Source organism: Glossina fuscipes, unplaced genomic scaffold (genome assembly GCF_014805625.2).
Source record: "Glossina fuscipes isolate IAEA_lab_2018 unplaced genomic scaffold, Yale_Gfus_2 1, whole genome shotgun sequence".
NCBI classification, from domain to species: Eukaryota; Metazoa; Arthropoda; class Insecta; order Diptera; family Glossinidae; genus Glossina; species Glossina fuscipes.
The window spans coordinates 49848284-49920372 of NW_023998415.1; the positions used below are offsets into that span (position 1 = coordinate 49848284).

Below are 72089 nucleotides of genomic sequence, written 5' to 3' on the forward strand. Positions count from 1 at the left end.
ACTTGCGTTAATTTGTCCGTGGAAAAGCGAGAATTTTTCGAATCATTTATTTGCCATTCATATGACACACATTTGGTAACTTTGTTTGGTGTTACATCACAAGCTTATAAAAGCTACTTACTTGGAAATATGCTAATGGAATTAAATTTGATGAACGAAGAAAACTTTGCTTCCAACTTTCAACTCTACAAGTTTTACATGAATATGTATGTAGTAGAACGGGAAAATAGCGAACGTTTTCTTTTGGAAGAGCTGCGTAAAAAGGAAGCACAACATTATGCTCATAATGTTATGCAAACTATACGATATATGACCGATTTTAAAAGTAAAATATGTAAAGGAAATCGCATGAGTAATATTGGCAGCTATGAGAATGCTGACGACCGAGAAGAAAGCATTGCTGATGATCGCTACGAAAATGGGTGTAACGCAGATAATGGAAAAAGTGATAGAAAGCTAGATACCGTATTTCAAAACATACCAAACAGCGAGAATGTCTTGTATTACGTTTATGAACTATTGGCGCTGCGAGTAAGTAGACAAATTTGTTCATATTATCAATATTCTTAGTATTGTTTATATATAATATTTCAGTCGTACAAAGGTTGGCATTTCGCCAAAATTATAATACTGTTGAAAATCATTGGCCACGAACTGAATGCTATTGAAACATGGCGCTATCATCCAGGCCTTACCACAAATTTTATGTTGAACCTGGAAATAAAACTTTCGAGGCATTATGAAGACCTGGCAAAGGTGTTCGAAGAACATCCGTTTCTTGAGCAAGAATTTTGGCTTACAGCTTTCTATTTGAATCCTACTAATAGACTCCACGATCATGTCATTCGTTGTGGTATGCGTTTTAATAAGCGTCGCTTTGAGGAACACCAAAAATCCCCTGTGTCACTGGGTGCTGAAAAGATCCCTGTTCTCAATGCTAAATATGGTTTATTAAGTTCAACAATTGATGTAAAAGAAATTGCTGACGTAACTAATAACGAGGCACTTGCTTGCGATTATAAGCCATTGTTTCAATCATTGCATTCGCTACGATTACCGGAGAGTGTGGTAAAAGATATATTGACGGTAATATTTTTACCACGCAACAAAAATTTCGCTTGGGCTGTTAACTGGGTAGAGTTACGAAAACGATGCAAATTGATATTGAAAAATTCTTTAGAAAAGCGACGATTTATTGAACTCAATATGGCGGAAGCGAATGACCGTTTGAAATTTTTACATGTCGATTATGAAAAATATAAAAACAGACCCCAACTCGATTACGGCACCATAGAAGAGGGTTATGAAAATCATATTTATTCGGGTGAATATATTGACAATGAAAGCGATGCTGTGGACGATGAAGAGGAGGAAGAGGAAGAAGGCGAGGATTTTGAGGATGATGAAGATAACTATACGACACCTGGTAGAGAGCTCCAGAAACAAAAAAATATGATTGAAGGTATAAAAACGTTATTAGTCTATAGATAATTTTTGTAATTGTACTTGGGCTAATCTCTTTCAGAAAATATCCTCCAAAATGATGCTGAATTCCAGGCATTTGGTAAACGTCGAACTAGAGCCCGCACAGCTGCTGCCGTAGCCAACGCAATTCTGAGTAACGTTAAGAAGTCTTGTTATAGTACGCCTGGCCAAAAATCCCCGGAGCCAAACGTTTCTACCTCTCTCGCGGGTCGCGATCAAGAAAAAAGCGCAGGTACTGCCGTACTTAAAAGAGACCTTCATGATTGGCTGAAAGTACGTCCCAAATATATAAACTCTACGCAAGGCTTCAAAGCACTTGCTGATGTTTGGAATGTAAAAAATTGTGAATTGAAAGCAATCGACAAAGGTTCAAGTCTTCTGAAGTCTTTGGAAGTTTCACAGCGTTTCCAGCAATTGAAGACTTTGCAAGGAGTCATTAAAATGGGACAAAAAGAAGAAGAACATAAGAACGATAAACACGGTAAAAATAAAAATAATTAAATAAAGTAGAACAACTTTAGAATTAAAAAAAAATTTTATATGGGTGTGACGTTAGGATACGCACAAATTAAAAAAAAGTTAGCTTAATATTTGCTTTTAAAAGAATTTAATCAAAAATTTTTGTTTCATAGCATCTCCGCTGCATGATTGTGCTACTGGAACTGTTGAAAATACTTCCGAATGCATAGAAGGGGAACTGACTGTTCAAGAAGGTATTAACATAACAAAGATGGAAGTATAATTTCTTATTTTTTTTTCCTTATGCGAATATTTCAAGGTACTGCTGGGGTGATAATGGAAAATATTAAGTGCGAAAATATCATAACAGAGCAAGTAAGTATTAAGGTATATTACGGAGCGGTTAGCTATTAACAGCTCATAAATATCATTTCAGGAAATCGTCCAAATGCCAGATATTCTTCAAAATAATATTGCTATAGTCACTAATAAAAATTATGAGAATAGTAAATGCCCTAGCGACAAAAATATTGAGTTATGCGATTTTGGAAACGCTTATTCAGCCGTTATAGAACAAAAGCAGCAAATCGTCCCTCATTCTGAGGCACGGGAATGCGGAGATCAATCAGCGATCAATATGAACACTGAACACTCGACGGTTATTCAAAACGCAATCCCGTTAACTCCTAAAAGTGAATATACGTCGAAACACTTTGCTGAAATCCCGACGAAAGCATGTCACAAAAATTGCGAACTTATTACTAAAAGTACCTTTGAGCAATCGCAGCCCGCAGAGCAATTAGAAGACCTGTGCGAAAGATCATTAGACAAAGTGAAAGATTTTAAAAGCCTTGGTAAATTATTAACCTTTTTATTAGATAACAAGAAAAAATAACAGAAAATGCATGTAGCGGAACTTATTTCAGATGATAATGGATCTGCTTCACAACAAGTAATTGGTGCAAATATGACTGACAAAAGTCGTACTTACGATTCGGAAATATTGGAAGAAATAGCAACAGTATGTGATGAGCCAGTTTCGTACCATAATCGGAAAGACGCGCAGGACTTGTTAAAGACTAGACGATTTTTGGAATTTCAAAATGCCTGCTTCAAAAAGCAATTGAAAGTGCGCTTACGTAAATTGAATGTAAACGATCTCAGTAATTTGCGTCAGCCCAGAGTACTGCTGAAACGTGTTAGTGTCGACTCACGGGCAGAAATATTAAACAATTCCAAAAAACGAAGACGTATACAAAAGATAAGTACGATATACATTATTTATTACTGCAAGATCAATTAACTTATGTTAATCTATAATTTTAGTCTGTTTCGATAGCGATGAAAGTTCTGGCAGTAATTCTCTCGGTACCAACTCTAAAGTTTATCATAAACGTCGACGGTTGCCATCTGATTCCTCAGATTACAGCCTCTCGGATGAATATAAACCGTACCGACGCAAAGCACAGAAGCGTTTCAATCGAGATCGCTTTTCAAATGCGGCTGCAACTGATACTCTATCCCCATCGCATAATGCTTGTCGCCATGCAAATTTGGTCGTTACACCACGCTCTGCTAGTGGCCTAAAATTACGCATTTCAAATGTTGAACAAGCAACACACAGCCGAACAGAACCAACTGTTATTGATATTATACAGTTATCGTCATCGTCCAGTGATGTAGATGTAGATGGCCATCGTCCGGCGAGTCCGATTTCTGAATTTATTTGTCCCGATCCTTTATACGAGGAAGAAATCATTATTTAATTGCTGCGTTCAAAAATACATGATTGTATTTAATCTCAGCAAGAAAATTTATTTATATTTCTCCACGTGGAGTAGCAGCTTTTCAGCGGTTTCTATTACTATTTTGATGGAATCTGCGTACTTGAATTCGACCTATAAAGTAATTACGGAATATTTAATTCTTCAAGTACACGAAAATTAAAGAAGTTTTCGAATCCATTTGTCTCGTTATTATCAGAGAAAATTTGGTCAATATTGAACATAAAAATTTGTCCTCGGGATAAATTCAAAATAAGTTCTTGAAATAAATTTAATAAATTAATTATTTTCATAATAAATTTTCTTTTTATCTGTGGACATTTTTCGGAAAGCTGTAAATGACACTCAAACACACACACAACGGTGTTAAGACTAGCGTGATCGATTTAGAATTTGATGCTAATCAAGAATATATACACTTTGTTAGGTTTTTAATGCTTCCTACTGGGCGTTGCAAACGTTTTGACAAAACGGATATACTCCTCGTCCTTCGGAGAGACGTAAAGCGCTCATATTTGACATTTATACAAAAAAGAATTAACTTCAGAACTCATTCCCGAAATTTAAAACAATTTCATCTGGAACATTGGAGCTTGTATATAATGAAACCCAGGAATTAATGCGGGTCACATTTAACTTTTTTAGAGTTGAATTTCATCATATTGCAGTACGTGGTAAAGTTTAAAGGGTATTGGGATGAACGTAGACAGAAAAACTTGAAAAAAAAGTAGATCGCAAATATTTTAAACAGTGAAGTCTCTGAAAACAAATTTACGGTTCAAAAAATCAGTCCTTCGTCGGTATGGCACTATAAACGGCAGCTTCGTAACCCTGCTTTTCATACCATGTCGGAGCCCAGTTTATAGTAGCATCTATGCAACGAAAATGTGGAAAGCTGTAAATTTTCGACGACAGAATGGTTATTGGGTTCGAATATCCCGCGTTTTTGCTTCTTTTAATTATGCGGAAATGTGTTTGCTTCAAACTCTATAATACAAATGTGACTGGTTTTATGTTATAATGATGTTAATAACTTTATCATACCATAGCTCCCATCCATTCAAAAAAAAAAACATAATAACAAACCAATCAAACAAGCAGCAATCAAACCCATTTACGATTTTCGCTTAAAGAGACTCGTGGCTTATTAATACGCATTTATTAAAAAAAGATTTTTGCGATATTCGATATTAATTGAACTTTTCAGCGTTTAGATGTAAAGCCTTTTTTTTCTCATTGCAAGCGTTTCGCACACTTATTGTAGCGAGCGAGGGGCAGCTATGTAAACGATGCAACGGTGACCTCCAAAAGTTGGCTGATAACATCGAGAACGTAATATATTTAACTGTAAACTGTTTAAGTGTTTTGACAGTTCATAAAAACCACCGGATAAACAGCGAAACAGAAAGGACGCTAGGCATAGCATAAATTTGTGGTATCCCTTCTGTAGGGTTCTATAAAATTACATCTAATGTTATTTTTGACTTTTGGTTTCCGTATCGTAGAAGAATAAAAGTTTGAGGAAGACAGAGTTAGCTGCGAATGGAAGCTAATATGCCTTTAAAATTTTAATATACAAAGTCTCTCTTGCTCTTGCAGTGAACCGTCGCGTTGATCTCTTTTACGCTAATGTCAATTTACAAAAACAAAAAAAAAGAACATCTTCATAACTCTAAAAGCTTAAAGGACAAGCAAAGTTCTCTGTTGACTGCGATCGCGCAATTAACATTACCTTCGTCTACTATCGTAGATGATGGCAGTGCTGGTGATGGCGATAAGTTATATAAGCTACCCAATGGTTGCTGCGGCTATGATTAAAAAAAGATCGGCAAACTGAATCAAAAAAAAATTTTCAAAAGCAAAAGACAATAGTTTGATAACAACAATTTAAATGCATTAAAGAATAATAACAGTGGTAAATAGTACATCCGAGAATGCAAGCATCAATGGTTGCATTCCAAACACAAACAACAACAATTACGGCACACCAAAACATGTAAAATTTAATAAAGTAAAACAACAATTACAAGCAGTTCTAGTCGTGATAGTGGGGAGGATAATAAAACAAACTAATCTGAGGATGAACATCCCGATAATAACAACTGATATGAACAACAAAAGTATATATGATATCACATGTCTGAAGTATGCTGTCGTAAATCTTGGATGTACGAGGCAAACAAACGATGTTGGGTGTGTGCGTTAAATGTGGCTTAACTTACTTAACCACTGACCGTACCAAGGATAATGAAACACCGGCGCGATGCTTCATTATCACTGCTTCCAAAATCCCCCATCGACTTGCAAAAACAGACATTAAGAAGACGAATTCAAAATAGCATTTTATATAAAAGAGAGATCAAGGTAATCAATTCATTGCTAATAACGAGGATTATGGTTATGCGGACCCAAACGTTCAATACAATACTTTCATACCCACCGCCAAAGGATGAGAGATATATTCATTTTGTCAAAACGTTTGTAACACCCAGAAGGAAGCATCAAAGACGCCATAAACTATGTGCATATATTCTTGATCAGCATTAAATGCTAAATCGATCCGTCTGTCCGTCTGTCCGTCTGTATGGTGTTTTCTGTTGGCGCTCTCCTGGTTGCAAAAACGAAGATATCGACTTCGAATTTTTTAGAAACATTGGAAGTTACTGCACGCAAGTTGATATTGAAAATGGGCTAAATTGGTTAGAGCAGAAGCGCGCAGTGGAACGTAAACTGAACGCAACTCAGTTTTTTTTTTTTTGGGTATTTGCTCGTTACTCGGAAATTATTGAACTTAAAATGCTGAAGCTTTCCACGTTTACTTTACAAAACACTTTACTCTTTAGGTCTAGCAAATGGAAGCAATCGGCCATGCCCGCACAAAGTTACAATTGATTAAATTTAATATTTTTTCACTTTGTTTTAAATGGTTTATGCTTATTTATCATAACACGAACAAAACGAAATGTTTAAAACTATTTTCTACGCTGCTCACATGAAGATGTGTTATCTGCCTGAAAATGGGTTAATTGTAAAATAAATATGGCAGACATCGTGATTAATTTTTTCTTAATAATACCATCGTTATGGATATCAAATAAAATAACTTGAAGAATGGAATGCGAAAAGCATAGTGGTGGGTATGCGAGAATCGGCCCCCGCCGAATATAATTTTTTTACTTGGTTTTTTTTTTTTCTTATAATGAGCAAATGCCATATTGTACATACCTGTGAATAAATTATTTAACTTTCCTTTATTAATAAATAAGTCGCACCAATAAGTCAATATTTGGACAAAATGAAAATGTTTATTTTCGTATATGTGTGAAGCAAATCCTTTCAATATTGACTAAAGTGATTTAAACGGATTAAAAAATGTTTCGTATATTTCTCTAAAATATAATAAAGAAGGAGATAATGTATATATATGTTTGCTTATATAGAAGAAAAAGAAAATTAAGGTTTAAAAACATTTGAAAGGATACATTCCGAAAAATGAAATTTCAAAGTTATTATGCGTTCGTATTAATAGTGATGCGCTTAACATATAAAAGGACGGACAGTCATACGAAAACGTACGAGACAAGCTTTCAAAACGCATTAACGTATAGACTCATTTAGAAGAAAGAGTTACAAAATAGGGGTGGATTGACTACATTCAGCAGTACATTTTCCTTATAGAATTTATTTAACTTCAGAAGCGCATCACTATGATATAATGGAAGATATACAAATATTTTCGCAAAGAGCACAGGTCATCCCTCTACACATTTCACAGATAAATCGATTCGAGAGGGGTAATAAAATGTTATAGGTCGTGATCAACAATGATACAAAGGGAATAAATGAATGAGTCTATGAGTCTATGTGCGAGCAAATGTGCAAAATGTTATAAAAACAAAATTATATAACATGCAAGTAATATAAAGATACACAACCATAACGAATTGCTCTATCTATTTTTTTACGTTAATGATGAAACCAGACGAAGGTCATATATTCGGCTTTGATTATACATATTGAACCGAATCTTTTATTGTTGAAGCGAATCAAATTTTCAATAGATTATGATATATTGATTATTTTTGTACGTTCAGTTTGTTCAAGATAAGGTATAGATCCATTAATATGCGACACGGTATATAAATATATGATATTTCAAATCACATTTGCCTATCCTTGACTACATACGATTTTCGTAGGCTTATTTAAACATGATCGAATAGATTGATTCCGTTATTCACACTGATAAACTGTATATATGTACATATATGCAGGCCGTGCAGGAGTTTATTAACTAAGCGTTACAAACCTTTAGCAAATCTATTATTATTATAATTATTATAAATTTAGCCAGAGAATAAATTCTAAGAATAAAGTCTTAAAGCGTTAGCAACTAAGGCTTTCGGCTTTATTAAAAACTCTACCGCACTTGAGATTTGAACCCACGACCATTGGGTTGCTAGTCGAGACTCTTGCCTACTCGGCCACTTAGGCGGATTCTTAGCAAATCTAAAATATCTTTGGCGGAATAGAAAATTTCCCCCTTGATTGCGCATTGACCTGCAGACAATGCTGTAACGAATTTTTCTTGAACTTTCCTACACTTTTCTAATTTTTGTGTTTATTATTATTCTAGTTGTCTGAATAAGATGGTTTTAGGATTTTGGTAATCCGTGCGAAAAGAATAGCAAGAGAAAAAAAAAAAACATAATATGCAACTTGAATGAACCCTTTGTTACCAACTGCTACATTGTGGAATGATTGATATCCTTTCTGGGTACGTATTGTATGGAATTAATATAGAGTTGTGCCGTGCTTCTAATACCCCTTCTAAGTCCCTTTATTTGGCATGGCGTTTTTCATTTTTCTTTCTTTTGCTTGCTATTTTGGTCGATTTCGATAGATGTATCCTCTTAGTTGAATTTTGCCATCTCTTGAATATATTAAGAAAATTTGAAAACAACTGACGCTTCTAAGCTAGAAATTGATAAGGCTAGCTTTTAAACTGGATCTGATTAGAATGATAATAGCAAAGTCGTGAACACAAATCTTCAGATTTTTTCAACGCGTTGTGAATATATACATAGTAGGATGCATCCGGCGAGTAATAGAACTGTTTCAAGTACACAAGCATACCGATTATTACTTGGCGAATGTGGGAAATGGATAGATTCACTAATACTTCGTGCACTCCGTATGTCAATCAATGTCTCATTCACCAGCCTGATGGCCTGGGAAAAAAACAATTTAGATCAAATGATCAGCTCGTCGTGGTCAAACATTTTATAAAAGAACATGGAAAAGTTGGAGAAGCATTGGACTGAATGTACCACTATTGTAGAAGGATATGTTGGTGAATAAATCGAATTTTGCAAAGAAAAGAGAAATATGTTTCTTCTTATTTAGTCCGGGGACTTGTTGACTCATCTATATAGTGTAATATACATATTTCCCTGAACGTATACATGTTTCCCTGAATATGTTCATTTTTGTGTCAAGGAAACGCCAATATTTGGCCTGAATTAATAGAAGATTAAAAAATGAACACGAGCCAAGATAGCTTATAAATTATATTCGTTTACGAGAATCAGTTTGATGTTTTGTGTTACGGGATGGTCAACCAAACGAAATCATCACCGCCGAAACTAAATCAATGAATGTCAATCAATTATTGCTGATTTAGGTTCACATTTATTTCGTTGAGGAGACCGTTTATTTTTGTGATCATAATACCCCCGAAACGATTATTAATAGATATCTTCCATATGAGGGCTGACAATTGTGAAAAGTTATGGCTACTAATTAATGACAATTTGAATAAAATATTGCTATACTTAAAAGGATACGACATTCACTCATGCATCCAATATACATATATATGTATATATATATGCCTTTCCTCGGAGAGACTTTGGAGCAAATTTAGCTATATCTAATTCTCATAACATTCTCATAGCTATATGAAATGAAGGTACAGAGAGCAAACTTTGATAAAATATACTTTTTTAATGATCGCTTTTCGATTAAAGTGGAACGCCATAGAAATCAAGAGACCTTTTCGAACTAATCATAGAAAACTGAAATGAAATAAAATAGAATATAAACTGGGCTTTATTAATGAATATAAAATGTTGAAAAACAAGTAAGAACATTATAGTGAGACATGGCCGACCATTAAATACCTTACACCACACTGTCTAGCACTCTTCTTATTTAGGTTATGAAACTACTATTATGGATCCATTTTTATCACCGCATATTAAAACTTAAACTTTCCTACTCTATAAAGGATCAATTTTCGTGAAAAACCTGGCTAGGTAGGATATTATGGGTCAATTTCCATAACCTCATATTAAAACTTAAACCTTTCTATTCTACGCAGGACCAATTTTCGTGAAAGTCCGCATAAGGGTAGAATCCAAAAAAATAGGCCGGGATGGTCCAAATTTGGTACAGTTAATCTTTTAAGTTTAATTATTATTAGGTATAATTTTCATCATTCAAGCATTGAAAATTACACCTTTTTGTCGCATGAATTTTAACTTTCGTTATATAAGAGGAGATTCAAAAATTTCCACAGCTTCATACCAAAGTTTTCATACCAATTGAGAATCCCGAACACTTTAGAATCTAAAATACTACTACTTAGGCATTTTTGCCGCGCAATTTTAAAAATTGCAATTTTTTTCCATACAACAACTTTTCGGAATAGGGCCTTATATGAGGATGGTCGAAAAAGTGAACCGATTCGAGCCATTCTCAATAGTATTCGTCCTTGGCCCAAATTTCATCAAAATATGTCAAAAATTGCAACCTACAGTTTGGACACATATTTATATAAACCGACATTGGACGGACAGACAGGCCTAGATCAATCCAGATTATGATTCTGAATCGATTGGTATAATAAGAAGTGGATCTATCTTAACTCCTTTTACATACAACTCCTTAACTCCTGTTACATACGTACGCACTAACTTAATATACCCTATGCAACAAGTAGTAGTGTAGGGTATAACTTGTATGTATCTATCTTTATATGTAGCAAGTGTAAAACATTCAATAAATCCGAATCGTTCTAGACTTGGCTATGTATGGATAACCAAAATTTGTCTTAAAATGTGTTGTTTGCGGACCGTATCCTTTTCTTTTATTGCCGAAATGTGAACGTATTAACGGCTTCGAGTACAATGCGTTATCGAGCACTTGTACCGAGTGTATAAAATCAAAGATAACATAAGGGTGAATTAATAATAACAAGGCCAGGACTGCAATATACCCTCTCTTAGACTATCACATTGTGACCAAGCGGGAATATATCAAAACTATATATATGTAACGTTCAACGATAGAGGCATACATATATATATATATATATTTATTTTTTTTTTTTCGTACTTTTAAATGAAATAATTTGTTAAACAACCCCAGAGCTTGTACTTTTTTGAACATTCCATTTTAATATTCAGTAGAAAAGGAAAGTAAATCGTATTTAGCGGACCTGCACAAATACAATGCGTATGCGTACATCGTATTAAGTATTTACCAGTTTGTTGTCTCTTAACGAAATTGCGTTTCTCTTTTGTTTGACACAAAATAAACAACGGAGTACATTAGGCAAACAACATCTTACAAATATAAATCTTAACACTTTGAAAAATAATAAATAAGAAAATTTTATTCAGGTATGGCCGAATCGTATATAACCAACATCTTAAAAAAAAAAAATGTTTTTCAAAAATAATAGTTCGATACTCTAGAGCATAAGTAGCCGAGGAGGAGAAGAGTTTACCTTGGATCATAGCTTTAGTGAGTCACATTCATTGAGCTGCACAGGCCGCCACTCTATCTCTTCCTCTTTACTCACCTCTTTCTGAACATTTACCATGTTATACGCATGGAGGACAAGCTCCAAAGTAAAATCAAGTAAAAAAGTCGTATTCGGCAGATGCCGAATCTCGCATACCCACCACTTTGCTTTTCGCATTCTACTCTTCAAATTTTTTTATTTGATCGCGGTTTTCATTTTAAAATTAATCCTTTTTCAGGCAGATAATATATCTTGATTTGAGAAGTATACAAAATAGTTTTAAACATTCCGTTTCATTCGTGCTATGATAAATAAGCATAGAATCTCAAAAAAGTGAAAAAAATAAAATTCAATTACTTTTAACTTTGCGTCGGCATGACTGGTTGTTTCCATTTTTGTGCACCTAAAGAGTAAAGTGTGCTGTAAAGTAAACGTGGAAAATTTCAGCCTTTTAACTTTAATAATATCCGAGTTATGGGGAAAAATCCAAAAATTTTTGTTTAAAAAAAACTGAGTTGCATTCAGTTTACGTTCCACTGCGCGCTTTTGCTCTAACCAATTTAGCCCATTTTCAATACCAACTTGCGTGTAGTAACTTCCACTGTTTCTACCAAATTTGAAGTCGATATCTTCGTTTTTGCAACCAGGAGAGCGCCAACAACACACACCCTTCAGACGGACAGACATAGTTAAAGCCACTACGAATTTCATGCCGATCAAGAATATATGGTCTTTAAAGTTCCCTTCTGGGTATTGCATACATTATGGAAAAAAACATAATGAGTATATCCCCATCTTGCAGTGGTGGGTATAAGAAAGAAAAAATCACATTGTTTTGAGCAGAGGCGTGTCCTTGCATCCTTTCGAATTACCTTAAATAAAGAAATCTACACTGACAAGTTTCAATGTCTTATCAGGTCAATATCTTAATGGTTGCGAACGGAGGTATGTCGACCACAGAAGAACACGTTAAGGAGTAGACGGACGGACGCTTTGATGCTAATCGAGAATGTATTATATACGCTTTATAGAGTCGTTCAAATTTCCTTTTAGATGTCGCAAAAGTTTGGAGAAAATGAATTTATCCGCACCCTTAAATGGTAGGATAAGAGTACAAATAATTACATAAACATGATATATACGACACAATGGCTGGCTGCTTATCGGCTTATCTACTTATTCGCGTACGGTCGATCTTTTATTTACAAAATCCTTAATACAAGTTATTATCTAACAAAAATGGTCGGAATTTTAATCTGCACGCTTAGGAGTTTTTTCCATTCCATTATTCCAAAAAATGAAAATTATACCATGATTTTCGAAATTGAAATGAAGGCCACTTATCAGTTTGTATTTGGGGAGTTTTGTTTACGAGCTTCTCTTTATCTAAAAATCGATATTGACTTGTAGCGGCTTTTCACAGCTGTATTCACATCATTTTAGAAACTGCGGCATGACAGCCTCTTGTCCGAACGAAAGGAAATGCTACTAATGGATTTCCGATTTTATCTCGAAATAATCTGTTATCTGTATAACAGATTACGTCTATGTCTTTCTGACGTAGATGATCCGTGATTTTATCTAAAAGTTCATAGTTCCTAGACAAAAACCAAAACCCTAATTAATTTAAAAGGATGCATTTGCAATCGAAAGAGTTTCATTGGTAACGCACGACTCCAGTCTTGCTTTGTCATTTGCTTCTTTTTTTTTAAATAAAAAAGAAATAATAATTTTCTCTGGTTTTCATATGCAACTTGTAAAAATTATGACTGTAACAACCCCTACACCCTATTTTGTTTTGTGCCTATGTGTACAGCAACATTTATAAGCAATTTTTTTCTTCATTGTTCTTGACAGGTGATGCGAAACCGTCATCTTTTTGTTTCTGCTAACATGCAGTCCATTCTGTAGCTTTGTTGAGTACTCTTCGGATATACTCACCACACGATAAACATGCACGTGTCTTAAATCAAATACATATAAATTTATTGAATACTTTTTCAGGGTGGGTATGTCTGTATGCCTTTGCCTGTTATGAAGGTTTGTTTATTAATTTAATAATAGGTCATTTTCTCCTCTGCCAGATTAATATCTTCGTTTATACATAATTTTAATTTTTATTATTTAAGAAAATAATTCATTATTTTCGTTTCCATTCTCTCTCAATTTAAGTACGTACGTCTGATTCTTTGACCTTCCTTAGGAATCTCAAAGCAACTGTTTAAGCTTCAAATTTCAAATAAATGTGTTATTAACAAGTAAAAGGACTGTAGTTAGTCACGGTTTATCATTAAACACCCTACACCACTCCGCTGCCCCAAGTTTTTCTTGGTGTTGCATGTACCCAGGACAAGCTTAATACACACACTACGCTATAACAAGTGGTGTAGGATATATAGATTAAAAATTAGTAAATTGAGAACTTGAGCAAGTCTGATCTGGTCCGAAAGTGACCAAACGCACCTAAAAATCCGGAGCTAAATGCATGTTAGCTTAGGTTACAACATAATTGAGACCGGTTCAACGGATTTCTGACTGGTTGCATTATCCGCACATTTTCATGAATTATCCACATATTACCGGTATTGAAGAATAGTTACTAATACTGACTCTCTTAGACAATAGGAGTCAAAATTTATGCATGGAAATGGAATTGAAAAACAAATTTTTAAATTTTCCATATTAATTTGGTAATTAAGTTTGGTTGACTTTAAGACAAGTGTCAGCACATTTGTCATTGATCTTGAAATATGATAAAATAATGGAAAAATCAACTCACAACATATTAGTTTAAATGATGTTTATTGTGAATTGATTAAAGTTTAAACTTAATTTTATATAATTTTTCAAGTAATGAGATTTAAGAATTTTTACCTTATTTTGCTAAATGAGATCTATATTCGTCAGAGTTGAAATTGAATTTTAACTAAATTATTCTATTGACCGGAGAGATACCTAAGCAATTCAATGAATATATATTTTATAATATCTCAATACAAATAATGTAAATGTAAATGTTTTAATAATTAAAAAAAAAAATAATAATAATTTGTAAGGAATAGCAGCAGTATGACTAGCTTCGGTTGTTTTTTTTTTTTGCAAATGGACATTTTACAATTCATATATTTTTCTAAGAATAAGGTACACAAAGATATATATCAAAAAACTATTATTGTTCAATTCCTTCTAAGAAAAAATTCATGCAAAAATGCTCACATTTCAAATCGGGTTATATATATATATATCTTCTTTTCTTTTCTCTTTTTTTTTTTTTTGTAAATTCCAACTTTAATGAGAAGTTCTTAAATATATTTTTGGTTCACTTTTTTAAATGCTCCTCCTGCAGCGACAAATTGCAATTATTTTTATTTTATTTGTAAACTTAAGATTTTTGTAAATTTTTTTTTTGTCTTTTAAGTAAGCTTTGAAAATGAAATGTTGTTAAAAGGGTTTGCAAATTTTTAAGTTTTTCTGCGATTGAAATTGTTTTTGCTGTTGTTGTTGTTGTTTAATGCTCTTACTATATTTTAATTTAGTTTAAGAGATTTTTTATTATTATTAAACGATTTTTTGCACTCCTTCCAAGATGATGTTTGCCTATAGAAACTACAGTCTTGATGAAAATCCGCTTGTGTAGGAGATTTACTTCTGCAAGTTATATTAGACGATAGTCGGGATGATGGATAATTTACACCGGTATGGCATTCATTATGCGTTAAATATTTTGCGGTGCGATTATTTACGGTTGATTTTATTTGAGCAGCTGCTTTAAAGGTTTCCTCAAAAAGTTCATATTTCTCTGTCGAATAGTTTTCATTTGTATAGTGGCTGAGGTGCTGCTGACGTTGCTGGTTACCGTAATGGCTCATACTGTTAAAAAAATCTTGAGTATTGAATATTGATGATGGCGAGCTGTTAAGATAAGATGAAGCTTGTTGATTGCCGAATGGCATTTGATGAAATGGATGGGATGGTATACGCCCACTAAAATCATAACCAATGAAGCCTGTTTCCACTAAATTGGGAAATGGTTGCGGACTTACAAATAGTGCTTCAAATATTTCTTTTGTTATCCGCTCTCCGCTCAGTGTAAAATTTTGCAATTTTTCCAAATCTAAATTAAGTGTCCCGCCTCTTTCCAATACCTGTTCTAAAGCGAAAATGTAATTATGGGCAAACCGTAATATTTCGATTTTCGTCAATTTGGTCTCTTCGGGTAACTGAGGTAAAGTTATACGTAATCGCTCTAGGGCATCGTTAAGCATATGCATACGATTTCTTTCGCGATCGTTAGCTTTTAGGCGACGAAATTTCTTAATACGTATAACCTGTGTGGGACTACGCGAACGTGTCATTCGATTTTGTCCGATGGCATACTTACGTTTAGGTCGTGGCTCTGTTGTATGTTCATCTTCTTGTAATTTCGATTTTTTTATCGGCGTCGATGTGTCTGAGCCTAATTTAGGTGAAAACTCATTTTCCGATGGTGGAACTTTGTTAATTACGTGCTCGACTAGAGTTCGGGAGCTGCGATTGCTGTGGTTGCTGCAGTTATCAAGAAGAGCGGGAAATAGGGACTGATCAATCACAGATATATGAGAATTACTAAGATGATTATCAAGACTATCTTTGGCGGCTTCGTTACAATAATTTAAACTGCAATCAAACTCTGATTTACGTGGCGTAATACAACAATCCGTTTCAAAGCTTTTTTCATAACCACTATCGTAAGAGGAATTGTCATCAAATTTCTCATCTGAATCGATGGAGCGAATATCAAACCGGCTATAACAAGATGACATTTTCGCGCAAATTTCCATTCCTTATATAACTGCAAAAGTTATATATTTTTTTTTAAGTTTTTTATGTTTCACCGTGTGCATGTAGGCATTGCGGGTCATAATATTTTCCACGTGGTTTTGTTTACTGTTCTTTAACCCGTCGCTCGGCCAACTAAAGATTGCTTAGGGATATTGCCTAGTTTTATAATAACACAATAACAGAAACACACCGGCTCAATAGACGACCTTCAATGAGATTGTTGATATCAGCAACCCTCTGTGTCGTTCCTACGCCATTGTAAATCCCCCGGTGCTTTATATGTATGATATGCTGTACTAAAATTAAGGGGTTGTTTTACATGTGCAAGTAAAAAAATACAAATAATCGCACAATTTCCAATTCACTCTGAGCCAATCGGAAACATTCTCTTTCATTAACTTGATCAAACATGATTTTTTATGGTACGTATTCCCCTTTTTTACTCGAAAAACATAAAATATGAAAAAAATGATTCATAGCACTTGAAATCGTGGCGTTCGACGATTTCTCACGATATTAGTCTTCTATCAAAAAGTTGTTCTCAATAAATATTCTAAAAAAGGATTGCTAGACTTGCACTTCATGTTGACTTGAATACTTTCATGCCCGGATATGAAAATTTCAATATGTACGAGATCTCGATAAAGATCTCGCGAATCTGAACTACCATATATATATATAATTAAAAAACCCATCGACACGATCAATACACACATCGAGTAACTAACACGCCTATAATAAAGAAATGCTTTACAGTTTTTGCATAACATATCAAGTTCGCGACTGGATAAAAATCCAAGCGGAAGGAATTTTCTACTCTACTACTATAATATATTTTAACTTATATAATTTTATATGTTTCCTCTTATATCAAAAGTAGAAAACTATAGGTTTCTTTCAGCGATTTTTGCTCGTTTAGCATTTTTCCCATCATCCAATGGCGCACATCAGCAAAAATGTTTCATCAAATCTCAAATTAGATAATTGATATTGAACAGTTGTTACTTATACCACATTATCCGCTCGCAACCATAGTTTAGGATATAAGGACACTTAAGGAATTATATATTCTAAGAACTCCTTCGAAACGCTTTTAACAAACCAAATTTTATTTTATTATATTATTATTGTTATTACGCTATAATGATAGTCACGTGTCGTAAAGTGTTTTATAAATTATGGAATCCATGAAGTGTTCAAACGCGTACATATTAAGAGATTAATTACGCGAACAATATTTAAAGAAGATAAAACAGATATATGCTACAAGACATACATATGTATACATATAGATATACGTGTTTTGTCCATCCATTTAGTCGTGATTTTCAAAGTCAAAAAATTGAAATGGAATGTTTAAGACTGACAATCATATATATTTTTACTTGCTATTCCTACAAATTTCTTTTCGATCTATGACAAATGGCCAAAATAGACGCAACCATACGCCTACAGTTTTCGAACAATTAAGAGATTTTTTTATGTACATCTTTCACATTATTTGCTTCAACTGCGATTAACATAAAAAAGAAAAAAAAAAACACATATATATATATATATATATTGTTGAAAATATTTTGTACATGCTAAAACGTTTAATAACACATACAACAATTCATTTATGCACTTATTAACAACTGTTCTCGCGTCAATAGCAGTTGTTTCGGTTGAACTTTAAAACCGCAAATCAGATCACTGGTGGCTTAGTGTGTCCGGACACGTGCAACCAATAAACGTTAATAACATAGTTGATGTTGAAGTTTATGTTTACATTTACGTTGCCTTTCGCAGTCTTCTATCCATCCAAGAAGGGACATATATTAGATTTATCATTCCGTTTGCTATAACGAAAAATATATTACGCCTCAGATCAGATATCGTAAGATTCTGTTCTACTCTGTTCTATTCGTTTGCTCTTAGAACATTCAGATGCAATTGTGAGGTATTGTTTATTCACACAACCGCGTCCAGAGTAGACAAAGAAATCTCAACTCTCTTAACTGTTCATTTCAAAACTGACGCAAATAATTTTTTATTCCCCCCGTAATTCGTACATTTTCTTCTTTTCTTCATTATTACTTCAATATTTTCTGTGGTAGAAAATATATCATGCACATATAAATTGTATTTAATCGTACCCTACAGCACTTATGATGCAAGCTTGTGTGAATGCTTGCAAAACCCCTGAAGAATTTAAGATAGACTCACATTTCATTATACCGATCAATTCATAATTATTCTTTGAATCGACTTCAACTGGTTTGTCTATCTGTCCGTCCGTCTGTCTAATTTTTATCCAAATTATTCCGTAACGCATTGAAAAAATGGCTTGAATCGGACCATCTTTAAAATCGCTCATCGTATAAAGCCTTATTGTTATATATATGTCGAGCAATGAATGGTATTTCATTGCACCAAATTGATCGATTGGGACACAAAGTTAACCCTTATATAGCGAAAGGCTCTTATTTGTTGATATTTTATAAAGAAATTTGATCCATAATAATATTGCAGTCTGAACCTCGCATTATGTAAGAGTTCCCACGAAAGGTTAATCTATCAATTCAAATAAACTCTAATTTTTAATACTTTATCACGAAAATAGGTAAAGAATCATAGCATCGTTGGCAAGTGAAAATTAATTTTCCTAAATTGGGATCACGTCATATCACGCCTTGGTCTCCGTCCCATATCACAAGTTCAAACGAGATATATTCGTTTAAATGAAAACCTGGTACATTTTTTCATACATTACGGTGATTCAATGTCCGGCCTTGCTTGATGTTTTTACTTGCTTCTAGTTTTTTTTTCGAGATTGACGAGCCTAGAGCGGAAGTTGTAGATTGCGAATCTGAAAGTATAACTTCCAATAAAAACACTACTGGTAACTATGGGCCATCCATTTGGTTTCCAAAAATGTGTCTTATTCCAAATTTCAAAATTTGACTTCTGATTTGAAATATCAAAGTTACTCCTTGAAGTAATGACTTTATTTAAACAACATAGCGTAGGGAGATTTGCATTTGCGAGATGGAAATGTATGACTCTCAATTAAGGGCAATATAATATTAGGTGTTTGCAAAACTTTTGATCCTTTTTTCACTTGAAAAAGGCAGTATTACGGCGAGAGAACTTATATTGGTTTCGCAGCAATCCACCCGTTTGCGCACTGCTTCAACTTAGCGTACCCGCATGCCAGCCAAGTCATGCTACACCAATCTGAACAAGTGGTAATCAGACGGCGTGATGTTTGATAAAAAACCTAGATGTGGCAGAACTTCCCTTTCGACCTGGACAACTCTTGCAACAGGCGGCCAAAAAAAAGTCATTTTCAATCAATTCGCGTCACCACCTTTAAACTGTTGAAACCGAAACCGACAATTGGGATCTGATGGAGCAGCATCGCCACAAGCTTCTGAACGTGTTTGCTGCGCTTCCTGTGCAGCAGATTTCTTCAAATAAACAGCAAAAGTAATAAAAAACAAAAATGCAATTTTGAGCGCTACATGTGATTAGTGCCGGCATACGCTAAATATCTCAATAATATTAAATGGAAAATTGTTATTATATGTAGGGAAAAGTCAAAACGATTGAATAGCAACCATTACGTGCACTGGTATTTCCCATTTTTTTAACATCTTTGCCTGTAAAAGTCGCCGTCACTGAAAAGTTTAGCAAACACCTAACACATGCGCCAATAATACCCGGTATTGAGTAAAAGTGAAACATTCTTTTCCTAAATACAACTTTAGTCATCAATATAGTCTTCCCTTCAACAATGATACAATCAGTCCAAAGATTCCGATATGAAATTTGTTCACTTCATGGAATTTTGCTATTCGCTGGTCGCAAAAGAGATCCATTTGGCATATGAGTCGCATGATGAGTACTCTGCCCTTTCCAAGTCTTTAGAATATCGGCCATCTTCCATAACTTCACTTTTCGATTATAGAGATTAATTTGATGATTTAATGAATCCTGGTGCAACCAACTTTTTTTTGGGACGTTGACTATGTGGCCGCTCTTCAAGCCCATCTATAATTTGTAGGTTATTTTTTCCCATCACAACAAGCATTGTTTAACTAACACATAAAATTCCGATTCTCTAGAAATGACCCGTAGCTCGTAAAGAAATGAGCGATATGACTTGAAACTTTGACGATAAAAATAATATGAATCTTTTGTTATGTATCAGTCCCAGAATGATTAAACGATATGTTATATTTCATATTAGCGTCCTAGCCTTTTTTGTTTTTTTTTTTTCTCTTTTCCCTTTTTGTCTGTTTCCCAACAAAATTAATATTTATGTTTAGCGTTGTTTGCAAATAACAATGAATAATTACAAAAAAGGCGTCCATAAATTAAAATTTATTACAAAAATAATGAAACTATCCAGTCGTCGAGATGAATTTTTTTTTTGAAATATCTAAAAAAAAAAAAAAAAAGATTGGGTTAACACACGCCTTTATTTGATGTGAAGAAAAAAATAAATAAATTCGAATTTGACAAAGCGGCGCATGTTAAACAAGTCTGCTACGAAATTTGCAAATTAAAAAAGCACTTACTTCGTTAAAATTCCAAAAAGAGTTAATTCTTGTATTGAGAAATCATCGATTTTCCTAATACAAACAGCATAACAATTTCTAATATATCGATTAGAATCTAAATGATCGATTTATATCTTTGAAATTAAAAATAATGTTTAAATCAAATACAAGTTTCTATTTCTTTGAAAATGCCTTTTAATTTCCATTCGCATTTTTCAAATCAAGAGAGCATGTCGAATGTTAAGCCGGCCAGAGAAAATACGCGCATTTATTTATTCACCATATAAACACATAATTGATAAAACAAAATAACAACCCGAAGCAAATCGGATTCCAGGTGCAATCAAAATCAAATTGAAAGCTATATACTTTTAACACAAAAATGGCACAATAGTTTCATTACAATGAAAAACTCAGTAACGAGAATTTGTCTGAACACAAATATAAAGAATAGAAAAAAAAAATATATCACAATTGGCTTTCGACGAATCTTGAATGCCCCTCGTCATAAAAGCGTAGCAAGTATGTATTTCATTGTTAATTTAAATTTTAAAGCGGCTATATATTCTCTCTTTTCCGCTCCAAATTTTAGATACGGTATTATCTGTGACTTTTTGATCGCTGCGGTTGCATTTATTCAACAATTTTACGTACGTTTTTCAACTCGAAATCGCGGTATATACGCGTCAACTACCAGCTGCCCATGTAACAAGAGAAGCCAGTCTTTAAAATATCAGGCATAGATTTGCAAAGAGAGAGAGAGAGAGAGAGAGAGAGAGAGAGAGAGAGAGAGAAAGACTTAACAAAATAACTAAGACTTTTACACTGACCAAATACACAACACACACACACACACATACATACATACATACATACATACATACATACTACATAGATTTGTGACATTATATAAGCGGAATGACAGGCCTAGCATGCCGCTTCTTTCAGTAATGATTAACAAAATCGTATAGTATATGGGGGTGAGAAATGAATGAAAAAAATTTCTATTAGTGAGCAAGAATTAATCAAACAAAGTATCAAATTACAGCATCTTGTATAAAATGCGATCCGGCTTGAAACGAATATTACTTCAGTTAAAAACTTTATAATGATGTGAATTAAACTCCATGTACGAATGTTACATATAGCCTCTATAAGCTAGATGCTGAGTTAAATAAATAGTTGAAATATTTTCATAAATGTAAGTCAAAGTTAGATTGATGTAGCATTGGCCTGCTATATATGTATTTACATATAGATATATCTTAATAGAAATCAAGCATTGTCCGTTTCAATGATAAGCTTTTCATAACCGTAATGGACTGTTGATTATCAATTTTAAGAGCTTACTTAGGGTTTTTTAAATGCCATCGGTGTTTAACGAGCCAGCTATTCCACATCTATGAAGAATGCACGCATCTTATGGGCATTCTCTGAAGAATACCTCTGTGTGTTAAACATGAAATTACAAAAAATTTATTCACTATCTGGTGGTGAATAGAACGATATCCTTATATTCATACCAGTAGCGCAGTGAATAAAAAATTAAAACATGCATTCATTCACAAAAGCATCAAGCAGTGTATATATGTTTAGCATATATATATATATATGTATATGTGTGTGTATGCATTAAGAGTGGTACGAATTGAATTTGATGCGGATTGTTAGAAAGCAATTAGCCGAAAGCAAATCCGAACGGACTGTGCATGCTGTAAGTATTTTGATGAAAATGGGAAACGAAATGAGGGTGTATGTGCGCACAATATTTCCGAGTATAAGAAATAAATTATTTACTTGTAACGTTTGAGTTGTATATATGTTCTATCATGCGTCGCGCGAATGAATTTTCTTCTTTTTGTACTCGCCATGATTCTAATGCCACTGAAATAATATATTATCGTCAATGCCGAAAAGATGAACAAATTTAGGGTTGCATGCATATATGTGCAATTTTCCATTACATGCTGGCATCAATTTTACTAAAGACAAGAGAACGATTCAATTCACAGCAATCAAAAATGTGGACTGCATAATACTGCCTCTATCGATTCTACGTGCTTTCTCCTATATTTCACAAATTATTTTCATACGAATACATTTCGATTTGACAATAGCGGACATTTTATTTACACTTTTCCGAACTACTACAATGTACAATGAAATTATTTACAGCAACTTAACTTTTAGTAACACTTCAACTCTTCTGTTTTCTTTCATTACTTTCTTAAGCCTATTATTACAGAGAATATCGTTTTCTACAAAATTATTTAGTTTTCGAGCGCAATTTAACTTCCGTAAGATATACAAATGGCGAATTTATTATTAGAATTTGCCTCAAGATAATTCCTGGCAGCTCATAGCTGAAGCTTCTTGGGTAAATTAAACGAAATTTGGGAGACAGCTTGTGCACAGAAGTGTTAAATAGTCCTGATCAATAACGATATGATCGGAAATTTCGTTCACTTTTCCTTTTTTTTTTTTAAAGGAAAAGTGATTGCATTTCCTCACAGCATTGCCGCAACATATTTTGTATGCGAAGGTCTATTTGATTCAAAGTAATAATTTTTGTTTGGTGCTCTGTTGAAAGCAGTACACAAGGGTGGTACAGGGTATATTATATATATACATACCGATCGATTCAGAATCATAATCTGAATTGATTTAAGCCTATGCGTCCATCTCAAGTCTGTCTATGTAAATTTTTGTTGAAGCTACAGGCCGCAATTTTTGAGTTGTTCTTTAAAACTTGGTATCCTGACGTGTTTAGGCCCAAGGATGAAAACTATTGATAATGTTTTCGATTGGACCAATTTTCCGATCACTTCCCGAATGAAGGCTCATTTTGAAAACTCGTTGTATATAAATTAATGTAGGATATTTTAGAGTGTTTAGCGGCGATCCATGGCCCACCATAGTGTTTTTACCTGCGTTATATTCACTCAACAAAGCCTACTTTTGCACGTTGAAACAAGCGAAGGCGATAGAATGCATAGCGGCAAGAAGGTATGAATTTGTACAACACCCTGCATAGTAAAGTGCAATCGGACATTATAACTATTGAACTATGCGAAACTTAAATATTTGTTCAAAAGGTAATCTAAATTTATTTATTTATTTATTAACCATATATTTTATAAATATTTGGATTGAATATGTCTCTACTGTGCTCTCTTTGTTATAGATGCTATGTAGATCCCATAGAATCCGTCGAAAATCGCTTCCTTTCCTTTCTCCTTAGGAATTAAGGTTTGAGACCTGCTTGACTTTTGTTATCCTTGCCGTCTCTTGAGAAAGGTTTATTTGTCTTTGGTGTGTCCTTTTTAATCAAGTTAAGTTTTCAGTCAGTACTATCGATTCACCCACATTACTTGGTGAGATAAGCTTTAATGTCACGAACCATTCTTCTAGGAACTTTATTTTCACGACACTTAGTCAATGCAGAAATAATAACGAGCTCTTCAATTTGATTTTTATGGGAACGATGTCAGTACGTTTGGCATGTATGACTTTTTCAGCTGCCTTCAAATCGTTCGTCTTAATTAGCAAAAGTACTAATTCAATGACTTCACTATAATCTTTGATCGAGACCTCTGCTAATTTGGAAAATATTGCAGGACCCGACGGATTTTAGGTAGTTCAGTTTGTCATTGGTTATGACTGATGCTACTAGAGATATTTGGATGGGATGACCATAGTTTCGAAGATAAGAAGAAATCGATAGTGATTCATCAAGCTTAAATTGGAGTCGTTTGTTGGGTTTGTTCTTCTTTTTATCAATGGCAGGGTCCAGAATTAAAACGCAGAACGAGATAAGTTTTGGGGAGTGAACTCCGCTCTTATTTACTTACGCAAAATATGCTCCCGAAACCGGAGTTAATGTAGACTTTTATAAAAATTAGCAGCCAACTGGGTGCGAATAATTCGAGACTGAGAGATAAGCTTTTAAGCTAAACTATTATTCCTTCTTTTCAATTGCTTTTAAATGAGTAGGGGATAATATGAAAGGAAAAAAGAATGAAGATACCTCGGAAAAGCGGAATTGGACCGCGATGGATAGTAATATGTGTAAAAAGTGTACCTTTTACATGCTTGTCAATCGCAAATGTGGATCACAGGACTTCTCATTTCGCATCTAAACGAGAAAATTAATTTTCGTTCACGCAGAATAGTCCATCGAATTATTTGGATAAGACTTGCTGATCAACACCGTTAAATTAGATTTTACAATTATGATTATGAAAATTTGCAAACAATACTTTAGAACAATTGCACCTGCCCGTTCGCCATTCTTTTCAACCTTTTTATGTAAAGTTGAAATATTATATTTTACAAAACTTCGGCTTTTATAATTCGCTACTTTCACCCGCTGGCCAAAAAATTACTAATAACAACATGAGTTACAAGCAATTACATAAAATACATTACAGACAAAATTGCTTACTTAAAGCAGCCTCGAGATTGGCGGAAAGGGAATCTTGAAAGATGTGGAAGCTTTAGTAGAGTAAATGAATTTGTATATTTATTGATAATGTGTATGAAAAGAAGTGTACATCGCTGCATGTCGATTTTTGCAAAAGTTCCGCGAGCCAAAGCGGCTTTTCAATAAATTTAAAATTGATGCGAGTGATGGTTAAAGGGAACGTACACACGTTCTGTGATCCCTTCGCTCATTAGGTCCGAGCTGGGGTCTGGAGGCTATCAATAATGGGTGAGTAACAAATTTTTACCTTAGCGTTGGCCAGTGCACCTTTCCAGTTGCTGTATCACAGATGGTAAAAAAAGATGGCCGAAAAATTTTGCGAGGAATAAGTTTGGTGCGGTATCAGTGCCAACACAAAGGAGTGGTACTATAGAAAACCAAAATAGCTATCAAACTTCATTTTTCAAAGGAAAATAAAGTAAAATGAATGGCTATAGAAAGATTGCAAAATGCTTTTACGAGATATATGTAAGTACTTATGTAACAATTATCATTTAGATATATTATATTTAACGTAATCTATGTAGGATGGCGTAGGTGAATATTAAAGAAAAAGAGCCTAGAGCGGAGTTCATGCAACAGCGGCCAGGACTAGGGACAGATGCGCTTCCTAACTGTGTTCAAGGGAAGCAAGGAGCAAGCGATCTTTGGCAAGAACTTACAAAAACATTGAACGCCTTAGGTCCTCCTGTAAAAGAACTCATACAATGCAGAAAGGTGAGAGTGTGTACAGTAAAAGCCCCTTATTCGCGGGGGATATGTTCCATAAAAATGCCGCGAATACGGAATGGTAATTTAAATGGGATTGTAGAGGATACGTCCCTAGGTGACAAAATAAAAAAAAAAAAACCGTGAATACGGAATGGTAATTTATATGGGATTATAGGGGATACGTTCCTAGGTGAAAAAATAAAAAAAATCAATTTAATTGAAGTTTTTGAACATTTTGATCAATTATCTTAAGGCTTAGGCAATGGTTTGAAGAGCTTTGTAAGTTTCTCTTGCTTGGCAGTTTTTAAAAGCTGCTTCAATTCAGACTGATACACGCAGCAATCGCATTAGCAATTTGCCTATTAAAAATGAGACTTGGTTCCATAGACCGATCAATGTTCATAAAGAAATCGCCAAGCTCATTTGCCATTCTTAAACCTTCACTAAGACTTTTCAAATTACATGTCATGTTTCCAGTGCTTGTTGAAGCCTCTTCTTCAATGGGCTGTGAATTTAACATTTCCTCCAAGTTGGTTTCAGTCAAATCTTCATCTTGCGATTCAAGCAATTCCTGAATGTCACTTGATTCTATCTGTTCGAACCCATCTCGTCCTATGCCATTCGCGATTTTGGCTATGTTTGGAGTCAAAGTTTCAACTTGCACAGATTCTTCGTCATTTTCCCCAGTCAGAGCAGGCCACAGTTTTTTCCAGCATTACTTCAATGTGTGTGGCTTCAGTTCTTCCAATGATTTTTTTATGTTTACGATGCATTTTACTACGTCAAATTTCTTCCTGCATTCCATACCATTCATATCAGGATTACATTCCATATTATCCAATATGACTTTGAAGGTTCGTCTAATGTAATAGAGCTTAAAGGCGCATAGGTTGAAGCAAAGCTGTCGTGCTGGGAGATAAAAATATCACTTTTATGTTTGGATGCATAGTTTCAAGTTCGCGAGGATGACCTGCTGCATTGTCCAAAACTAGAAGTGCTTTAAAGTCAAAATTCAATTTTTTTAAATAACTTTAATATTCAGAAACAAAACAATTCCGTAACCTGTCACAAAAAAACCGTAAATAAAGAAATTTATAGCCGCGAATATGGGAATTGGTCGCATTTTTTTCATCCGCGAATAGTGAAACTGCGAATAAAGGCAGCGCGAATAAAGAGCTTTCACTGTATATTCATATTCTCTTAATTTTGTTTACTTATCTTCTTTTTGCAGGCTTATGCTGAATAATATGAAGTAATCTTATATATTTACTTATATATATTACATACTTACTTCCTTCAGTTTATATTCTACTTACTAGAGTTTGTTTTATACTTTTTTCTTTAATAAATCTCAATTTTTTGGCCAATTTTCTTCTCAAATTTTATGTTTCGTTTGTTTATTTATTTGCTTTTCTTCCTCTTCTTTGCGTTATTTTGTCATACATTGCTTTGCAAATATTCGCTTATAAATGCAACGCACGAGAAGCACAACTTATTCGAAAGCAATAGATTGCCATCAAGCCAAAACGCGATCGTAGCGTTGTAGTCTTTCGTACGATAGCTCCATAACAAGAATCGTAAAGCCCTGACTTAGTGCGTACGATAACACAATTTTTTAATTGCTGTTGCGTGAACTGCAATGCCTCAATCGTGTGTTTGACGCACGATTTTTCACACAAATTTATCTCCTTGTTCTAATTACCATGTCCGCTTATCAGGTCACAGGTGTATCTAACATAAAAATAATTTTCCAAAAAAATGTCACTTATACAAATTACTTCATGCACACATATTAACGGACCTTGAAAAAATTGAACATTGTCCTTACTTTTAGCACTCTATCATTTAATAAGACCAATGTTTTGAAATAAATTAGAATTTATTTTTTATTCAAATAATTAAAAAAAAATGATTTTCTCTTTTTAAATAATTAAAAACTATGTACAGTATCAATTACTACATTTCAGTAAAAATACATATATGTAATTGTCACCGTATGAAGAAGTATGGACATTCCGTTTGGACACCCTACTCCTTTTATTAAAAAAGACTAATTTATTAAATTTAGTCATTTAGATTAGTTAGTTCTGAATAACGTGCGATTTCACGACCTTCTTTGTTCTTAAAGAATGCAAAAATGAACTCGGAGCAATAAATAAGTGTAATTGAAAAAACGTAGACTGTTTTCTTGTTAACAGTGGCGTTTGATAAATCAAAAATTTTTAATAACTGCATTTAAGAAACTTTAACTAAGATTTAAAAAAAATCAGTGGCTCTTCGAAGTTTTTTTTTTTTTTTTTAATTAGAGCACTCTGAAAACGCATTCTCCAGTCTTTTAAAATAAACAAATATTTTCCTTTTCCCATTCTAATTCACTTTTACTTTAAGTCTATCCCAAGGTAATAAAAGGATTTGCTTTTACATTTTAGTTATCGATGAAAATGTTTCAAAAAGATCTTAATGAAGGAAAAATTCGTTTCGTGTGTTATAAAGACGCCCCCCCAATTTATAATTCGGAAATGTAGAGACTACTACATTCTACTTGTATTGATAGACTAATGTATTAATTCAGGTTCATTATTTGAACGTTTGTTACGTACGATTGTTCTAGCGAAATTATATTCGCGTCTATACGCTAAGTCTGACAAGGTTGTAGATCTTGAAAATCTCCTTCCTTACTTTATATTGTCCTCTACTATAGCTATTATACGTGTGAGAGGACTCTACCCATTTCAAAATTTGACGTCAATCTCAGTAGGAATATTTTACGTTAGTTTTTTGTAGTTTGAGACAGGCAATTGTCTAAAGCAGAGGTACTATAATGAGTGAGCAGAGTATTCCATGTTGATGTTTAGTCCTAGGTAATGACGGATGTTAAGTTCTTAAACAATCCATCCTAATTCCAATCAAGACTGTATTCAGTTATCGATAATTACCAAACACACTTGCATGAATTATGATCAAAATACCATCTACTCGAGTTCTGCTCTTAAATGCAACTAAAGTGCAATAATTAAGCAATGATCCTAGAAAATAGGAATGTTAGCCTCACATTTATCATACAAAGGAAACGAAACAAAGCGAGGAGATAAGAAAAAGTCCGTAAATATGTACGTTTAGATTTATCAAAGAGCAAGAGAGATATTTTGGACACAATCGAAGTAGTTAGTAGTTAGAAGGTAGTTAGTTTATCTGCTATGTACGGGGAATCATTTTCTCCAATTTTTTAAGAATTATCTTTAAGTCTCTTTTTTTTTAACAATAAAACATCTCAATTTATAACATACTTTTAGGCAGTTATTTACACATATAAAAACCAAATAGAGAATCCTCGAAAATATATTCATTCATTTTTTTTCTTTTTGCTCTGAAACAATCGTTTTATACAGGATAAGCGGTAAGAGAGGATAGTGAAGAGTACATAGAAGAATCGAACATATACACATATTAATCCATGAAGGGTAATTGAGTAGAAACTTCAGCTGCATTACGTTTTATCGAAAACATTGCAACGCCGCTTGAACATTCCGGAGCACAACCCATCAGTACAAGGAACAAACCATTGTTACCAATACTTTTATAAATTTTTGAAATCCACTTATTCACGTGTTCTAGAGTATTATCCATGCTGGTAGGCAGCAACTGATCGGCAGTTACGTATAAGTTAGTAAGTGTCAAAGCATTTTCTAGGCAAATTTCCCTTGTTTTTCGAACCGCTTCCTTGTTGGACTCTAATTCAAACATTATCACCGACTTGTTGGGATTATTGCCTTGGGCTTTATCAGCTTGTTTCAGAAGTTCTTGGACCGCCTTAGGTAGTGATTTGGCTGTTATGATCGCGGTACGTTTGTCCCGTATGCTTGCATGAGCGAAAAGATTATTCTTGACAGCATCACCACTAGCCGCTCGAATAATATCATGCACGCGTTTCTTTTGTGTGAGAACTTCATCACCAAATTCAACGCTATTAGCAAGTTTCATTTTCACCAATTTTAAACTGGAAATGGAATCTTCGACAGAATCATGGCCACCATCATGTTCTTGTATAGTTTCTTTTAAAAAGGTTAAAGCCAGTTTTTGAAGCTTGGATTTGCGGCGCCGTACTCCACTTATATTGAAGCAAACGCTTGTATCAATAACATAGGGGTGCATCATACGCATTGCATTTAAATCGCAATTTAATGATTGACCGACGAGAATTGCATCGGGCGGTAACAACTCCTGCACTTCTTTATGAACTTCCTTGAGTGTTTTTGTAACACTCTTCATAATTTCTGGTGTAATACCGGAATAGGGTGTTAGATAGTCAATAATTTTGTTGTTTGGTCTTACTAAAGTTTCATACACAGTTTCTAAATTTTCATTTACTATAGAAATACGCGTTAGCTCATTGTAACCTTTCACAGTTCGGCACATTTCACAATCGACGCCAAAGAGAGGGCTGCGATTTGTAACTGGAGTGTACTGAGGCTTTGTAAATACATAAGAGGCGAAATGCTTGCTTAGTTCGCCTCTTAAAGGCATAGGGTAACCTTCGTCTACCATTTGTAGAGCAGACAATAACAGCTTTGTTCTGGGAAATTTGTCATTTGGATGCAAGTCATTGGCTGTTATTTCGACTGGGGCATTGGCGACTGGAAAAATATTCTTGATTAACAATGTAGGATCCTTGTTAAGTTCCAGTGCTGCCTCCAAAGAGCCGTGTTTTTCAATAAGTTGCTCAGCCTGAACACAAGTTAAGGGAACTTGAGCCAATTCTTCTATTATAGAACCTTCTTTGCATGGTGGCATTATAACCTCTAGGCGGGTCTCAAAAACTTTCTTTGTTTCCTCAAATTTGTTTTCGTTAGAGAGATAATGATACAAAGAGAGACCTTCTAGGGTTAATACCACTGTATGGGATAACTGTTTAGATTTTTCAAAACAGCACCAACGTTCCGGCGAACACGGTGAATGTTTACCTAGTAAAGCTAACATTGCTAAGTGTTGAATATCTGTTAAAAATAATGGTGTTCGTTCCTCATCTTCCACAGATAGTAAAGCCTTTTCCCCAAAATCCTTTAATCTAACTGCAGGCATATTTTCTAATTGACGCTTACGCTCTCTAAGCTCCTTTTTTAGTTCTTTATATTCTTTTTCGGATAATTTAATTTGTTTCATGCTGTCTCCATGCGCTCCACACACATCACTGCTCTGACTAATACAAGCTGTATCCTCTGTTACTTTAGGTTTCTTGGTTATTGGCTCTCCATGTGTATACGCATGTACACTATTTGCGACTTTGTTCTTCCCTGTCTTCTTTTTATTATTCATCTGTTTAATGGTAAATATATTAAACAGTTACCTTTGGAAAATTTATTTTTTATTTTTACTACCTTAGTAAATCCATAATCATCCACTTTTGTGCCGAGCTCCTCACTTTCCGCTTTGCTTTCCGGCATTACTACTACCTGACGATCTTTATCGTTTAATTTCACTAAATTGGCCAAAGCAGCAAGTTTCTTTTTTTTTCTTTCGTTTCTTTCTTTTTGTTTCGGTGTCAACGTTTTCATTACTTGCAATCTTTCGAGTTAAAAATAATTATTTGATTTTTATAAGAATTTTTAATTCATATATTTCTGAAAATATATAGTACTCGTCCATGTGTTTCGGATTGTTTCTTTCTCATAATTTTACCAGTGTTGCTTAAGTGTTTAATACACGTATTTACGTTTTGCCGGAATATAAATTTTCTCTTTTAGCCATTGTTTCATTTAACTCGCGTAATCAGAACTGAGACTGGGGAAAAGCCTTTGTAATTAGTAAACTTACAGAGCATTATAAGAACTAAGATCTTTTAAAGTTTGAAAAGAGAGTAAATTTATAGAAAACGTATTTTATTCTCTTAATAAAATTGGATATACGTCATCAATATTGATGCATTTCATTGAAGAATATTCCCCACATAAAAAACAACGCTAATCGAGCCATTCTCCATTGCACACGCGTTTAGTAAAGTGTTTGAATTAATTTACCACGCACAGAGTTGAACTGAAAATCTGAAGGAAGTTTTATTGAAACACGATCCAAGATTTAATAACAGTATTGACCAAAATAGCCTGATTTGATCTGATCAGTATCTCTCGGTCTCTTTCTTTCTCTCTCTCTCTTCATCTCTAAATATATTTACTATAATGAACAAAACACAGATAATAAATTGTTACTGCAAAAAAAAAAACCTACATTTATGGGAAGCTGGACTAAGATCTCCAAAGTTGTCAATTTAAATAGTTTGTTTAATTTTATGAAGCTATGTAGCTTAGCTACGGACCTAACTGATACTACGCCAAAATTAGTGAAAAACTGCTTGCCAACGACTGCATACAAAATATGAGGCGAATTTTCATCAGTGTATTATACCTCTGAATTGACAAATGCCAGCCGAGACAAAATGAGAATGAAACAAGAAACGATAAGAAATGAATTGATTTGAGAAAACTCCTGTGTACATATATTATATATTCTTTTAGATGCTTAGTGCTTTTAAGATTTCAATTTTCGAATTCTTTATATGGCTAAGTTTAAATTAATAATAATAACATATTATCCATAAAATTAAACGCTTAGTCTTGCTTTGACCAATTGTAATCAATCCATACTTTCAGTTAATAATTACATTTTGTTTTAATGTATTTCGATCTTCGGAGTAAAATAAATAAAAACCATAGTCTACTGTTCAAATGTATGGAGCCATTTAAAAAGTTATTCCCTATCTTTTTAATTTATTTTTGATGTTTTATCCAAAGATAGATGGGTACTAATATTGTTTTTCCAATAATAGCGCCAACAAGTAGCGTTCAAATACTTCATAATATATATACGATATATACACACATTGAAACGATTAGGTGTTTAAAGTCTTTTACTCATCTATTTATTTGTGGTTTAACAAATGCTTTAAATAAGAAAGAAAGCTTCAAGTTGTTATAGATTAGTCTGACTTTCCAAAAAAAAATTTCAAAATTGCAATCAACAACTTGCTGTAGTAGGTTGTTACAAAATATAACACATGTAGACACAAGGAGCCGCATTTCCATTTAACAGGCGAAAATGGCGCTTGCCATCGATATACCAAAGCGTCGTAACATGCCACCACACCAAGTTTGAATATACAATAGCATTTCATTTCTAAACTGTAGATCAGACTGTAGATATCACATATGATTAACATTGAGACTTTTGCATTTGAATGGCTAAGTGTCGAAAAAGACGTGGAATTAAAAAGATCACGATATGAGTAGAGTAGGTATGTATTACGACAAAATTTGTTGGAAATCAACTGGTTGTACTGTATTATGATGAAAGAAAGGCTGAAGAGCGCTACCCATCGCACCAGATAATATTGATTGAAGCTAGACGGAAGCTACTGAAATATACGAAAGGAAATCATCGGATAATTGTTTTGGCAACATCACGTCCGGTTCATGTTGCGAAACCAGGCCAGGAGACGTGAAGCGCTGAATTAGAATATCCTACCCTATTGGAGCTTTCTCAATTATCCACTGAGTTCAATAATCATATAAAATCTGCATTTGAAAACCTGAAATAATAACATATAGCGTTAACATAAACAATTTGATAAAATTAATTTTAATATTTTCAGAATGCATAAAAGTAATAACTATTACAATAAGTATGATTAATACGACCAACAATAAGACTAATAATATAAAATTAAAACTAGTTTTGGAAACTTAATTCCAAATTTTAGTAGTGTCGATTTTAAAGCTGAAATAAGAGAAAGATAAGTATTAAGGCCTTTTGAAATTGCAGACGAGAGCTTCTAAGGTCTCCGTGAAAAGGGTAAAACATACGCCAATCAAAATAAAGTATTAATTTATTGAAAATCTCATAGACAATGATAATTGAATTTTTGAAAAAAACCGAAAAAATATAATTTTTGTATAATCATTCATTGTTTAAATGGTGGTTTTTTTATTGCAAAACAGGAAAATAAAATGAGAAAGCTAGCTTGAATATACCAAGAAGAGACCACTCCAATAACTTTAAGATTTTGTAAACAACATTATCAATATATATTTAATAACAAACCTTTCTCACTGTTCTCTTGTGGTATGCTTTTAACTTATTGAGACACATCTTGTGAGGTTTTCAATCTAATGATAAAACGTGTAAAATTAAGATTAATCAATTAAATAAAAGCTATGTTAAGAAATATGTTAACTGATTTTGTGTACAAAATAGTTAACTATTTTTGACTTCATCCCTGGGAGATGAAGCACAAAAGAGAAGAAAAGAATAATTGCAGTAGTCTTCTAAGCCCTCTCTTTATTTATCTCAGTGGAGCATTCGTTTGTTCTTGCATGAGCTTACATCTGCGTTATTTGCTTTATAGGACTTCAAGATACTATAGTTATAGGCATTGGAAAATATTACCGTTTAGATAAACGTTTTCATCTTATGAAATACTCCATAATTCTGTAAAATTTGTTGTATTTGCAACCCTGTAGTGATTTGTTAAATTCGATGGTGATATTTCCAGATCGTAAGGAATGAAGTTAAAGTGTGAGAGAAGTTTTTTTTTTGCCTTCTTGAATTGATGAGTGCAAGAGGTGAGGTTTCGGACAATAAGAAATATTTTTCATATTTAAGATTTAAAAAAATAACTTTTTAAAATCTCAACGATCAAATAAAGAATTAATAATTTCCTAAAGCATTTGTTGAAATATCGACCAAAATATATAGAAGTTTATTCATATGAATATATAAAAGTGCTCGCCAGAGCAAAGAACTTCCGAATATCAAAAACAAATAATAATAATAATGAGCCGAGTTTTTGTGTTCGATTGACATTTCACCAACCGTTTCTGAAGTACAGATCTGTAGAAAGACTAATAATTATAGATATTAATAATGCACATAATATTTGTTAAAAAATAAACTAATATAAAAAGTATAAATTTGTCTAAAATGGTAGGCCTTAGAAGGCACGTTTAAACAAATCAAGAAGTCAAAAATGTGCTATCAATTGTGTAAAATTTTCTGACAACCTGCGAATTTATAAACAAAGCAGTACAAAATGAGAAGATCAAGCAATAAATTCTGCAAATGTTCAGTCAAAAATTAAAATTGTATGTGTTTGATTCTTGAACATTTGAATATCATTAAAAGCTTCGGCATAGGCGTAAACATGTAACACTTAACGCAACCTGCAACAACAGGCATCAATAAGATACTAAGAGTAATGCAGTAGCAATTTCAATGGTGCACGCAATGTCATCTGTAGAGCAGCCGTACCCAATCATCAACACAACTGTCCTGGTTATATGATTGTTTTTTATTATTATCATTCGCCTTTCTTCTTTTATTACTAATCGTGTATTATCATAACATTTTTTCCTTTTGTTTCTTTTTCAAATTTAACACAACTTGTAATTTTTATAAATTATATAAAATCTTACATTCATTTCGTTTTGCTACAATCACTAATAAATCATGGTTACTCAATCTGTTGAAAGTGAATAAAAATGTGATGACTTATCTACTATTAATGAGGGAAAAGTAGGTTTAAGTGCCTGAAGACGCAACTTCGGCATCTTCCACAAAAATTTATGGGCGGAAGATGATCAGGTAGAGTAGAATGTAGAATAGCCCAGGGCTTAACGTCAATGCATTCAAAATTCAACTGTTTTCCTCTCTCCAAAGGGTGTTTATGCACATGTGTTTTATACTGGAAACCATCTGTGGAATGCCTATTGGATAGGACTTGCAATCCTGCCATTATTTCCGAACCAGCTAGCTTACCATGGCGCGTGCAGTTGTCCCTTATCACCTCCCAGTTCCGATGTTTTGACCTTTTTGACAGTTCTACTACAAATTGTGCAGGTTATAAAAAGTAAGTATTCAATTATGAGAAAGAACATAAAACTTAAAGTATTCATTTATAATGTAAATGCTAAACAAATTCAATATATGTTTTCGCAGAAGTTCATACCAGATACGCCCACTCTCTTCCGTTTCAAATCTTTTTTCCACTACATCCGTACATTTGAACATTACTTTTAAAAATTTGTCATCGTCAGTTTTTCTTATTCTCATTCTAGAACTAGCTCTGCTACTTTGCAAAAACTTGTCAACAAGAGATGCCGGATTTTTAATAAATTGTAACAACTGTTCCGTATCCAAACTTGTTTCAGCCTTATAAAAAACAAGCTATGCACATGAATTTTATACTCATTGCGTCGGCGTTGCGAAATTTAAAAATATACAGAACTTTTAGAAAACGAAGCATGAACTAAATATACCTGCATTGGAATATTTTTATTTTTTAATCTGACCAGTCACTCAAAGAGTATCCCTTATTCGCATAACGCGGTGACAGCCAGAAAGGAGTGAGGAAAGAAAAAGAAAAAAAGAAATATGAAGGTGGTGCCCGGAGTCTAGTGGATGCAGGCTCAATCGATAAATGCTATGTCTTTACCGACATAACACTCACTATGTTACTACCAAAGTAAACTCGCTTTTCACGAAGGCAATTGATATGAAACAGTTTAGAAAAACGTATAACAATTCTAGGATTCGCTGATTGAAAGCGGGTGGCAGAATATACACATTTATCACCTGTGCGTCATGTGTCCAGTTAGATTATGTATTTGCTAGCTACGTAAAGTGTTTGTTGGATCACGTTGTCTTTTTTATATCAAGTATTCTGTAGTCTTCTAAAAGCCAACTCCGAAGGTTCATTGTATTTCTCTAAAATAAAATTTTGCTAAGCTTATCTGTTTATCGTTTTTCGTAAAGCATGTGTATATTTGGTCAGTATCAAATTACGAGGTGCTTCGTCTGTGCAAACATTATCCTGATCGCAAGAATGAAGATGTGCGTTTCGAGCTGGTAGAATCGTTGAAAGTTCTTGCATGGCGAAGGACGCGCCTATAGTACAACGTAAACTCAGAACACCTCTATTTTCTGGCTTTTTAATTTATTAACTCAGAAGTTACAATAGACACACGATACAAATTTCCACGTAGGTTCTACAAAAATCTATAAAAGTAGCCACACCTACTCAATATTATAGAAAATTTAGTTTCTCCTTCTTTTTTTATCTCTATTAGTATAAAGGTGATGAGTATGAGAGATTGGGCAAGACAAGTTCAGTTCGTACAAAATATATGAGGGTGAAAATGTTTGAATTGAAAAGATATAATTGCGAGCAAACATGATCTATTTGATTTCATTGGGATTAAGAGATTGCGATGTCATTAGAGATTAGGATGGTGTTTTTATTTCTCTGGCTAGCTCAGTTGACGTGACAAAAGAAAAATTAATGTTCAGTATTGTATTTAAACGCACATACATAAGCCTATCGGTTTAACATATTTGAGTATTTCACGTCCGCACTTCTGTCCTCTGCCTTTAAGACAGACTGAAAGACTAAACTTTTGTTTTCAGTTAGCCTGTATGTCTAACTGCCTGTCCGCCACATTGCAGTCCCGTCTCCCATTATTCTCTTACCACACACTGACTATACTGTCAACATGAAACCGTTGCACTCATTTGCCTACCAGCACTCGATATTTTCTTGTATCCAAAAAAAAAAAAAAAAAAAAAATTATAAAAGTCCCACAAATGTGTAGACATATATACGTACACATACTTATCTCAAACTTTGCGGTTGTTGACAGAAGTGCTGGTGAAAGGTAGTGTACCTGGTTGTTGCATATCACTTCGCGTATACACTTTTTGTTAATCGTGTACCATCCGCACTCCAAAGTTGATGCATAGAAACATTTTTATATGACTCTCTTTTTGCCTCTCTTTTTCTTCTTAAAATTTACAGTTTTAACATTTATATATTTTTGTTAGGCTATATCTTCAGTAGACCACTTTCAACGCTACACTGTTTTATTAAGATCTAAGTTTTCAGTTCTAGTAGTGCTGTTTTTTTTTTAGGTTTAATTAAGTTTAAGTTTTAAATATCATTTTTAATAATATCATTTTTTTGGCATTTATTTATTTATTTTTTTTATATTTCCAATTCAAACAATGTGTCTTTAATTAGGTTTAAGTTTTACCAATCATATATTTAATAATATGTCCTTGTCTCGATTTAAGTATAAGCTTTAACGATCATTTTTAATAAACAGGTTTTATTTAAACGAGCGTTTTTCTTTTTAATTACAATTTTTCACATAATAAGATTTTTTCTTTTGTTGGATTTAAGTTTCTGACAATCATTTTTTTTAAGATGGAGTTTTAATCGCAAAAATAATTAAAGTGCCGTTGTTCGATGAACCTTCTCGACTTATTGCTCATTCTCAACTCAATTGACTCATTTGCTTATTGAACAAGATCTTTTTTTGCTTGCTCGTCGTTTCATGTCCGACTTTCTCGATGTATATACTATATATGATATGGTATATGTAGAATCAGAGACAACTAAATATGTAGATATTCCAACAGTTGCTTCAAAATTGAGATTAGGAGGATTTCACAAGCGCTTTGCCATTCCTTCATTCTTATTATTTGTATGAGGAAAATTTTGTTAATAGAGTCTTAACATGACGTTACATTCTCTCCATCCGCCTGAGTGGCCGAGTAGGCAAGAGTCTAGACGAGCAACTCAGTGATCGGGGGTTCAAATCTCATGCGCGGTAAAGTTTTTAATAAAGCCGAAAGCCTTAGATGCTAGTGCTTTCTTAGAATTTATTCTCTGGCGAAATTAATAATAATAATAAATACATTCTCTCAAACGTTTGCAATGCAGAAGCATATGCAATTCGGTGTTTTTAAGTGAATATGCGCTACGATATATATATGGGTGTGTACGCGCGAACAGTAGGTAGGTAGCATGTATAGTTTGGTTTCCTTTCATCGTTTATTTGGTATTGAAGAATTGTAAGTGTTATACTCACCAATTGCTTCAATAAATTTTAATAAAAATATTCTTGAATATACTCTACAATAGAACAATTTATAAGCGATTTAAAAAGTTACTGAAATAAGTCAAATATATGTATAAGCAAATAACATTATTATATACAAATAATAAGTGAGCAAATAGCATTAATATATATATATATAAAAATAGTAAATAAATATCGCTACAATATGAGCCTTTTTAATAATAAAAAATATCTTCATATTTTTAGATATAAAAGTTTTCATTAAAACTTAGCGAAAATAAAATTTAGAATTCTTCAATTCTTCAAAATAAAACATAAAATGGAAACAAATTACATGTATATTCATTACCATGTATATTCATATAAGATAATTGAAAAAAGAAAATGCCTTCGATAAGGCGAATCGAGAAATTCAGGCGTTGCACTTTCGGGGTGGAAATGGTTTGAGCATATGCTTAAAATTCGAAGCGAAAACAGTATTCATTTCTAATTGGAGCAACTTCTTTTCTATACATACTTAAACATCTAGTTTCCTCCCAAAGACTGCATTCATTTCTTATGATTGGATTGTAACTTTTTAGAAATTTTTGGATATATGTATTCCAGAGTTCGAATCGGCGCGTTTTGAGTTCACATGGCACCATCTCATCCTGATTGTTGAATGTTTTATCAAATTTTTAGTAAGGGTCTTTATTTAGTTGTCTTAGTTCAATGAATATGGGCACCGGCGCTCCACTGTTGTTCGTATTTGGTTATGATTTTTGCGATAAACATTTAACACATAAGCTCGAATCGTCAAAAGGAAAAAAAAATAGATAAGAGCTTAGCCTATGTGCAAGCTAACTTATATATTAACCTCGGAAAGTGAAATCAACGTAAGCCTTTCCTAACCTAACCTAAACCTAAAACATTTTCTTTACCAGAAACTTACATTACACAAGCATCTATCTTCCTGCGCGGCTATTTATAGTCATGATCGTCATGTTGAATTCCAATTTCGAGCCACGATGCCCAGTTGCAATCCTTGAAATATTTTGAATTAAGCAAGAATTGCGCTTGGACAATCAGAGCTAGAAATTTAATTAATAAACCTTAAATTTTCCTCGTTGGGGTCTTAGGTAGCAATCAAAACGATTACGAATTCATGTAAACTTGAAACAAGTCGGATTCAAATTTTCTCTCTCATTATTCAAAACGTAATTGCCTTCACTCTGTTGAAAGCATTGAAGAAGAGCCAAGAATACAATGAGAAATAAATACTTGAAAAATGAGAGTACGGGGGAACGGAAGGAGACGCGGAAAAGCACTTAAGTCGGAAATGGTAAAACCTGTAACTAGCAACGATAACAACAAAGTTAATAAACTTTATTTTAGAATTTTATAAAAGAATCCACAATATTTGAATATGAATGTTTGTTTAAGAAGGAGAAGAAACTATAATCAAACTTTTTTCAATTTATAATCTTGTGTTCATGTGTACGTTATACGTAAAAAATTTTTCCCTATTGTTATTATCAATCCCACCATTGGGAACTTAAACCCGGGCCGTTTTTTGGACGGTTATTGAAAACCCAATTTATTGCTCGACGGGAAAAAAGGATGATTGAAAGGCAGCTCTTAATTATAGCATATTGTGACTATATTTTAACAAGACAATGCTCATCTGCTTAAACTTCTTTTTCTACCTAATTCCTTTGATTCGTTACTAGCTTCAGAGACGCTAAAAATCGTTCTTTATCCTCTGTTATTTTCTTTCACATTTTCCTATAGATATATATATATATAAATATATTTATTTATTTTACCTCCGTGGGTCGCAAACGTTTTGATAAAATGAATATACTTATTATTCTTCGGTGATGGGTATAAAAAATCAGGCGCGCCCACCCAATATTATCGTGTACGAAGATTTAGTTCTTCCCTTTTTGCAGTCTCTTTCAGGATAAGGATGTTACATATGAAAGTTTCGGTCACTACCGCAACTTGCTGTGCAGATTATATTATGTTTTTGCAGATGTACGTAACAGGCAGAAGGGCTTAAGGTAGACGTAACTTTTATTATAATACCGATAAATTCAGAATCAGCTTGTCTGTTATTTAACTTGTGTTTAATCTACAGGTGGTAATTTTTAAGATATTTTGATGCAATTTAGTACAGTGACGTCTTCTGACTCAAGGACGAGCGCTGTTCAAAATGGTTCGGATCGGTACACTTTTTCGACTACTCCTCATATAACGCCCTCTTCTGAGAAGTCGTTATATGGAAAACCATTGCAATTTTCTAAATTTCCCGGCGAAAATGGCTAATTGGGCATTCGAAATTAGTATGAAAACTTTGGACCAGCTAGGCAAATTCGTAAACCCCCTCTCACATAATGAAAATTGAAGTTCATGCGACAAAAAGGTATAATTTTCGATACTTTATGATGAAAACTATATCATAATAGTAATTCAACATAAAAAAATTAGATGTGCCACTTTTGGACCATCTCGGGCTAGTTTTTGGATCGTACCCTAATAAAGGTTTTCAGGAGAGCAGAAAATTCCAAGTTTTAGTATGTGGGGATCAAAACTGACCCATAATAGTAATTTCATTCAAAATCAAGAAATGTGATAAACAATGTAGTGTAGGATATTTAATGGCCGACTATAATGTCCTTACTGGTTTTCTTACTTGTTTAAGTTTACTTCATCTAAAAGCATTTTTAGGTCCTCCAAAAACGTATAAATAATTTTCGACATTTGAGAAGAGACGACGATTTTTGAAAGCGGCACGAACGCGAATAGCAAAATAGAAGTAAATAAGGTCATTAAGATATTTATATGCAACAATATAATATATATAAAATATATATACCTTCCTTCTACCAACGTTCGTTTCGGAATATTTTCACATAAACTCTTGACGTTTAACGAAATTTACTATTAATGCTATTCGCGTACACCGATACTTATATTATTATTGCTTATTGTTTCGCTCTTTGAAGGCGTTTGGAGGGAAGTCCTTGGCTTCTAGGCCTATATCTTCAGAATCACGGAAAATCTTGTTGTTCATTTTCGAATGAAAGCAGTATTTTTGAGACGTTCGGCACGTACACACATCAACTTAAAATTTTTAATATTTTTTTGTTCCTTTTTCTTGTTCTATAAATTAGGGAATCAACGATAAATGATTCGTTGTACTATGTTGGAAAGATTTAGTGGGAGCACGAAACTCTTTGTCTCGTCCTTAATAAAGTTAGAGGTTACCTTTGGTTTTAAATTTTTTTTTTTTTGATTATCTTTTCTTCATATTCCTTTATTAATTTTATTCAGACCCTTGTTTTACCGTTTTTTTACAAGTCATACGTGCGCCACGTTTTTTTTTTTTTTTTTGTTAATTATTTATGGACTTCAAAAGGGAAGATAAAAAATTTTCTTTGAACTGCGCTATTCCTTCCGTAATGACGATTCGGATATGTATATACACATTTTTTTTCTATAAAAAATCACAAATTTTTATAGTTTTTAAAACATATTTTCCGAAAATCGAGACGTAGTTTTAGAAAGAAGTAAAAAAATTCGTGATGTTTTCGTACGAAGATGCTTTATTAAAAATGAATGGGGAGAAAATGGTTTGCTGGTTTCAACACAGGAGACGATGATGGTAAAGAGGCGTCGCACGTTAGTAGCCATCGAAATCTGTCGGAAAGTTGACGAAGACTGGCGTAGTGTAGTCTAAGGTATGGCTGCGCTATTAAACAATCACTAAATGTGGTTATGAATGATTTGCAAGACTTAGACGATCCCGCCTATACAAGCGAATCATACTATAAGTTCGGTCAGACATACTCATATTATATGCTACGGATGCCGTCTCCAAAGAAGTTGTTTTTGTTCACACTTCGAATACACATTGTATCCAAAGAACATCACGTTGAATTCTCATTTCCATAACATCGAGAGGTTATTAATTCTCCTACATTGACATCGCGGAATGGAATGTGAATTCTCTCCACTTCTCCTTGCCTTCCTATACGTTAAGAAACAGCGCAGGCTTATGTTGGCTTTAAAGTTAACCCTGTTTGCTCGACCAAATTCAGCGAGGTCTGCATTGAATGTCTCACCCAGTATGTAGATTTCATCATGCAGCGCGTCCTTACAATGTCTTTTCTTGAAAGAGAATGAGTCAAACAAAACGCTGTCATCGGCAAATTGCACTTCCTATCACACACACTTGATAATAAACCCCAGTAAGAGAGAAGAAGAAAGAACGATGAACGAAAGTCTTGATCGACGATATTATCGCCACCAAATGCGATCATGAAATAGAATACACATCGTGCGGAGGTAGTGGTTGATCGGTATGAAGTAGAGGGACTTGGAGCAAATAATATATATTAGCTGGTCGAACAAAAGTTTTTGAGATTTTTGGGTGTGGCCAGAACTTACAAAAATCGCCGTTCCTTGTGGAGAGCTTTTTCGAAATTGAATACCTGATTTCACTCATTTCTACATTTACTGCGAGGCAGATTGTATTGGTCATCAGGGTTAAACTTCGAATGCCTCCTCGCTGAACTTGACTGCGTCTTTGCAAATCTGATCAGTTCTTTCAACGAAATGAAGTACCCTATTGCATAAGTGACCACCTCCGCAACAGCATTAACACTGATATTTAAGTTGAAATGCATTAAAAAATTAGTCAGCTTTGTCCGATATGTTTTATCGAATTTGAAAATTTCACTTTTCAAAAGTGAAAGAGAAACGTGACAAAGGCTAGCATACGAAAAGAATGCTCAAACGATATAGTGCTACGTATTGCCGTGAGATGCTTGCATCTTGACTTTATATTTTTCCAAAAGCGAAGCAAGATGCAAATGTCATGTTTCGCCGCAATCCATCTGCTCCATTTGCTCATTGAGGAGTTTCCTTTAATCAAAAAAGAGGCAAAGCAACGCACCTTCGTAAGGTTATCTTTAATTATCCACTCATTGCCAAAAGTGTAAGTAATCTGTTGAAGAGAAAACGAGATTTCATTTAACAAGCTAAAACAATCGCTGAGGAATTAATTGCTAAATAAAATCATTAGAGCAAAAGTTTCAAAACGCACAGAGCAAATTATTAGGTTAAGTTATATCATGTGGTATGAAAATAAAGCTTAAACGACGACGACAAATCCTTGAGTATGGACATTTTCATGAAAAAACTTGGAAAACATATTATTGCGAGGATTCGAAGAACAAAATTGATGTTTGCTCTAAAAAAAATGTGAGACGTGCGTTAGTCGAAAAAAAGGAAATAAATAATATTTTCTATTAAATCCTGGTCCCGAAATGTAAAATGTCAGTAAGAACGATACATTTTCACCACATAGTGGAGACGAGACTCACAGGGCCTTAATTTCTTTTTATCTGTAATAGGACTTGAAGAAAGGAAAGGCGTGACTTGCCCGGCCATGTTATATAGACCGGTGTAATCTTCCACTAAGATATCAAATGAAAGTAATATACTATAATAATTTATGTCATTAAAAAAAAAATCATTTTATTTACTATAATATTTTCATTTTACATTTCTCCAATGCAAGTGCCTTATATGCAATTAATCCATCGAAACTTCTCTATGGGCCGAAGGGCAGGTTGGGTGAAGAATAGACCCGGGGGCATGTGCCCGATCGGTTAGTTAAAGTTTCGTCCGTCTTGTATTCGGTAAGGGGCTAGTAGGTGCAAATTCTTTGGTGTAACCGTTCGTGAGCAAGTTATAGGTGCCCTCCCATATCTCAGGAATTCACTAATTCAGCCATGTCACGCACACTTACCTCATAGGCCTCCGTTTGACGTTAAGTGGCACCGCAAAGTTGCCCTAAACCTTTCGTAGGTAACAGCTTTACACTTTAGCCGACCGACAGGACCAATAAATATTTAATTTATTTAAACGTTACATATGAAGTCATCTTTTGCGACGACTAATGTCTGTACTGATTGTCTCAGCGCAAAGAAAGTATACCTGGTAGATGCAGCGATTAGTGCAAGCTATATCTGATTCTATAATAAAGAAACGAATCAAAATTAAATTTCTTCGCTACGATATAAGCTTCAAGGCATTGATTTCATTATGTTCAATTTCAGCGGTAAAGACTTATAAGAAAAAAAGACTTTATGTGAGAAATTTATTTGTTCACCTAATTATATACTATCCTAACAAGAGAACTTCTTCTCTTCTGTAACCAAATCCGATCTCGGGCATAATTAAAGTCTCACTCGATTTTGATTTTTTTGTATTAAACCGCATTAGTGTTACACAGCTCACTTTTTGGTCGAAAAAAGAAGATAACAATCGTATTTCATTGAAACGTAGATATTGGACATGATTTCAGCCATTAATGGAAGAAGTAATAAGTTATGGTACACAAGGTCTCATTCATAATGGACCCGCAAAAATCCTTTGCACACATTTTACAAAAGTACTTTTTCCAGCCCTTATCCAGCATACTTCCAATTGCCAGACAACGGTCGCAAAGAATATTCAAAGAAAAGTACGAAGACCTTTATGACCGATCGCAAAAAGTACCTACATTTTTTATCATTGTGGGTTGATGGGGTTGGGTGTACTGAACCTCCAATGTTTGCCCTCACATATGTATGGTGAGCTGTTAGCTATAATCCCCAAGGCGTCAGTACAAAAAAAAAATTCTATCTAAAATGAGTTCAAGTGCATAAATTCACGCGTTGACAGATAATAAACAAAATACTTTGCACACTTTATATGTTGGCTTGAGGTAGTGAGCAGAGGAAAGTTATATTTGTCCTAAGATTTTGTGCTTATAGTTGGCGCTTCGCAGTCTTTTTAAACATTGCATTGATAATTTGACTGAGCAGTTCGAAAAAGTATGTAAACTATCAGATTTCTTGCATCTTGGAAGCTTGATTTAACTTGCAGTCGTATACTAACCAGCATCGCAGACACGTCACAAGTCAAAAGGGGGCTTTTTTTCTGATTGTATTTTGATAAAAAATTCTGAACACTACGACAAGAAGAAAACCGTCAGTTTTCTCTTAAGATAAGCGACCGGTCACAATGCCAATGTAGGGCTGTTAATCTATTTTGTATATTTTTTCTTACTAATTTTCCCCATTTTCCAAACGAATTTTTCATTTCATTTTAATACATTTAAAGATATTTACATAAATGAGATTTTTCTATCATTTGCTCAATCATTATATTTGTCTCCTGGTAAAATCATATATTGTTCCCCTTATCTAATACACCAAATATATTTTTGCTGTCCGCATATGTTAAGATAATATCGCATATTTTATGAATTCCTTGTATTGGGCAAAAATTTGATAGTAAATGAATATTAAAAATAACAAATAGATACCTACCTGTCATTGAATCTTCCCACTCGACGGTGCCGACAGCGATATATATCGAGGAGACCGCTGTCTTTTACACTTGCAGCTAGTGCCAATGAACAGTAGAATTTCGATTGCATAAAATTATATTTTATAATGAAAGTTATTATTATATTAGCCGAAGCATATATCTATTCACATAACTTCATATATTTTGTATATGTATAATATGAATTCGTTTACGCCACACATGTATAAATACAGACATATAGGTGTGGCTATCACAATTGATCTTCATAAATTGCATTTTCGGAACAAAATGCAGAATGATTGCTTCAAATCATTTCGTGCCGCAAGCTCGCATGTACTTTTCCATTATCCTAGAATTTACAATCGAGAATCAAGTTAGCAAACCTTATATTCTCGTTTCCTTTCACTTTGGTAATGTTCGTTACGCGTATGTAATTGGAAAGAAAGCAAAATAATGACTATACTACACGTATACCTTTTGCGCGCTAGGTATAAATTTAATGATACGATTATTTCAGCTCTTTTTGACTCATTGTTATATCATTGAGTAAATCTGCAATTCGTCAATTTGCTTAAATATCGGAACTTTCGGAAGCTATGCAATTTATAACAATTTGATGATATTTTTCCCATTAAGAGCTTTCGAACTTTAGCAGACATATCCAGAATAATTTTTATTTATATTTATCATTTATATTTTCCCATGCGGATTCTTGATATCTTTAACTAACTAACTTTCAACTAAATTATAATCTTTACATATCCCATGTAAAATTTCATTTGTTTGATTTTTCCGCGACGCTCAAAAAAACTTATTGTCCTTAAGAAATCGTAAGATAGACTTTTGAATATTTCCACACAAGAGTGATAGAATATTTTAGAATATGCATGCATGCATGCATGCATACACAAATCGCAGTGAGCTTATAATGTGTGACAATCATTTAAGTAGTTTTATCCTTTTCTTATTTATATATATATATATATTCTCCGTTTATAAGGATTAAATTTTTTCATTAAACTTTGAATTCTCAGCCGACATCGTATATATTCTCAATTTTCATATTATTAATAGTAACTGAATTAACAAACATACATACAGATTTCCGTTGGTTGGTACTTCTTATTTTACACATTATTATATTTGCTTGCAAAACATATCGCCATTTTACACTTGCTTCTGCTCGAGCACTTTAACTTTGCACATAATCCTTTTTTGTTTCTCTCTTCTTTTCTTTTTCCTTTTTTTTTACAAAGATGAGTATGAGAGTATATATTCTCTACGTACATGTAGATAAAGGTACATATGTGTATCTTACATACGCACACCTATACGTATTAGTTGTAGATTATTACCTAAGAGTTTTAATTCCTTTATATATATATATATATGTTGAAATGCATGTCCTGTTTTCACGGCAATAAAATTTATTTACTTCCTCGTGAGATGCCGTGAGTGTTTCGAAAAGCTCTTTTTCTATACACATAACGCACGTGTTTTGATTTTTACCTTCAATAAGGCGAAATGTTATCAATTCGCGTCAATCATCCCGTCTTCTTCCACTTTCCAAGCACAATCCGTTTTATTTATGTATTTATTATTATTTTATTTTTTCTTTTTTGCGATTACTCCACTTTATTTTTCAGTTTTTAGGTAACCACATTGTATTTTTTATTTTCGTTAAAAATAGTCTTTATTTATTTTTTTTTTTTTGTAAGAGATATCAATTAAATTCGATTAATAATATATGATAAAATATATTAAATTTTGAAAACCAGTCCGCATTTTTTTTTTTACTTCCTAACATCAAAATATTCTACATTTCTTTACTGAAAGACAGAGACGTTCGGTTTACGCTAAATTTCTCTAATTTGTTTTTTCTCTTATATCTCCTTTTTTATGTCTAATCAGCATTTACCCCTTCGCTGGCTTGGTGTTACCATTTTCCAATATGAGCACATAACGGTTTATGCAGTCTAGGTAATTTAATTATTTTCTAGGGAATTGATGGTTGCCAATAAATTTGTGACGATATATGAATTTGATAAGTCTACTTCGATTTTTTGTGTACACACATTATCTCATTTTGAAAAAACATACTAAGTACTTTCCCTTGAACTGTGAGCAATTGGCTGTTGTAATTAGTTCACAGCAAGAGCATAAATATTGATCGATCGTTTTTTAAGAACTTGGACCTTGTTTCTACAATTTCACTTTAAACGTTTGTTGACGGATTTTGAATTTGTCAAAACTATTCTCTCAATCTCGAGATATCTGAAAAATCCAACTCTCGATAATTAACGATTCTTTCTAATTGAGAATAAAAAAAAGTTTCCATTCTCGATTGCAACGGTGTACGTGTGCTTATGTCGAAGTTTCCTAAGCTGAACTTTCTGCTGATTGTAGAAAAGACTTAAAATTGGAGTAAAATATCATTAATATTAAGTTTGACTTTCTAGATAATAGACTTCTGATGATCGAAAACCGACAAGACCAACTTTTATACACCCTACATAAATGTACTTAATTAATAATTCACCAAAAATTATACAATACTTTTACATAAATGCAATATTTTCATGAAGGTTCTCGTGCTGGGCTCTCGAATACTCAAACGTCAACGTGGTCTAAATTTAGTAAACTCAGTTTACTTGCCAAGGACTTTATTATTTTTGAGCTGTGAGGCTTTGTCGTCGTGAGAAACTCCGTATATGGTGCGGTCTTAAAAATAGATCTATGTGATCGAAACTTCCTATGATTTGTTATGAACAAATTTTCATTCTAACATATTAAAATGATTCGGAATCGATTTATATAATAAAAGGTGTGGCTGGTTTAAGCCGTTCTAAAGATTGCGTACGTTCGCAAAAACTTAATATACCCTGTATCTAAGCCTGTATGTTCGTCTGTCCATGTATATTTGTGTTCAAGTAACTTTCGAAATATTTTTTTATGAAATTTGGTAAACTTTTCCATGTTCAACCACTTCCTATATTACACACTACTTTTATAAAATGTATGAAAACAATTCAAATTTTCAGAATTTCGCGACAAAATCGGTGAATATTATTATTGGTAGTTGTAAATTGAATCGGATGAAAAACTGAATCTCTATGGTAAAAAGATTTAATTTTCAATATTTATTGTTGAAAATGTATGCATAATAATAATTTGATATAAACGATAATCGTATCGAATTTGGACAACGTAGAAATATTTTCCGAATCTCACCTCATAAAAAAGTCTGAAGGAAAAATGTCCGATTTTTGATATTTTATAATGAAAATTGGTACGTAAGAGTAATTTGATATATAATTTAGACCCATAAAAGTATAAAGTGGCTCTCATGAAAAGCAAACACGGCGAAGTCTAACTTGTAGTTCTATCTAGTAGTATCTTTGACAACTAAATTCATGTTGCTTAACTTAAATCAGATCGAGGGCTTTCATGAAAATTGTGCCTTCAAAAAATTCGATATGTTTTTGCGTTTGCGGTAAATGCAGAGGTTTGATGCAGAGTGAGTTTATATCAGGAAACTATTAACAAAATTTTTACCCATACAAATAGTAAGAATGAAAAGACAAGCAATTAAGGAATTGCTAATTAACAGCGCTATTATTGTTATTGATAAGAGAAAGATCAAAGTCCCTGAGATTTTGCCAGCACTTCTTGTTATTTAGTTGTCTCTGGCATAAATCGTTACTGGAAAGCAGAAGGAGCCTGAAATTAAGAAATCATGTTTCATTAGCCTTTTTTGCAAATTTATGACACGGATAGACAACAAGATATTGGTGTATTTGAACAAAGCCTGGGAACTGCACATAATCTAAAATCTAATTTAACAACTAAACAAGAAAAATATCTAATATAATTTAATAAAAAGGCAAAATCGGTGCGTAATAGCAATTTAGCAGAAAAATTACCAGTAGGGAATTTGGATCACATAGGTCTATTTTTTTAATTGCTAAGATATATAGGGATTATCAAATCAAAAGGAAGCCCTTCCGTGGACAAAAAGTCAAATTCCTATGACGGAAACTGTAAAGCAATAAATTTAAGTTTGCTCAATTTAAATAACGCCATATGATGTTTCGGGCATCCTCCAATATGCAGTTTTCCATGAAAATAATGTATAATTTTTGGTGTATTATTATGAAAATGAGCAAATAATTGCTACACGCTCAACTACACATCAGCACATATAATTAATCCATATTCCTACATTTGAATGAATGATGCAGTGTGTAAATGAGTGCATTGCTTTCGCACTTTAATCACACAGTTGATAAAAGTGTTCATACATACATAGACATCAAGAACCACACACAGGCGTACATTTCCATCTTTCTTCCTGGTTTCCTTTTCCTTTGCAATCGTATTATATTCACATTTATTTTTTGATCATAATAAGCTACAGCAACATTGCAAAATTCCGCAATGCCACTTCAAATCCAATAAGTACTAGATGGTACCGGTTAAAGGTTTGATGAATGATATATATTGCAAACTTATTAAATAACAAATAAAAATATTATAGTCGGGCAAAGCCGACCATTGAATTTCCTACACCATATTGTCTAACACAATTCTTATCTTTATTATGGAACACAAAAATTATATTTTGTCTCCATATGGAGGCATATCTTTACTGCTCTACAAAGGGCCAATATTCGTGAAAATTTTTATTAGGGTAGAGTCCGAAAAATAGACCGAGATGATCCAAATTTGGTGCAGTTAATTTTTCTATATTGAATTACTACTACGCTATAATATTCATCGTGAAGCAGTGAAAGTTATACCTTTCTGCCGTAAGAACTTCAACTTTCGTTATATGAGAGCGGGTGCAAAAATTGTCCCAGCCGGCCAAAGTTCTCACACCAATTTAGAATGTCGAAATACTATTACGTAGCCACTTTTGTCGTGAAATTTTGAAAATTGCATTTTGTTCCATACAACGACTTTTCAAAGTAGGATATATCGGAAGTAGTCGAAGAAGTGTACTGATCCGAACCATTTTGAACAGCGTTCGTCCTTGAGTCAAAACACGTCATTGTACTAAATTTCATCAAAATATCTCAAAAATTGCGACCTGCAGCTTGAACACAAATTCACGTGGACAGGCTTGAGACAGACTCATAGGCTTAGATCAATTCAGACTATGATTCGGAATCGATCGGTATTATAAAAGGTGGGCCTATCTTAAGCCCTTCTGGGTGTTACATCGGTTCGCTTTATTTAATATACCCCATACAACAAGTGATGCAGACTATAAAAACTGATAGTCGAGTGCGGTTTGAATCGAATTTTTCACATTTACTGTAATCAAAAAAATTCCATTCAAGTCAATTGGTATTCATCTTGAACCCGTTCGAAATATTTTAAAAGCCAACGGTCTGCATAGCCGTATTTAAAAAAAAAAAGCCATTTATAAGAGAAATTATTATGTTAAAACATCTCAAGTTTGCAAAACTCCACATAAATGTTGATGATATAAATTTTTGGAAAGCCATAATTGTTAGTGATCATTTTAATCTAAATATATTCGGATGCGATGGTAAACAAATACTAATTGGCTCACATTTTTCTAGGTCTTCTGCAATATCAATAGCACTAGTTTTGGGTTTGTTCGTTATAATTCTGATAACATTTCGATTTTCTGTACGGTTTCGATGTTCTGCACGGTTGTTTGGTTGATTTATTCAAGTATTAGTATATCCTACATCAATTGTGGTACAGGTTATATTAAGTTTGTGCGGACATACGTAACACATGGAAGGGCGTAAGAAGATAAACCCATCTTCTTATTATGCCGATCGATTTAGAATCAGCTGGTCTATCCCTCTGTCTGTTTGTCTGATACTCGTCCAAGTAAATTTGTGTTCAACCTACACGTGGTAGCTTTTGAGATAATTTGATAAAACTTGGTACATTGACGTGCTGCGACCCAAGAACGAACGCTATTGAGAATTGCTTGGATCGGGTCATGTTTTTCATTCTCCCTCATATAACCGTTCCTACGAAGACTGAATCTTTATAAATATTTCTTGGTAGAAATTTGTTCGTAATAGTAAATTGACATAGAAATCAAACTTACCGAATTTCGAGCGAATTAAGGTTTATTGCTCTTTCCAATTAGATATTTTGGTTTCGAGATATCTAGTTAACTTATTAAACTTACATTTGGCTTATGTATGTATGTGCGCTTTTAAAGAATCAATTCGAAATTTTTCAAAATGCTTTAAAATCTAAGAGTTCTATCATAAGTCATACGCAAGCTAAAGAAAATTTAAATTGCGACAAAAATTGAGAGCAATTTTATTTAAGTCATATATCCAACACTGCTAAATGCTGTCAAGTTTCTAAAATATTTGTAATATATTTTAGCAGAAAATTAAAGTAAACTGGCAACGCTGTTCACTTCGAAAATGTCGCGTGTGATTGTGGAGTCATTCGAACTATAAATCTAATGTGGAAAAATTACAGAAAACGAATGAGGATATCGTCGTGTTTTATTGCGCAAAAGTTCACAGATATATTTTGTAATTTTAATAACATGAATGTTATTGATTTTTCCATATAAAAAAAATTCTTATTGATTGAATTAACAAATTGTACTTGCCTCACACATAATCGGAAAATCCTACGAATTATAAAACGAAGCGAAGGATTTTCCTTCTTCGAAACAAAAAAAAAAAACAAACGAAAACGAATTAATATTTTTTCCGGTACTTGTGGTTATAATACAAACAGCAAAAGTGGATACCGTAAAGATAGAAGATTTGGTAGACTCTGATCCAGATATCGAGTTTATCGAGAAGGATAGCGGAATGTCCTCATTGGGCGGCAGCAAAGATGAGACACCCGAACGTAAAACTGTAGCCACTGTAAGAACTTCATTGAAAAATGAGATAAAAATCGATATATTTTCTACTTTTACGCTGAACGCATATTAATGTATATGTTTATATTTATCATATTTATATTTTTTAGACTAGTAGCTACAACAGTGCAGAAGAAAATTATGATGATGTAAGTCAATTGTATCTGCTAAAATTTATTATTAGATACTTCAGGGAAATTTATATATGCACGGGCGGTCGGTTTGTCCAAACAAAGTCCCATTTCTATGCCAAATAACCTAACCTCATTTTTACGTTCTATTCTATTTAGCTTCAAAATTTATGTACCTTGGTTATAGTGCTTTCTAAGATTGAAAAAATAATACAAACAACACTTGTTTCCCTCTTATAAGCGCAATTTTCTTTTACTATGTGCCATTTTGCATTCGTTCACATTAATAAAAGAGGAAAGTTACAAAAATAGCATAGGTTACACTTTATCGAAACCGCGAACACTTTTTCATATTGTCATCTTTGATAGAATTTGTAGGTTGAAGATCTAAAAAAAGCCTTTTTTTTTTTTAATTAAATGAAAGAACAACATGACGTGGGACAATAATTGTCAAATTGTAATGTACACATATTTAAAAAAACAAAAATTATACTTTCGAAATGGTAATTGCAATATATGCTTCGTCTATTTTATTTTTCAAGGAGCCCGACGAAACCGTGAGTGAACGTTTATGGGGTTTAACAGAAATGTTTCCAGAACCTTTACGCGAATTTACCGGCGCATTGGTGTGCTTGACAACTAAAGGCGTTAAAGGTCTATATAGATTTTCATGCAATGCTTCTTGGATTTTCTTTACAAGCTCGGTAATACTATTTGCTCCAGTCATATTTGAAACAGAACGGGCTCAAATGGAGGAAATGCAAAAAACACAACAAAAACAAGTGTTATTGGGTCCCGGTTCAGCTATGGCAGCTGTTACCGGCCCGACACCAGAACTACCACAAGTGCGCTAAAAATCCGAGATTTAAGTTAATTTTCAAACACCAAAAAAAAAGAAGAAAAAATCAATTGTTTATCTAGCAAACAAATTAGTCGACAGTACGATTGATAAAAGCTAAAACTTAGTAACGAGTAGATGGACAAATTTAATAATTATTAGTTGATTAAAAAATACCAAAACAAGGGAAAAATTCCCTCGAATCTTCGCATAACAATAGAAACAAAACAAAAATGTCTTTCTCTTAAATTTATCTCCCTTTCCTTTACAATTTTAACGTATGCAACTATTTTGCATAAAAAAAGGAATATTCTTGTATCTGCGATGTGACCTTTTAAGCAGTCGCTCATCAAGTAAAAATTTGATAAGTCGGTAACTTTTTCCGTAAAATAAAGTATCCTGCCATCAGCGGCTAAAAAGTTATCGATTAAGTGGGTGTGTGTTTATATAGGGCTTACCTATGTTTTAATAAAAGAAATAAAGCTTTTATGAAATTGTTAAACTAATAAACAAGATAACCTCATTTTCGATTCTTGTTTCATTTTCCTAATAAAATCAAATAGGTATGCAGTCTAGCATTCACTATCAATATGTTTGATGATTTCTTCAACTTCTTTTTTATCCATACCGCGCTTATTAAGCAACTGAAACCTAAATTATACATTTAATAGTAAATCGAGATGAAGTTTATCGGGTATATACGTCTACGAAAAATGTTATTTTGGCGCGACGGATGGTGAGGTGTTCTATGTACTAATAAAACAAAAAAAAAAAAAATGCATTTTTGCAAGCACTAACTGATTTGAAAACGTGTCAAGTCAAAAACTTACAACGCTCTTATCTTTTCAATATTTATTTTCCAAATATTATTGACGAATACATCAATTTTGAAATAAAACTGCATTTGGTTTGGCAAAGCTTTCTAAAATTTTAGATTACTACAAGAGTTTTATTCGTCCTGTTTATAAATAATATTCGGCATGGCCCGAATCTCGCATACCCACCACTATACTTTTTGCATTCTACTCTCGAACTTCTGTTTGATAACCATATCGCTGGTGTTGTTAAGAAAAATGTAATCGCGGTGTCTATCACATCCATTTTAAAATTAATCCAGTTATAGGCAGATAATATATCTTCATTCGAGGAGTATACAAAATAGATTTTAACATTCTGCCTTGTTTGCGTTATGATAAATAAGCATAAAACCTCAAAAAAGTGAAAAAAATAAAATTTAATCAATTGTAACTTTGAGCTTGGCCGATTATTTCCATTTTTCAAACGTAAAGAGTAGACTGTTTCGTAAAATAAATGTTCTGACCAAATTGGCGCACTTTCAATACCAACCCCCGCCCGAAAACGTCCAATGTTTCTACCAAATTTGAAGTCGACATTTTTCTTGTTATATGTGTGAGTAGAGCGCCAACAATACACAACGAACAGACGGACAGACATGGCTAAATCAACTCAGAATTTCACGCTGATCAAGAATATATGTACTTTATGGAGTCTCTGAATCTTTCTGTTGAGTGTAACATACATTATGCAAAAAAGAAAACAGAATGAGTATACACCCATCTCCCAGTGGCTATAAAAAATGGACACATATTTTACTTCTAGACACAAAAATAATGGCGTCGAAATATTTAAAACTATACACATACTAAAATGTTTAGAATACAAATGGAGCGGCCAATAAAGGTTTTTCTTTTTTTCTTACGTTAACATAAAGAAGCCTTAAAATGGAAAGTGATTGAATTGCGAACTGGGGTAAAACCGGTTCCGATTTTCGAGCATTAGTTTTGGAAATTATACAACTAGTGGCCGATTATCTTTTTCAAAATCAGCTTCTTTAACTTCCTACTTAATAGGAGTTTTTCATTACAATTGTATCCATTTTACTCCTTTTTTTCATTACACGAAATTTGGACACACTTAGTGATGTTGGTGGTGCTAGACATAACGTATTAGTCATGAAATTTTGAAAAGAAGAAAAAAAGACTGTAATACTCCTAGATCTTAAAAAGGTAAAAATTTTACATAAGTAGATAATAAAAATGTCGAAAATTTAAGGGAATGTTAGAAAATATATGATTTTTTTTTACGTATATGAATTAAAAGTTTTCATTTGCTCTTTGTATTAAATCTCCAGTTTTTTCAAATGTGTGAACATATAAAGCCAAGCGAGCAGACATATTAGAAAATATTGCCCTCATATTTTTATATATGCATCAGAAGCTTATCAAATGAATTTATGAATGGTCATAAGAAAGGGGAGACGCTAGCAAACTTCAAAAATCCATATAGCCAAAACTAAGTCAGTCCCCAAAATCAAGTCAATACAATTTTATCAAGAAGAGTGACGTCCTGACGCATTATTGCTGACATTATGGCTTCCGAGGGAATGATGGTAATATTTTTATAACGATGGCGAAGTGTGTGCCAATCTTTCTTATCATCTGAGCAAGAAATCAAATAAATTTTCCCCTGTTTCTTCTCATTAACTTTGTCGTATTCATTGTGGACAGAACCACCAGCACATTCGATAATATCTGCAAAGAATAAAGCATATATATAAATTGAGAAAGTAAAAGAAAAAGCCAAATAAAAATACTGTACTTCTAACTTCTTCCGGCTGGGGTCTGATTTTTGAAGTCGTAAAGAATCGACAACCTTGGAATAGTTTTTTGGATCTGGCCATGCCCAAAGATTTTAAAACAGAAAATTTGTGTTTTCTCTCAAATACGGGATCACTAAAGAAATCATTTTTGAAAGATATTAAGGTACGACCCTCGTTCACTTTTTTAATCCATTCTGTCGTGACGATCGGTATGCCTTTGGCCATTGCTAAGAGAAACTTATAGGTACGGCTGCCCTTATCCATAATCAAAAGTTCACTATCCAACGGATCATTGGCCACTGTCCATAAACCTAAAAAAATTCAATTTAAAAGTCAATTCAATTCAATTTTTGGAAAAACAATATTTTAAATATAAAAACCTCTGGAATTTCGCACTAACTCTTCAAAAAGATCTTTATCGATCATTGTAGCAGATATTTGCAAACACCTTTTAGACGAAGTCGAAGTAAGTGGAATATTTGATCCTTCAACATTCTAAATGAAATGAATTTCAGGTTATCATATTGTTAGAATTTAAGTAACGTTATCCTAGCAACTCTGTATTTACGATTCGCTAAAAAACAGTCCGAAAAGTGCGAGTCGATAACATTAAAAATGTAGAAGGATATGCTCGCAAAACCCATATTGTGGATACATATTAAAAAAAATAAATGCTGTTCATGGTTCGTTCACAATTGTCTTACCATTTCTTTTGAGCGCTTAGAAGAATCCTTTGAACTGTGTACGTCGAGACATTTACGTTTAAGTTCATTTTTTAGTATCCTTTCTTTACTGGAACTGCAACTAGAAGAACTGTAACTTTCTTTAGAACGTGCGCGGGTTTCCATCGTGCGTACAACTGAAATAATTTGAAAATTTGTAAATGTCAATAAAGTCCGACCGTTCAATACTTTACATTACTGCACTGATATGTGTGCGTTTAAGTCCTTTCCTTCCTCATTTTGCACAAAATTTGGAAAATTATAAACATATAAAATATCGTGACCTTCAGAGTAAACTCACCACAAATACTAGAAAACCTATATAGTTAAGCGGCCGATTTGTGCAATGTGACTTATAGAAAAATTGATCGCAATTCTATTTTAAGATCGTAATTAAAATAACTTGCGCCTCTAGCGATTTAGGGTGTGAAGAAGAATAAACTTATAAAAATCAATTAACTTACAAGGTTGGGTGGGGATAAGATCGATTTCGTCATCATCTTTCAATTGTGAATGCAGGCTACTGCTTCGATTCTTTTCACGTAGGTCTGAACTTATATTAACGGCACATTTAGATCTTTCAAGAGAAGCCCTTAGTTCTTGATCTAGTGTTCTTAAACGCGCTGAACGCCTTGCTGAGAAGAGCGTAATTGGATTACTCTTTACCGACGTTCCCCTTTCGTTATCAACTTTATGTACTCCAGTGGAATTTTGTAGTTCCCGTTCACGTGTTCTAGCACGTGTCAAACGCTCCTTTGGCACTTCTTGGGTTACAGTTATTGCCGATGTCCGGCTTTTTTTCACAGTTTTCTGTGCATTCCTTTTCGAGAAAGCAGATTTTTCCAATTTTTTGCTTGGCTGGCTATTGTTCGATTCCTTTTCGGCTTTAATGATAGTCTCCTTATTCCTAGTTCCTTTTTTGACTTTTTCTATATATTTACGGTTATTTTCGGTGGAGTTCTTCCAGCTGAGAAGTTTAACTCTGTCTGTTTTGTGGGATATTCTAGATCGCTTAGCGCGCGGTGAGGAGTTCTTTACATGTGACAAAAGCCTATCGAAATCTTTGTTCTCTTTCGGTTTTTTATTAAATAATTTTACCACATTATTTCGCTCGTTTTCTTCGCTTTCAACGTTGCTATCGAGCACATCCTTGCTTGTTGCGACTAGCAACTCTACACCAGAAATATTAATATGCTCTTTTATAAGCTGGGGTGTACACATGAGCAAATCTACATCTGAATCCGATACAGAGCTGTTGCTGGGTGTTGATGTATTGCTTTTTGCGGGCTCATATTCATTTAGCGGTTTCTTAAATGTGCATAAATTAGAAGTTTGGGTTTTTTTTGTTTTCACATCCTTGAAAAATGTAGTTGGACTTTTCGATTTATCTTTCAACAATGAAGAACTTAAGCAAGTTTTCATTGCTGCTGATCTAGAAGTTGGCATCTTTAAGAATTCCTCAGTCAACACGTCATCTGCATTATCATGCACACTTGTTCCATTTACTATCGTAAAAATAGATTTAGATCGCACTGTAAAGAATCATTGGCAAATTTCACATTAATTGTCTGTCACATAAATTTATATTTTTTTAATAACCTTCACTAGGAGGATAAGTGTTTTCTTTGTCACGTAGTGTTAACAAAGGATCATTTTTTCCAAACTTTCCAATCTCCAACGCTTGATTCTGCGGTCTATTTTTAAATACACCTCTAGTAGGAAACGCCTGAGTGGGTACTAAATCTTGCTCATCTTCTGCTACGTTATTGGTTTCATTTCGTACTTCCTGCATCATTTCAGTCAGTTCCAAAAAATCCAATATATCGGGAGTGGCAGTTTCATCTCTAAAAGGAGGGCCTGATGTTATCTCGACGTTTTGCGAGCGTTCAGCTGATAGCAAATTTATTGGCGACATTTCTTTCATTTCTTCTTTGTTGCCTTGTAATTGTGTTAATACCCTACCCGATTCACTTTGCAATGCCATATTGTATTTTATTATGGGTATTGTTTGAGAATCTTCCATTTTATTCTCGTCATTGAAGTCCTGAGTACAGATTCTAAATTGACTGCCTGTTACTTCATCAACGTCTATGGAATCGGCTACAGAATTTGCTTTGTTAGCAAAAGCGCCATTGTCCAAATCTGGGTCTGTAGCTTTTATTTCTTGAGTTTCTGGTATACAGAAATCTTCTTCTTCATCATTAAATGAGATATTATTTAAGCTGATGTTATTTGCAGCATCGGATGTAAAAGATCTCGATTGAGTTTCTGGAAGTGGTTCACTATCGTGGTGTCCAATTAGGTTATTGTTTTCCACATTATGTACCCATTGGACATTATTTTCCCCTATTATAGGACTGAGAGTAAATTTTCTGATATTCGATGTATTTTTCAAGCTCACTACGGAACGGTTGCCATTATGTGACTGGAAAAATAAAACAGCAATTATTTTGAATTGTTTTTAAATTTCATTTACCTCTACCCTTCCGACCAATTTTATTTTAGCCTTTAGTTCTGCACCTAAACCAAAATCCTCATCCAATTTTAAGCGTTCTTTAGTTAGAGGATCGACCCGCTTATTATTTACGTAAATCCCAGAATCACTTTCCAAATCAACGATGAAAATTTCTTCGTTGGAGTCTACCTCCAAGACACAATGCTTTGCATCTATATGCTGCATACATCAAACAAGTTTATAACTACATTTGAACAATTTAAAACACTCCACTTACCCAATTGGTAAGTTGTATATAATTAGTAGACCTTCCCTTTCGGCTGTCCTTACCAATTAAATAACATCCTTTCTCCAGGGAATAACGATGATTCTCAATTTCAAGTTGGAGAGTCACCACAGTCGTCTATTAACGCGACCTTAGCAATTTAATTTTTGGATTTTTTTTATATGGTCGTTACTTACCTCTCCTAACATTTTCTATAATTTTACACGAAAATTTTTATATACTTTTTTCCTCGAAAAGCTACTTTCCCTGAAAGTTTATTTTAAAATTATTGTAGAATTATTCCATTATTCCTCCGTGGACTTTTCGAGAACTAAATAGCGTACATAATATAACTTTTTACCCACTTTATATTAGCAGAGTTGCTCCAGTTTATAAACGAGGTGAAAATAAATATGGAATAATTGAAACAATTGGAAAAAAAACATAAATGCAAGCTAAATTAACAATACGTTCGTTAAGATAATAGTCTGGTTGTCAAATATGCAAACTGAACAAATTTGAAACAACTTAAGCTCTAAGGATAAGGTAGGCATTTTTACGAATCTACAAACTACAATCTTATATTAAAAGGAAGCGATTCAGAATGAATTGCAAATTAAAGACAGTGCCTGGACGCTTTTCTTAAAAATGCTTTTCAGTTCTTCAATTCCTTCTATTTTGTTCTTAAACGATTTTTCGTCAAATTGATCAACTTTAAACGCGAACAGAATTGACGCATTTCAATTGTGAATCATGCGCCGTGATAGCACCTATTATACGATTTTTTTTTATACGAAATTTGATTTAACAAGAATTAAAAATAAAAAAATTATCCTTTTACTTAACTTAAAAAATTCCAAAATGCTGACAAAAAAACATTAAAATCGAATAATTATTTTCACTGCTTTTACCCGTTGGTTCATTCAAATATGGAAAAGGATAAACGAATATGGGATTAGCAAAAAATGCCTGAAAACGACGAAACGTGGAAATATGACACTACTAGAAACTATTTAAAAAGTATTCTAAAAACGTGATATTTACCGCGTATTTGGGCAGAATACAAACATGAAAATTTAATACGGGGATTATAAATATTAGGCTAGCTATTTAGAAGAGCGAAATTAAACAATTTGAATAAACAGTACTATACTCACTTTAATTTATTAAACTTTTTTTTATGTTTTATTTTTTCAAATTTGGCCCAACTCGATACGGAAACAATGCATCTCAAAATGCTCCCATATGCTCGATGATGACAACCACAAACATATCCTTATTGTTGATTTGCTGACTCGCAGAAGAAAAGTACATTATTTTACAAAAAATTAAAAACAAGTAAAAAAGTTATTTTCGGCGGATTGTCGAATATCGCATACCCACCACTATACTTTACTCTCTAAGTTCTTTTATTTAATACCCATATCGCTAGTATTATTAAGAAACTAGTAATCGCGATGTTTTTCACATCCATTTTAAAATTAATGCAGATGTAGGCAGATAATATATCTTCATTCGAGGAATGTACAAAATAGTTTTTAACATTCTGTCTTGTTTGCGTTATGATAAATAAGCATAAAACCTCAAAAAAGTGAAAAAAATAAAATTTAATCAATTGTAACTTTGTTTGAGTTTGGCCGATTATTTCCATTTGTCGATGTAAAGAGTAAACTGTTTCGTCAAGTAAATGTGGAAAATTTCAGTCTTCTAACTTTTATAATTTCTGAGAAACGTGCAAAAACAAGCAAATTTTTGTTAAGGAAAACGGAGTTGTATTCAGTTTATGCTTTACCGCGAACTTATGCTCTGACCAGTCTCGGTCATTTTCAATACCAACCCGCATGCAAAAACTCCCAATGTTGCTACCAAATTTGAAGTCGATATCTTTATTGTTGTGTGTGCGAGTACAGCGCCAACAACACACCTCGCATAGGCCATCAGACATGGCTAAATCACCTTGGAGTATCATCTATTCTGATCAAGAATATATTGTAGTGTCCAATAGAAATGACATTTCTGGTTTTTTTGCATTTTGAATATTTAGTAGTATGTAGTTGGATAATTTTGAGAGGGAAAAGATATGGGAGTTTGCTTGTTTTGGGTATTCAGTGGATGCCTGGTTTAAGTGTTTTATCCCGAATTCAGGGGCATCGTTAAGGAATCCGGGTGAAATCCGTTTCCCTAGTTTTCTATTGCTTGTACGCGGTTGTTTTGGTTGTTGTTTCTTTGATGTCTGTTATTATTATTTCGATTTCGATAGTTGAAATTTCTATTATTGCTGTTGTAGTTATTGGTATTGGAATTATTATTATTGTTTCTATTAGACGTAGCCTTGTCTGGTTTAATATTGAATGTAGTAGCAGATCTAACTTACCTTCAAATCAAAGAACTAGGCCCCAAGCCCACTAACGAATAATAATCCATCATTACTAGTATCAACGATACGTACGTCCTAACCATATTCAAAAACGGCCTCGACGACTACATGAAACCCACTATCTTTGCGGCCCAACTAAAAACCTTTTTCGAAGCAAATAAATTCACAGGTAATGAAAATAAATTATCAAAAGAAAAACTCACACAATCGCCACAACAACCAAAACTCCTACACTAACCAAAACAACAGAAATCAATATCACAACAGTAATCCCATTAGAAATAAGCAAAGATACAATAATCAAAACAGGAATTATCACAATAACAGTAACAACAATTTTAATAGAAAACATACGCTACCCAACCATAGATTCATTACATGGCGATTCTGCCACACCGATACTGCACCCATCCCGTCGCTTTCTGAGGAACATATTTAGATCCTGGCAAACCCAGATCACGTTGAGGCCGAATTTTCCTGACACACACCTCTTATAAAACCCGTCCAACACAATCGTTCCTACAGTCACCTACAACTCACAACAAATAATTTTTACACACTTCCTATAACACCCGCCCACACAATGATCCCACCCGAGGACAGCACTCCAGCTTTCGAGGCAGAACACGGCACATCCTTCTTCACCCCCTTCGACTTCGAACACGCCCATCAACTACTTTTTGGCGACGACGTCAAAACCATTGATTATCAAAAGATAATCAAGGAATGCATATATAGACAGCAGTTCCGTGCCAACTAAAAAAAATAACAACATTCACCCTACCCACTATTAGGAAATATATCAAAAAAAAAAAAAAAAAAAAATAGAAAGAAGAATGAACAAAAAGAATACAAAAAAAAATAATAATAATAATATATATAAATGAAAAATATATAAAAAATATTAACATTAAGAAGATTAGATAGATGCAGAGAATATTAAAATATAGAAAGAATAGATATTTAAAACAAAAATAAAGTTAAAAAGGCTTACTAAACAAAAAAAAAATAATAATAATAATAATAAACAAATAACATTATATTTGAAATAAGGGGATATAACTTTTTCTGTTACATTGATTGATTCCAGAAGTAACCTATTTGGGACACCTAATAACGATCCCGCCCACCTAAAATCCAATCGCTACGACCCTCCCCTCAAAACATGTATTTCATCGCGGTAAAGTCACTGCTGCACAATATGCAGTGTGCAGACCGGATATCCTCTGCCCACCAGCATTTACTAATGGTTTCTCTATATAATACACAAAGTTAACATGCAAAGGAGTTTAAAAGGACAACTGAATATCCAGACTACTGCGGTACGCCCTCGGAAAAATTGATCTGATGAGCTCCCAAGAATGCATAAAAATAAGAATATATAAAAAATAGAAAGAATATTAAAATGAAGACAAAGTATTAGACAGAATATTAAAATGAAGATAAGGTATGTATCAAAGAATATAAGAAGAATATGTGAAGAATAGAAAGAATAATAAAATGAAGATGTAGAACACATAAAGATTATCAAAGAATATTAAAATGAGGAGTATTGGAAAGAATAAATAAGGGGATATGACCATATAAATGAGGAATAGCAAAGGCATACATAAAATAACAAAATAAAACAGCATTGTATTAAGCCCACCCAATGACGACAAATATATGAAGATTATTTAAGAATATATGAAGAATACATCAGAAGATTAACATTGAAATGAGAAATATCGGAAAGACAAATAAAGGGGATATAACTAAACAAATAAAAGAGAAACCAACACCATTATTACAAAACTTAACCTAAACTAAACCACCCAAATACAACTACCTATCTAAGACTCAAGAACAAAACAATTAACAATACAAATAAAAGCCATCTCAAACACTATAAAGATTTAGTAAACCAAATTTAAGAAATGAAAAATTGTAAACCAAATCTAATTAAGACTATGAATACAAAACTGTAAGAAATGAAAAATTTCAAACCAAATCTACTTAAGTATAAAAATACAAATTTAGAAATGCAAAACTATAAACCAAATATAATTAAAAACTATATAAACTAAATACATAAGAATTTATTTAAATTAATTAATTAAGAACTAGCGTTAAAATTTGCTTTCGTAACAGAAAATTGTTAATATGTTGAAGACGTTTTCTCTCTAAATCGTTAAGGGTGTGGTGTGATCGCATATAGGTATATGCATCCACTGTGAAGTGTGTCATGCAAATTGAGCATAATTCATTTTGCTAAAAGAAAAATAAAAATTATGTCACACCTCACCTCGCTGAGTATTGCATTTCGTAATGCAATACAATGCCAGGCGCTACACAACCATACATTCATAACAATATATTTTATAGCGTCTCTGAAGCTTCCTTTTGGGTGTTACATGCATTATCGAAAAAAATAAAATGAATATACTTTTACAATGGTTGGTATAATAGGCAATAACCTATTGTTTTAAAAGATGCTTTTAAACTTTTTTATAACAGTGTTATTTTAAAAGGTAATCTTCCAATTGTGGAGCAATTATTAAAAATAAGTGAGGGATTTCGATGGCGTCATAAAATTTAATTGAATTACGGAGGTTACCAAAATAATTTCTTTAATTTCAAAATTTCATATAAGTGGTCAAATTTATATAATAAACAAAAATTGCAGACTAAAGAAGCATTTATGCGTTCTCTCCTTTGTTAGGATTCTCTAGTGTGCAGCTAGGAATTTAAAATACTTTATAGAACTTGCTTTGCGCTTAAAAGTCGAATGTTAAAAGTTTTTTTGTCTTAAGGTAATAGCCCCTCCAGGAAATGGAAAGGCTGAGCCACCCACGAAAAAATTTGGAAATATTATGCTCGAGTCCAATATGGCGTTTAATTGGGGAATATCCAGTTTCTTGTGAAATGGCCGTTCTAGCTAAGCCTCTATATTCACACTTGCGAAGGTATAATTTGCATCGCATCAACCTAAATAGCGTAACAAAAATATAATACAAACACGATTTGTGATAATTAAATTGAAAAACTTGGAAAGAAAGAAAATTGAATTAATTTTTGTTGCCATATAATTCTATATTTTAGAAAAAGAGTTAATCACCGCGCTATACGAAAGAGAAAAGTGTACAAACTTTCTCCAGGTTATTAGAGTATATTGGTAAAAGGAATAGCGAAAGACGCTACATTCAAAAAAGTAGAAAAAGAAAAGGTACAAACACTTCAGTTTTATGAAATTAATATTTACTTTTGTCTTTAGCCCTCCCATTAAATTCTCACTGTCCATTTTTTATTTTTTTTTTTAATTACTATTATGTGAATTTGTCTGACTATAATTAAAATTGTCCTATATTCCAAAAATATTATTTATTTATTAAGCCTGACGCTTTAAAAAATTACTTTCAAGGGAACTTTCCTCCTTATCATTGTTTGTGGATACGACAGTTAGTTATTTGGTCAATTTTTAAACTATATGGTTTTGCTATAGTAATGCAATGTGGGCTATGTGTTCAACATTTTTTATGTGTTGTATCAATGGTGCGCACTGTGTGTACTACCTTAAACAATTTACGCGACAGCGCCATCACACCAACCTTAACCGCTCCGAATATCTTATGTGGTATGTTCAAACTCCACATACATCTCTATCAAAGAGATTGTCCATGGCTATATATGTATATAGAGGCAGAAATTTGGTTTACTTTTCATTTATTTTACTATCTAACATATTCTTACCATAGGTTTGTTCGTTTGCCCTTGCATATGCATTTATGTACATGTGTGCATGATGATCATGCAGCCGCCGTCTTCTCATATATATGCTATTATTTTGTCATATTATTAACAAATCCGCAATTAATCGGCGACAGATGATATTACTTATGCATATCAGCATCTTTACGAATGCATTATCGGTGCTAACGTGGATTTTTGTGTTCTTGGGCCAAGACCTCTACTCGATCAAACACACACAATCCTAGCATATAAGTAAATAGTTTAATTTTAATAAGCAGCTGCTCTATGAGAGCACAAATTTTCTAAATATTATAGTGATGCCCTAGTTTAAGTATCTGAACAGATAGAACTGTGTGCCAATCCATACAATATAAATTTTTTAACATCTATATAAACAAAATTTAGCAAATAAAATAATCATTTACTGTTAAGATCCTCTAAGGGAATTACAGATATTTTTTATGTGCTTTGAACCAGAACATTAAATTAAGCACATCGAAAAACTATCATTGATAAAAAGTTTGATTTTGTATTAACATATGTTTAAGCATTTTGTTTATCATAGCTTGACAAAGCTTTTTGGTTGCAAAAAGCCAAAAGAGTTTCTAAGGCAGACATGGCTTTATTTATTTATTAACTCATTCCTTTCACAAAATAAATATATACATGACCTCTGGATACAAAAGTATTGGAATGATAGATTGGTATTTGCCAATGTATACATATGTGGAAATGTATAAAAAGTATTAGTGCAGCAATTAATAACGCTTTTTCTTTTGGTTTTTTTTTTTTTTTTCTAATAAATTCGGTCAATGAAGGTCACCTTTAGTGTTGTGAAAATTAGAGATATAGTCGCATAGCAAACAATCATTAGCGAGATACTTTTTCAATAGTGAATAGCAATGAAAACGTTTCTAAACGCGCGTACCATTCTTAGAACAGCGTAGATTGATACAGGTTTTACATTTTGATTAAAAGAATTTACAGGATTACATTTTTTTTTAAAGAATGTTGACAAAAAAAAAATCATGTTTAAACGTACAAACGAAATGTGCTGTTGACACTTTCACTTTTCAGAAAGCTGTTGATCGCTGACTTTATAATAGTATTAACACTTTTCATTATAATTACAACAATTTTTTTTTATACTAAATCTTACAACATTTTAGTATCACTAATAGTTGTTGTTACAATTGCAGAAAAGAGGTGTTAATATGCGATAAAATTTAAAACTAATCTACAAAAAAAGCTTTGATGCATAAATTTATGCGCAAGAAAAAAAGTCATGTTTAAACCGTACAAACGAAATGTGCTCTTGGCAATTTTGGTTTTCAGAAAGCTATTGATCGCTGAATTTACAATAGTATTAGCATTTTTCATTAAAATTATACCAATTTTTTATTATACTAAATCTTGCAACATTTCAATATCACTAACGATTGTCATTACATTTGTAGACAAGAGGTGTTAATATGCGATAAAATTTAAAACTAATCTACTTAAAAAGCTTTGATGCATAAATTTATGCGCAAGAAATTTTTGACAATAACTTCAAGTTATTAAAAAAAAATTCCAGTAAACTTGAAAAATACTGCATATAATAAAAATGAATCCAAACTAAGAAAATAATTAGATTAACAAACTAAGAATATTTAGGAATAAAAACTTTTATAAATAAGGAAAGAAAATTTGTGAAGTTATTTAATATCTTGACGCGTGAGACGATGATGATATTTTTTACCGTCTCTGTAAGAAATCCGATGCGATTCGCTTTTAAAATTATTGACACTTTGTAACAATTTATAAAAAACATTTCTATCCTCCATTACACTTCCGTGGGCATCCTCTAAATGGAATTACAATAGGTAGAAGGATATTTCTGTTTTCAACAGTCTAAATGAGGGGGAAGTTCAAGTTAGATTTATATTGGAATATAACTCGCAACAGAGACCGAAATTTGTATAATCAATTAGGCATTTGATGCGAGCCGATAAAAGAAAGAAGTGCATGACAGACAGTTTTCGTACTTATTTTATTTATGGGTTCTTACCATTTCTTTTTGCGTATTTAGATTTCTTTGAACTAAAGTTGGCGCCACCTTTGCGTTTGACCTCATTTCCTGAACTTTCGGCGTTATTGGCATTGGAACACGAAGAACGATTGGTGCTTTTAAGGCGTGTACGAGTTTCCATAGAGTGCACAACTGAATTAAACAAATATTGTTAAGTACAGAAGATGGTAATGAATGTTTTTTGTAAGCTTTGGATAAATCTAAGTGTATAGATATATAGAAAACTACGATCTCCTGAATAAACGCACAAAACGTATTGAAAATCACACAAAGTTAAGCAGTCGAAGCGACGTGTGGAATGCGATCATAAATCAATTTTTAGGGCATATTTGACGTACCTTGAACCGCTAGCGGTTTAAGGTATGAACAAAAAGTGGAGAATAGAATCATAAACATCACCTTAAACGAAATATCTAATACCGAGACAAACGAAAGAGATGTGAATTGACTTACGGGTTAGCGAAGTCTTTCTTTCCTTTTTCTTTGTTCGTTCCCCGTCTTGCGTACAAGAACGCGTCAAACGCCTACCTGGCATTTCTTGCTCTGTATTATTATTCGATTCCTTTTTGCGTGTATGCGAACGTGTTACGCGTATAGTTAAAGTTTTATCCACTTCATTATTTTCAGGTAAGTTATTGAAGCAGCTTGGTTCGTATTCCAGTGTGTGCAAACGTGTCGCACGCTTACTTGTGGCTCCCTGTATTCCAATATTTCTTGTAGCAATATTACTGTTTTTCGAAGTTTTTGCTACAGTGCTATCCAATGCTTGGGATCTTTCTACCTCCTCGTTGGATGTGTTCTTGTTTGACTCCTTTTTACGTTCAAGGACAACTTTTTTATTTCCAAGTCCCTTTTTGCTTATTTCTTTAATTTTATTATTATTTTGGGTCGAATATTGGTCGAAACCTTGAAAACTGGACATTGCCTGCGACGTCTGAGCTCGCTCATCATGTTGTGAGGCGCTCCTTACACGTGGGAAAAGCATTTCGACATATTTGGTCTTTTCTGTTGTTTTACTAATTGATTGCAGCGAATTTTCTTCCCTGCCAATTCTAACAGTGCTAGTCATAGGAACTGATTGTACGAAGTTATAGTCACCGCAATCTGGATATTCATTTTTCACTTCCTGAATTTTTGACGTATGAAAATTTCCAATCTCTTGGTCTCTGTTAGGTGAATTTTGGTCTATACTGTTCTCGTTATTTGTAGCTTTTTTTCCAAGTCCCTTTTTGGCTACTTGCTTACTTTTATTATTATTTTGCATCGAATATTGGTCGCAATCTTGAAAACTGATCGTTCCATACGATGTCTGAGTTCGCTCAACTTGTTGTAAGGAGCTCTTTACCTGTGGGAAAAGCGTTTCGCCTTCCTTGGTTTTTTTTGTTTTTTTACTAATTAATTGTACACAATTATTTTCTCCGTCGTCAATCCTAATAGTGCTAGTCATTGGAACTGATTGAACGAAGTTACAGTCACCGAAATCTGGATATTCAATTTTCACTTTCTGAATTTTTGGCATATGCAAATCTCCAACCTCTTCATTAAGTGAATTTTGATTTATACTGTTGGTAATGTTTGTAGCAGGCGCTGCTGAAGATGTGGAGATGGGCTGATGAATTCGAGTTGTTGGAATGGTAACACTATCATCATTGTCGTTTGAGATACGATTTTCCAATTTAAATTGTTGAACACACTCGTCTTCTGCTATGAGCCTTGGCGTAACGTCTTTAATAACGGATATACTTTCCAAATGATTGATATTATGAGACTGGAAACATAAATAAGCTTTAAGTTTTACTAGATTGTTTTCATGTTGACTTTACCTCTTCTCTTTCAATTAATTTTATTTTAGCCTTTAGTTGTTCACCCAAACCAAAATCCTCATCCAATTTTAAGCGTTCTTTAGTTAGAGGATCGACCCGCTTATTATTTACGTAAATCCCAGAATCACTTTCCAAATCAACGATGAAAATTTCTTCGTTGGAGTCTACCTCCAAGACACAATGCTTTGCATCTATATGCTGCATACATCAAACAAGTTTATAACTACATTTGAACAATTTAAAACACTCCACTTACCCAATTGGTAAGTTGTATATAATTAGTAGACCTTCCCTTTCGGCTGTCCTTACCAATTAAATAACATCCTTTCTCCAGGGAATAACGATGATTCTCAATTTCAAGTTGGAGAGTCACCACAGTCGTCTATTAACGCGACCTTAGCAATTAAATTTTTGGATTTTTTTTATATGGTCGTTACTTACCTCTCCTAACATTTTCTATAATTTTACACGAAAATTTTTATATACTTTTTTCCTCGAAAAGCTACTTTCCCTGAAAGTTTATTTTAAAATTATTGTAGAATTATTCCATTATTCCTCCGTGGACTTTTCGAGAACTAAATAGCGTACATAACATAACTTTTTACCCACTTTATATTAGCAGAGTTGCTCCAGTTTATAAACGAGGTGAAAATAAATATGGAATAATTGAAACAATTGGAAAAAAACATAAATGCAAGCTAAATTAACAATACGTTCGTTAAGATAATAGTCTGGTTGTCAAATATGCAAACTGAACAAATTTGAAACAACTTAAGCTCTAAGGATAAGGTAGGCATTTTTACGAATCTACAAACTACAATCTTATATTAAAAGGAAGCGATTCAGAATGAATTGCAAATTAAAGACAGTGCCTGGACGCTTTTCTTAAAAATGCTTTTCAATTCTTCAATTCCTTCTATTTTGTTCTTAAACGATTTTTCGTCAAATTGATCAACTTTAAACGCGAACAGAATTGACGCATTTCAATTGTGAATCATGCGCCGTGATAGCACCTATTATACGATTTTTTTTTATACGAAATTTGATTTAACAAGAATTAAAAATAAAAAAATTATCCTTTTACTTAACTTAAAAAATTCCAAAATGCTGACAAAAAAACATTAAAATCGAATAATTATTTTCACTGCTTTTACCCGTTGGTTCATTCAAATATGGAAAAGGATAAACGAATATGGGATTAGCAAAAAATGCCTGAAAACGACGAAACGTGGAAATATGACACTACTAGAAACTATTTAAAAAGTATTCTAAAAACGTGATATTTACCGCGTATTTGGGCAGAATACAAACATGAAAATTTAATACGGGGATTATAAATATTAGGCTAGCTATTTAGAAGAGCGAAATTAAACAATTTGAATAAACAGTACTATACTCACTTTAATCTATTAAACTTTTTTTTTGTGTTTTATTTTTTCAAATTTGGCCCAACTCGATACGGAAACAATGCATCTCAAAATGCTCCCATATGCTCGATGATGACAACCACAAACATATCCTTATTGTTGATTTGCTGACTCGCAGAAGAAAAGTACATTATTTTACAAAAAATGAAAAACAAGTAAAAAAGTTATTTTCGGCGGATTGTCGAATATCGCATACCCACCACTATACTTTACTCTCTAAGTTCTTTTATTTAATACCCATATCGCTAGTATTATTAAGAAACTAGTAATCGCGATGTTTTTCACATCCATTTTAAAATTAATGCAGATATAGGCAGATAATATATCTTCATTCGAGGAATGTACAAAATAATTTTTAACATTCTGTCTTGTTTGCGTTAT

At 33.2% G+C, this 72089-nt stretch overlaps 6 protein-coding genes and 2 long non-coding RNA genes across 13 annotated transcripts in view; 3 read left to right on the plus strand and 5 right to left on the minus strand.

The window, feature by feature from the left end:
• The window catches only part of LOC119631903, a 5104-nt gene extending 1163 nt beyond the window's left edge, over nt 1-3941 (plus strand). The window contains exons 4-11 of one of the 2 annotated variants that reach the window (XM_038024476.1): nt 1-531; nt 595-1462; nt 1526-1966; nt 2118-2198; nt 2264-2319; nt 2381-2798; nt 2871-3209; nt 3271-3941. The exon at nt 1-531 is cut by the window's left edge and continues 105 nt beyond it. In XM_038024476.1, coding sequence (XP_037880404.1) covers nt 1-531; nt 595-1462; nt 1526-1966; nt 2118-2198; nt 2264-2319; nt 2381-2798; nt 2871-3209; nt 3271-3710 — 3174 coding nt within the window. In that variant the 3' untranslated portion in view covers nt 3711-3941. Of the gene's footprint in view, nt 532-594; nt 1463-1525; nt 1967-2117; nt 2199-2263; nt 2320-2380; nt 2799-2855; nt 3210-3270 lie in introns of both variants that reach the window. The other variant, XM_038024475.1, reaches the window with a different exon arrangement.
• Nucleotides 3942-15089: 11148 nt separating this feature from the next.
• Nucleotides 15090-16952, minus strand: LOC119644985 (basic helix-loop-helix neural transcription factor TAP; the record flags this gene model as incomplete). The annotated part of the gene is made up of 1 exon (XM_038044727.1): nt 15090-16952. A coding segment is annotated over exon 1 (1269 nt), but the record flags the coding sequence as incomplete, so codon positions are not given.
• A 12396-nt stretch (nt 16953-29348) lies between these two features.
• On the minus strand, nt 29349-31735 carry LOC119632255 (small RNA degrading nuclease 5). The gene is made up of 2 exons (XM_038025068.1): nt 31476-31735; nt 29349-31413 (listed from the first exon to the last, which is right to left on the minus strand). The coding sequence occupies exons 1-2, from the start codon at nt 31650-31652 to the stop codon at nt 29548-29550; spliced, it is 2043 nt and encodes a 680-aa protein (XP_037880996.1). The 5' UTR covers nt 31653-31735; the 3' UTR covers nt 29349-29547.
• A 2928-nt stretch (nt 31736-34663) lies between these two features.
• On the plus strand, nt 34664-37711 carry LOC119631629. The gene is made up of 3 exons (XR_005246703.1): nt 34664-35730; nt 35806-35995; nt 36204-37711. It is a non-coding gene; the product is annotated as an uncharacterized LOC119631629 (long non-coding RNA).
• A 4677-nt stretch (nt 37712-42388) lies between these two features.
• Nucleotides 42389-47017, minus strand: LOC119631630. The gene is made up of 3 exons (XR_005246704.1): nt 46370-47017; nt 44803-45028; nt 42389-43995 (listed from the first exon to the last, which is right to left on the minus strand). It is a non-coding gene; the product is annotated as an uncharacterized LOC119631630 (long non-coding RNA).
• Nucleotides 47018-52791: 5774 nt separating this feature from the next.
• On the plus strand, nt 52792-54418 carry LOC119632316 (mitochondrial import receptor subunit TOM22 homolog). Its single transcript, XM_038025157.1, has 3 exons — nt 52792-53254; nt 53361-53399; nt 53924-54418. Exons 1-3 carry the CDS (start codon nt 53198-53200, stop codon nt 54233-54235), a joined length of 408 nt encoding a protein of 135 aa, XP_037881085.1. The 5' UTR covers nt 52792-53197; the 3' UTR covers nt 54236-54418.
• A 1855-nt stretch (nt 54419-56273) lies between these two features.
• Nucleotides 56274-60598, minus strand: LOC119632001. Its single transcript, XM_038024665.1, has 9 exons — nt 60479-60598; nt 60294-60419; nt 60038-60235; nt 59161-59986; nt 58026-59093; nt 57544-57698; nt 57220-57334; nt 56839-57150; nt 56274-56771 (listed from the first exon to the last, which is right to left on the minus strand). Exons 1-9 carry the CDS (start codon nt 60488-60490, stop codon nt 56551-56553), a joined length of 3033 nt encoding a protein of 1010 aa, XP_037880593.1. The 5' UTR covers nt 60491-60598; the 3' UTR covers nt 56274-56550.
• Nucleotides 60599-65264: 4666 nt separating this feature from the next.
• Nucleotides 65265-70895, minus strand: LOC119631552. 5 transcript variants are annotated; one of them, XR_005246673.1, is made up of 7 exons: nt 70723-70895; nt 70538-70663; nt 70282-70479; nt 68912-70226; nt 68438-68590; nt 66210-68280; nt 65265-65625 (listed from the first exon to the last, which is right to left on the minus strand). XR_005246673.1 is itself a non-coding variant. In XM_038023872.1 (6 exons), exons 1-6 carry the CDS (start codon nt 70732-70734, stop codon nt 65621-65623), a joined length of 1809 nt encoding a protein of 602 aa, XP_037879800.1. In that variant the 5' UTR covers nt 70735-70895; the 3' UTR covers nt 65279-65620. The 5 variants fall into 5 exon arrangements, 3 of the variants coding, with proteins under 3 accessions (XP_037879800.1, XP_037879798.1, XP_037879797.1); XR_005246674.1 differs by lacking the exon at nt 65265-65625 and having other exon boundaries at nt 65673-66318; nt 66388-68280; XM_038023872.1 differs by lacking the exon at nt 66210-68280 and having other exon boundaries at nt 65279-65625.
• Between the last annotated feature and the right edge of the window lie 1194 nt (nt 70896-72089).

What these genes read in the sequence shown, in the direction of transcription:
- LOC119632316 (XM_038025157.1), top strand. Translation starts at nt 53,198, where the DNA reads ATGTCCTCATTGGGCGGCAGCAAAGATGAGACACCCGAACGTAAAACT. An exon ending in AACGTAAAACTGTAGCCACT is followed by an intron (nt 53,255 to 53,360) that starts GTAAGAACTTCA and finishes TATATTTTTTAG; the next exon opens with ACTAGTAGCTACAACAGTGC. An exon ending in CAGAAGAAAATTATGATGAT is followed by an intron (nt 53,400 to 53,923) that starts GTAAGTCAATTG and finishes TTATTTTTCAAG; the next exon opens with GAGCCCGACGAAACCGTGAG.
- LOC119632255 (XM_038025068.1), bottom strand. Translation starts at nt 31,652, where the DNA reads ATGAAAACGTTGACACCGAAACAAAAAGAAAGAAACGAAAGAAAAAAA. An exon ending in ATGATTATGGATTTACTAAG is followed by an intron (nt 31,414 to 31,475) that starts GTAGTAAAAATA and finishes ACCATTAAACAG; the next exon opens with ATGAATAATAAAAAGAAGAC.
- LOC119631552 (XM_038023869.1), bottom strand. An exon ending in AATTAATTGAAAGAGAAGAG is followed by an intron (nt 70,227 to 70,281) that starts GTAAAGTCAACA and finishes TTATGTTTCCAG; the next exon opens with TCTCATAATATCAATCATTT. An exon ending in AAGAAAGACTTCGCTAACCC is followed by an intron (nt 68,591 to 68,911) that starts GTAAGTCAATTC and finishes TGTTTAATTCAG; the next exon opens with TTGTGCACTCTATGGAAACT.
- LOC119632001 (XM_038024665.1), bottom strand. An exon ending in CACTTATCCTCCTAGTGAAG is followed by an intron (nt 59,094 to 59,160) that starts GTTATTAAAAAA and finishes GATTCTTTACAG; the next exon opens with TGCGATCTAAATCTATTTTT. An exon ending in CTAAGCGCTCAAAAGAAATG is followed by an intron (nt 57,335 to 57,543) that starts GTAAGACAATTG and finishes CATTTCATTTAG; the next exon opens with AATGTTGAAGGATCAAATAT.